General features: G+C 53.3%; 10 protein-coding genes and 1 non-coding gene across 11 annotated transcripts in view; 7 read left to right on the top strand and 4 right to left on the bottom strand.

Annotated features, from left to right (window-relative positions):
• Positions 1–297, bottom strand: part of BZA05DRAFT_422941 (uncharacterized protein) — a gene marked incomplete at both ends in the record, with an annotated part of 2718 nt that extends 2421 nt beyond the window's left edge. Inside the window, one exon of the mRNA XM_051485844.1 lies at positions 191–297. Coding sequence (XP_051334642.1) covers positions 191–297 — 107 coding nt within the window. The remainder of the gene's footprint in view (positions 1–190) is intronic.
• A 35130-nt stretch (positions 298–35427) lies between these two features.
• On the top strand, positions 35428–35514 carry BZA05DRAFT_t307. Its single transcript has one exon. It is a non-coding gene; the product is annotated as a tRNA-Asp (tRNA).
• A 5352-nt stretch (positions 35515–40866) lies between these two features.
• BZA05DRAFT_413528 (Six-hairpin glycosidase-like protein) lies at positions 40867–42925 on the top strand. The gene is made up of 7 exons (XM_051485193.1): positions 40867–41238; positions 41299–41475; positions 41538–41564; positions 41626–41753; positions 41810–41825; positions 41891–42672; positions 42740–42925. The coding sequence occupies exons 1-7, from the start codon at positions 41015–41017 to the stop codon at positions 42805–42807; spliced, it is 1422 nt and encodes a 473-aa protein (XP_051334641.1). The 5' UTR covers positions 40867–41014; the 3' UTR covers positions 42808–42925.
• Positions 42926–46473: 3548 nt separating this feature from the next.
• BZA05DRAFT_230354 (kinase-like domain-containing protein) lies at positions 46474–48918 on the bottom strand. The gene is made up of 4 exons (XM_051479806.1): positions 47800–48918; positions 47365–47745; positions 47242–47311; positions 46474–47180 (listed from the first exon to the last, which is right to left on the bottom strand). Exons 1-4 carry the CDS (start codon positions 48600–48602, stop codon positions 46626–46628), a joined length of 1809 nt encoding a protein of 602 aa, XP_051334640.1. The 5' UTR covers positions 48603–48918; the 3' UTR covers positions 46474–46625.
• On the top strand, positions 48906–50778 carry BZA05DRAFT_422937 (uncharacterized protein; the record flags this gene model as incomplete). The annotated part of the gene is made up of 4 exons (XM_051485843.1): positions 48906–49053; positions 49147–50120; positions 50206–50440; positions 50498–50778. 4 exons carry the CDS (start codon positions 48906–48908, stop codon positions 50776–50778), a joined length of 1638 nt encoding a protein of 545 aa, XP_051334639.1.
• A 1442-nt stretch (positions 50779–52220) lies between these two features.
• Positions 52221–53772, bottom strand: BZA05DRAFT_413506 (O-methyltransferase-domain-containing protein). The gene is made up of 3 exons (XM_051485192.1): positions 53438–53772; positions 52826–53359; positions 52221–52776 (listed from the first exon to the last, which is right to left on the bottom strand). Exons 1-3 carry the CDS (start codon positions 53678–53680, stop codon positions 52279–52281), a joined length of 1275 nt encoding a protein of 424 aa, XP_051334638.1. The 5' UTR covers positions 53681–53772; the 3' UTR covers positions 52221–52278.
• Positions 53773–55534: 1762 nt separating this feature from the next.
• Positions 55535–57138, bottom strand: BZA05DRAFT_449640 (uncharacterized protein; the record flags this gene model as incomplete). Its single annotated transcript, XM_051487385.1, has 3 exons — positions 55535–55997; positions 56046–56674; positions 56764–57138. The coding sequence occupies 3 exons, from the start codon at positions 57136–57138 to the stop codon at positions 55535–55537; spliced, it is 1467 nt and encodes a 488-aa protein (XP_051334637.1).
• A 1063-nt stretch (positions 57139–58201) lies between these two features.
• On the top strand, positions 58202–60177 carry BZA05DRAFT_422935 (uncharacterized protein; the record flags this gene model as incomplete). Its single annotated transcript, XM_051485842.1, has 5 exons — positions 58202–58292; positions 58645–59128; positions 59243–59332; positions 59584–59912; positions 59966–60177. The coding sequence occupies 5 exons, from the start codon at positions 58202–58204 to the stop codon at positions 60175–60177; spliced, it is 1206 nt and encodes a 401-aa protein (XP_051334636.1).
• Positions 60178–63533: 3356 nt separating this feature from the next.
• BZA05DRAFT_422934 (uncharacterized protein) lies at positions 63534–64341 on the top strand (the record flags this gene model as incomplete). The annotated part of the gene is made up of 4 exons (XM_051485841.1): positions 63534–63606; positions 63648–63869; positions 63909–63981; positions 64086–64341. The coding sequence occupies 4 exons, from the start codon at positions 63534–63536 to the stop codon at positions 64339–64341; spliced, it is 624 nt and encodes a 207-aa protein (XP_051334635.1).
• A 783-nt stretch (positions 64342–65124) lies between these two features.
• On the top strand, positions 65125–65721 carry BZA05DRAFT_449638 (uncharacterized protein; the record flags this gene model as incomplete). The annotated part of the gene is made up of 2 exons (XM_051487384.1): positions 65125–65240; positions 65301–65721. 2 exons carry the CDS (start codon positions 65125–65127, stop codon positions 65719–65721), a joined length of 537 nt encoding a protein of 178 aa, XP_051334634.1.
• A 1488-nt stretch (positions 65722–67209) lies between these two features.
• On the top strand, positions 67210–67917 carry BZA05DRAFT_413480 (thioesterase superfamily protein). The gene has a single exon (XM_051485191.1). It carries the CDS (start codon positions 67241–67243, stop codon positions 67787–67789), a length of 549 nt encoding a protein of 182 aa, XP_051334633.1. The 5' UTR covers positions 67210–67240; the 3' UTR covers positions 67790–67917.
• Positions 67918–68845: the final 928 nt, after the last annotated feature.

Here is a 68845-nt window from a genome sequence, read left to right as displayed (position 1 = left end):
CATCACTCGGTGCAGTATCGAGTATTTCGTTAGGGTTCTGAGGAAATGACCTAACTGCAGGCGCTTTTGGCGGCTCCGCAACATCATTTACGTTTACGAGAGAGGGGATGCTATGTAAATCCAGTATTTGTTCATACGGAAAGGTATATTCCTCAGATGAAGAGAGATATTTCCCGAGCTGACTACTTACACAACGTCGAAAGCACGTTTACAAACTGGCGAACTTGGTGCAGAAGGTTTATTCACCCGCGGATTAACGTGGACTCTTCCGAGGAATCTTAGCCAATTCTCCACCATTACTGCCGCTATCCTCCTCACATTAACCTACGGTAGGCGCTTTTTGGCCGGCGGATCCGCCGTGGCGAGTGAATGAAGTTCACGCGCTTCAATGTTCAGTATAGCAGTCCATAAATGTCACACTGCTGTGATGTATCCTGCGTCCCTGTGCTCCGTTAATTATCCTCTTCCGCGTCAATTCTGCCGAGTCTTCTTCTTCCAATCAACTACCGCCTCGCGCATTTCCTCGTTTCCTCGTTTCCTCGTTTCCTCGTTTTCTTCCCGTCTTCGGCGACGACCACAGCATTGGACATCTTCGAATCAAATTTGCCGCATGATGGTGGAGGCAGTACGCTGAGATCCGGTTCTTGCGAACATATAGACTGGCATAAAATCTGATGGGGATTTACTGGCGCATTGACAGTAGCTAAAGCGTGGCCACAGGTTTACACATTCTCACTCAACCAGAAGTGGACTATCCCAGGCACTCGCTGGTTCGTTCATCATGTATTGCTTGTGTCGGCCCGAGGCGGATGGGCAGGGGAAGTGGGGCGCCGCATCGGACTGGTCGGTAACGGGTCTTCACCCCCGACCGGCCAGAGTGGGCAGGAAAGGAGTACGATCGTTCGCCATAGTCTAAATAGGCTGCATGCGAAATAAACCGAAGATCTTTCTCTATCTCTCTCTCTCGTTCATCATGTAAAACATTCGGGTTGAGAAGTGGACCGCCGTTTTCGGAAGTTGTGGTTAATATCCTACTGTACAGGCGGTTTTAACACAGTTGAAGCTACGAGTCCCGGTAGCTGGAACGAGATGGTATTTGAGCCCGTTGTGCGATCGAACCTAACTCTCGTAGGTTGTAGTTGGATTTCGCATTCGCGAAGAAAAGATCAAATAACAGGAGTATCTACCTAACATCGAACGACAGGATCTTAAGGAAGGTATCGTTCACGGACAGACGAGAAAGCACAAGATCTGGGGCCACAGAAACACTCTGTTCCGCGAAGTCGCCGACGAGCGGTGCAGCGAGGCAATGCTAGAGTTTCTAGGAACGACGGATGTGGGGAGGAAAGCTGCACCAGACCTGGAGGAGGTGTTGGAGGAGGAGGAGGCAAGCATTGCATCGGGGGCAGGGCAAGAGTGCCCAGTAGGGTTATTGTCACCCGCCTTGAGCTTTTGAGGCGAAGGGCGGAGCTCGGAGCTCGGATGTTGCAACATATACCTACATACTCTACCTAGGTATGTAGCGGGTAATGATGCTCAAACGACCGGGCATGCCGCCTCAGGCTCGTGCTACCTACTGAGTACTCTACATACAGGCTGCGCTCGCCCGTCCAGGCAGGATGGCAGAATGTCATCGGTGGCTTCCGAAGGTGGGGAAAGAATCTCTTCCAGGGCTGTCAACCGTCCGTCCGGACTACAGTCCCGGGCAGGCTTTCCAGAGGACTGATCCATTCCGTCCGGAGGATGAAATGCCCGGATACCCGCCTGGTACCTATAGGTACCTGATAGCACTAGCTTGCTATGCTGACTACTAGTTTGCGAAGTAGTATATAGCGCGGTGACTACCGACAGAATTTTCAGCCTGGAGCAGAATTTTCAACGTCGTCAAACAATCGACCTCAGGGGATAGACACTGCTGGAAGTAGGAACGGGGATGGTGTGAAAGTTCTATACCGTGAGAGAAACTGCGAAATGGAGCCGCACGGCCACACATCCTTACACCTGCGCCACTGTGTGGCGCCACGCCGCTTGCATTGTCCGAGTCTTCCAGTCAATTCCGGGTCCTGTGGGGTATCCGTCCTCATTTCTCCAGCCCGGAAGACTGTAGTCCACGGTCTCCTCAGCCCGACTAATTCTGTCCCAGGCCGGGTAACCTCAAAGACGGACGGGACGGACAGTTGACGGTCCTGCTCTCTTCGACCGTAGTGCAACAGCTATGACGGAGTATATATGAGGGATACCCGGAGTGCGGACGCTTTGACGTTGCTCGGTTGCGGATTCGAACTGGAGTGGGCATGAAGTACCGTGTGTACTTGGGCATGTCGATGCGCTGGAAGTGAGTGCGCCTCGTGTTCCGTTAGCCTCGGATATCATCATACTACTAGTAGGTACCAGCCAGCGAAGTGGCGAGGGTTTGTTAAAGCTGGGTGGTTACGTGTGTTTACTGGCCTGCGGACGTATCTCGGGCGGTGAATTCTCCGGAATGATAGCATGTGACCCGTGAGCGAAGCCGCGAAGTGCACAACATCAATGTTAGCATGTATCCACTAGTGGACTGCAGTCCGGACTGACGATTGACAGCCCTACTTCAGACGACGCCCGCATTGTCCTGAACGTTGCAACGCCGGAAGAGGCCGATAACCCTATCGGCTGAGTTCCGGTACGAACAGAATTAAGCAGGGGATTGCTAAGTGAGACCCACATCGGGTCTTCGATTCCGTCGAGAGACACATAGGAAGCTACCCAAGTCTCGAGAGAGGGTACAAACCACTTGTATCGCTCGCAACGCCGAAGGGTTCAACGGTTGCGTTTGTTCTACATACCGTGTGTTTCGACTGTCCACTATTGTTGGAGTGCACAACCCTTCTCCGAAGTTGCTGTACACAGCCCACAGTCCAGATTCCGGGCCACAGGTTCGGTGTGGACCTAAGCCTCGTACGTCACCCTCAGCGCCCTCCGCCTGGGGAAACACCGAGAAGTCATTTCGTAGCGCTTACGCCACAGCATGACTCAAATGGCGTTTGCAGCTGAGTTCCCCACGGCAAAGTTTTTCCGATCACGTGCTTGGTGTATGGGGAGATTGTATAGTCACTCAACTATCGTCACAGAAATCTCAACACCAGCTCAACCACAACACCGAACACTACCCTTGATACCCCCCAAGATCATTCCGCTGTGAATTATCGAAATCCCTGACTTTAATGATATACTCAATATGTATCAAGACTCCGACGTTCCAAACCTGCCCAGTCTCACACTGTAATCCTGAGATTTATAAGTTACCGCTTTCACCACAAGAAACGACTATGTCATCCACCAACATCGACATGCTTCGCCTGGGATACACACAGACGCTGGACTCTGCACTCTCCACCACACACACGGCCGGCGCAAGAATTGAAATCGTAAACCCCTTTGACAGGTTCATAACAATACTGCAACAATACCACTTTGTGCTGCAAAACCTCCGCCAGATGTACGCTGCATGCGACCAAATCTCCAACCGTAACGCCAGCCGCATGCGAGAAATAGAACGTAACTACGACCAGCTTTGCGAGGCTATAAAGTATCTTCACACAACCAACAGCGAAAAACAAAGATGCTACCAAAGGGCTCCGCACAGAGCTCGCAAACGCCGCCGACGCCATCCAAGACTTAAACAGCGACGTGTAGGCAGTATTCACGGAGCGCAGAAAGGATAACGAGATCAGGCAACAGAACAATAGCATAGCCCACGCCCGGCTCCAAAGCGCGATTATCTTCCTCTAAACCGTCCAGGCTGAGTAGATGAAGAACCAGGAAGACTACAATGGCAGCATCGACGTATGAGCGGAACAGAAGGTGAGAAGGAGCGACGAGCTCCACAAGCAGCAGGAGGAATTGAAGAGGCTTGTTAGGGAAAATGCGAAAGCCTTGAAGCAGGTGGAAATCCGCGCAGGAAAACAGAAAGAGAAGGTTCCGGAATGGGTCCGCACAGGCACAAGAGAAAAATCACGGTCTGCAGGACTGTGCATATTGGCTGTTTGCCCAGCGATGAATTTCAGTGGTTCAGGAACAGTTCTCCCTCCCTTACCTCCGAGAAATCCGGCCAGTAACCTCGGAGGTGACCACCAAGATCATGCATGCTCTGATGATGAAGACCCTCCTGCAAGAACGTAGTCTGTTCGCCGTGGAGACCATGTCGCTCTTCACGGGAATGCCGACCACGAGGACAACGCACAACGCTTTGTCCGCATCATGGCTGCGGCCCTCACATGGGCGAACGGAGGGTTTCACATACTCCGTCTGGGCAATCCCAACAACTTCCACAGTAAACTAACCACCCCTTGCAGACTGTGGTGGGATGCTGTGAATGAATACCTCGACTTCTACCCCAACATCGACGACGTGCAAGGCACCGCCTGCACGGGAACCCTGTTGAAACACGAAGCACGTGTCTGACATCAAGCACGGTGAGGAGCCTTACGTGGGCTCGACAATTGGCAGGCCTAACAGGAAGCTATCCGAGAGCAGTATCTAGACTCGAGAGAAGGCGCAGATGCTCTCAGCAAGATGTGCGCCTTGAGGTATAATAACGACATCATGTCATATCTCACTACCTTCTGTGTCACAGTTCAGAAATCCTTGCCTTAAGTAGCGACTGGGATGATGGCCGTCAGCCATCAAAATACTTTTTGGCCGAGTGGTATAGTACTTTCCCAGTGTATTTTATGACGGTAGTGTAACGGCACAGTCGGGCTGGGCTCCAGGCAGCGAAGACAGGTGGACAGATGGACGTAATCAGGCTGGGCAACGGCAAGGCGTGAGGGAAAACGAGGCAAGACAGGACTATGTGCAGACGGCAACTGAGAGAGAAGGCCAGAAACTGGAGCTCGGGCGCAGACGGCAGGCGAGGCGAGGACACAGGTAACTGTAACGGCACGGTCGGGCAAGGCTCCAGGTAGCGAAGTCTGGCGGGGGACCGGGCTCTGGGTATGGCACAAGCAACACGGGTTCAGAGGACAAGGTAAGGCAGGGCTCAGTGCAGACGACAACTGAGAACAGAGGCAGGGACAAGGACTACAGCGCAGACGGCAGCCGAGGCAAGGACAGAGGTAACAGTGATTAAATTAACAAGTTGTTACGTGAAGAACTAAATACAGAGCGGCGTCGGCCCGTTTATATAGGAAATCCTCTACTTCTTCCCGCAACCTGACAATGACCGTGGGCATGTGCCAGACCCTGAGAAATCCTCCTGGCCGATACCCCACTCTAGTGACTCACAGCCTGCGCTGCAGCGCTACCCCTGCTACCACTACACAGCCCCAATTCCTCCGGCTCATTACTGCATTGCCGCCCGTGGAGCCCCTTGCACTGCCCCCGCGCTGCCTTCCAGCCCCTGTTCCGACTCTTCCTTGATCGTTCCGTCGCGAGCCGTGACAGTAGCCTCTCCTAAGGCTCGAGTTCCCCCGAGAGCAAGTGGGACTGGTCCAGGCATCATTGGGTACCGTTGGTGGAAGTCTTCCACTGTGTGACACCCCGATAGGTATCGGAGGACACGACGGTCGCAACAGATGTGATTAGATAGTTCGGGTGATTAGAATAGAGTTGCGAGCCGAAAGGATAGTTAGAAGCGATCAAAGACAAGATAGGAAGGAGGGAGCAAACGGATTCCAGAGTCTAGACAGTGATCGGAGATGCGGGAGATCGGGATAACAGTCCAGAGGACTTTGAGATCTCCTATCATAGGGCCCCGCAGTAGGAACTCCGATCCAGGAAAAAACTGTTATGACGAGAGAATCGAACATCGACCGATGGGGGCAGACAACTTCGAGCGAAGAACTCTGCCGGCGCATGAGGGAGATAATTGCTCGGAAACTCCGATCTATCTTGGGCGCGTGGTGTTTACCACCTGCCTAGTCGAGAAGACTATCCGAAGAGAGCTGACGACGACTCAAGGCTAGGCCGCGGAACTCCGATGCAAAGGAAGCAACGGAGCTAGGTTAGGCCGCACTCTAGAGGAATCACGTGCTGAGGATCGGGACGACTATAAGTCGAACCGAGCTGGCAACTGAACAAACTACAATCACCGCACCGAACAAACCATCGAACAAAACACCCTTAAGATTATTCCGTTGTGAATTATCGAAATCCCTGACTTTTATTCTATCCTCGATTTTACTATAGACTCCGACGACACAAACCCGTCCCAGTCTCACACACTGCCTGTACGTCCACAAGGTTGTCCTCAGGTTCCCACATCGGTGCTGCGAAACCCCTCCACTTGACTAGGTACTGGAGTCTTCCCCTCAGCGTTCTGCTGTAGAGCACTTCCTCCACCTCCCATTCTTCTTGGTCGTTCACAATTATTGGTAACGGTGGCGGCAGGATCTGGCCGGGGAGGGTGTCGTCAGCGGATGCGTGGCGGAGGGATACTGGGAAGGTGCGGTGCTTCTGGATGGTGTTCGGAATGTCCAGTTTGTATGCGTGGTTTCCGATGGCTCGGGTAATCCGATAGCGTCCGAGGTGCTTGTTTTCCAGTTTTCGGCTTGGTTGCTCCGTTCGCCAGTTTGGGCCGTCCACCCATACCATATCTCCAGGCTGGAAGGCCGGTGCGCGGGTTCGGTGCTGGTCCGTGTTGTCCTGCTGCCGTGCTTGGACGTAGCGCATCTCACTGCGGGCAACGTCATGGATCTGCTGGAGTCGCTCTGCCGCTGTCTGTGCCTCTCGCTCTTCTTTCTTGTCGGTTCGGATGTCAAGCTCGAAGTCGCAACGGGGGTGGTAGCCTAGGTTAGCAAAGAACGGGGACAGGGTGGTGGTGTCAGATGCCTGGTTGTTGCCAGCAAACTCTACCAAGAATAGGCAGTCGACCCAGTCATTCTGCAGGTAGCTTACGTATACTCGGAGGTGTTTTCCATTACTGCATTCATTCTCTCTGTTTGACTGTCCGTCTGCGGGTGGAACGCCGTGGAGAGCCGTGCGTCGATCTTGAGCCAAGAGCATAGATGTTTTCAAAATCGTGATGCAAACTGTAGGCCCCGGTCCGATACGATAGTGTCGGGTAGTCCGTGGTATCTGAAGATCAGATCGCAGAATAGTTCTGCGAATCCTTCAGAGGTGATGGTCGTGTTGCAAGGGAGCAGGTGTCGTTGCTTGGTGAGGCGGTCCACAAATACGCAAATGGCATCGAATCCGTTTGAGGGAGGGAGTCCGGTTACGAACTCGACGGAGATATGTTGCCAGGGTTTCTCGGGTACTGGGAGTGGGCTGAGCACACCGTAGGGGGCGTGTGTTCTTGCTTTCGTTCGTCTGCAAATGTGGCAGTTTCCACGAATCGGTCAACGTCCTTCCGCATCTGGGGCTAGTAGTATTTCCCGGCCAGGAGTCCCAAGGTTTTAGCTCTTCCGTGATGGCCCATAGCCGGTGGGCCGTGGTGGTCCTGGATCAGGCGAAGTTTGAGTGAGTCGTGTTCAGGAACGTAGAAGCAATCTCGGTAATGTAATTGTCCGTTGACTTCGCTGCAGTCGACGAGCGAGATGTCCTTCGATTGGCGTATTCCGTTTCTGAGCAGTTGGAGGATCTTGTTCGGCGCTGAATCTGCCTGATATGCTTCGGTTATCAGGGTAGAGAGTGGGACGGGGTACTTCCAACGGATTGGTCGCTGACAATCTCAATTCTTCCAGCAGGTTTTGGGGCTTGAGGATTGCTTGTTGGTTCGCCAGCAGTCTTTCATCCCCCTCCTTAGGGAGGTCTCCTGACCTCCTTGTCAATGCATCCAGTTTCCCTCCTGCTTTACCAGGTCTATAGACGATTTTGAAGTCGAAACGGGACAGGAATTCCGACCATCGGGCTTGCCGGCGGTTGAGCAACTTGGCTGACATGAAGTATTCCAAGTTCTTGTGGTCGCTCAGCACTGGGGCCGGGTGCGCGGCTCCTTCAAGGTGTGGTCTCCATTCTTGAAAGGCTCGAACAATTGCCAACAATTCTTTGTTGTAGATTTCGTAATTGCATTCCGCCGGGAAGTGTTTCTTTGAATAGAAGGCAACCAGATGCAAGATTCCGTCGGCGTCGTACTGGGAGAGGATACCGGCCGGTACGTAATCCGAGGCATCAGTTTCCACCACTATTTCTCGGTCGTAGTCGGAATGTCGGAGTATCGGGGCGGTAGTAAAGCCAGTCTTGAGAGTGTCAAAGGCTTGCTGTTGGTCAATACCCCATTTGAAGGGGACGTACTTCCCATTTTCCTTTTTTGTCATTGCCGTCAGGGGAGATACCACCTTGGAGTAGTCCTGGATAAAGCGCTGGTAGAAGTTCGCGAAGCCCAGGGAACACTGCACATTCGTTACTGTGGTCGGTTTTTCCCATTCGAGTACGCAAGAGACTTTGGCAGGATCTATCTTAATACCCTCCGTGGTTATGATCAGGCCCAGGTATTTGACCTCTGTCTGGTGGAAGTGGCATTTCTCCAGTTTCAAGTGCAGTCCGGCCGATGAAAGGGCGCGTAGCACCTTGGTGACCTGTTTTCAGTGTTCTTTCAGTGACGCGCTGTAGATAAAGATGTCATCTAGGAAGGCGGTACAGAAGTCGTCCAGAAACGGTCGTAAAACGTCGTTAATCAGGGCTTGAAAGTCGGCTGGCGCGTTGGTTAGCCCGCAAGCCTTTACCAATGATTCGAAAAGTCCGTAGCGGGTACGGAAAGCCGTTTTCCGTTACTCCCCTTCTGCCATTTGTACCAGGTTGTAAGCACCGCGGATATCCAATGTTGTAAAATACTTTGCACCGGACAGTCGCATCAAGGTTTCCTGGGGCAGGGGAAGTGGGTAGCGGTGCTTGATGGTTCCTTCGTTTAGGTCTCTATAGTCCACACACAGTCACAAGGAGCCGTCCGATTTTTTGACAAACAGGATCGGTGATGCCGCTGGTGATGAGGACGCAAGGATGAATCCCTTACTCAGATTGTCGTCAAGCCATTCCTTGAGTGCGACCAGCTCGGTTTTTGAGAGCGAATAGAGGGGCCCGTAAGGGGGCACAAATCCTTTCTTCAGTGGGATCTTGTGGCCGTATTGCCGATGGGGTGGTAGGTTCTGCGCCAACCTTTCAGAGAAGACGTGGAGAAATCTGTGGTATCCGGGGGAAATGTGGGCGGTTGAGCTGTGTTATTCTTCAGATAGAACTTCATTGATCTGCGTCAGGGTCGTGGCAAAGATGGTGAGGTTCTCCTTTTCTATTGTAGGTGAGTCCCTGAGTGCGGCCCACCAGTTGTCGGTGGAGCTCGATGGAGACTCCTTTGCGTAGTGCATCGAGTTTGGCATGCTCGTCCCAGTTCAGCTTGGACACGAGCCTTTGAATCTGCGCAAAGTAAGATGTAAAGTCCTTGTTCCCTTGCTTGAGACGGTGGAGTTCGGCGCGTGCGGTGGCCGCTGAGTCGGGATCGCTGAAGGCGTTTTCGAGGATGGTGACCATGGCATCGGTGTCGGTCAAGCTGATCACGTTGTTCTGGATGTACGGCAGTATCTGGGCTTGGGCACGGCCTTCGAGACGGTTGAAGGTGTAGGCCATTCTGAGTGCTGGGGACGGGAAACGGGTATGGTTGCAGTACAGTTTGAGTCAAAGCTGGGCAAAGAACCCTTCGAGCTTCTATCGAGTGCCATCGAACATGGCTGGCTCCGGGACGCGCTCGGCGTGGCCCTGGGGTTGGGCTTCTAGTGTGGCCAGACGGTTGGCGATACGACAGGACTTGGAAAGTTATTCTTCGAAGTCGTCTACTCGCCAGGTGGGTGCTGCCGTGGGGGATTGGGTGATTGCACGGGCGATGATTTGGAACTGGTTATACAACCCCCACAGTGTCGCATTGCCGGCGAGTGAGTCGTGGTTGACGATGATCTCGAGTTGTTCGTAGACGGTGGCGGAAGTTTCTCGATAGTAGGGGGGTGCCACCAGTACTTCCTCCTGCTGGGGAGGGTCTGGTGCTGGGGTATTGATGGCCATGGTTGTTCGCTAGGTGGAGAGATGGGCGAGGCAACAAAGTGTAACGGCAGGGTCAGGCAAGGCTCCAGGTAACGAAGTCGGGCGGAGGATCGGGTGCTGGGTTTGGCAGAGGCAAGACGGGTTCAGATGACAAGGTAAGGCAGGGCTCAGTGCAGACGGCAACTGAGAACAGAGGCAGGCACAAGGACTACGGCACACACAGCTGCCGAGGCAAGGACAGAGGTAACAGTGATTGAATTAACAAGTTGTTGCGTGAAGAACTAATTACAGAGGGGCGCCGGCCCGTTTATGTAGGAAATCCTCCACTCCTTCCCGCAATCTGACAATCACCGTGGGCATGTGCCAGACCATGAGGAATCCTCCTCGCCGATACCCTGCTCCAGGGACTCACAGCCTGCGCTGCAGCTCTACCCCTGCTACCAACACACAGCCCCAATTCCTCCGGCTCATTCCTGCATTGCCGCCCGCGCAGCCCTTTGCACTGCTCCCGCGCTGCCTTCCGGCCCCTGTTCCGACTCTTCCTCGAACGTTCTGCTGGAGCTCAGGCGCAGACGGCAGGCGGCGCGAGGACAAAGGTAACTGTAACGGCACGGTCGGGCAAGGCTCCAGGTAGCGAAGTCGGGCGGGGGATCGAATACTGTGTTCGGCAGGAGCAAGACGGGTTCGGAGGACAAGACCATGCAGGGTCCAGTGCAGACGGCAACTGATAACATAGGCAGGGACAAGGACTACCACGGCACAGACGGCAGCCGAGGTAAGGACAGAGGTAACAGTTGTTGGAGTAACAAGTTGTTGCATGAAGAACTAAATATAGAGGGGCAACGGCGCGTTGATAGAGAAAACCCTGCACTTTTCCTGCAACCTGACAATGACTGTGGGCGTGTGCCAGACCCTGAGAAATCCGCTGAGCCAGTACCCCGCTTCCGTGACTCATCCCCTGCGCAGCCGGACTACCCCTGCTTCCAGCATACAACCCCAATCCTCTGCGGCTCAATCCTGCACTATCCCTGTCCTCTGCACAAAGCTGCAATCCGCCGCGGCTCATCCTTGCTGTGAGACTGGAATAGTTTCGGGACGTTGGAGTCTTGAAGGATATTGAGTGTAGAATAAAAGTCAGTGATTTTAAGAATTTACTGTGGAATAATTTTAAGAGGTATCGCCGGTAGTGTTCGGTGTTCTGGTTGTGCTGCTGTTTGGAATTTCCGTGGCGATAGTCAGGTGGCTATATAGTCTTCCAATACACCGGGCAGGTGATCGGAAAACTCTGTCGTGGGGAACACTGTTTTCAAACGCTCCTTTGAGTCATGCTCTCGCGTAAGCGCTACGAAAAGTCGCCCTTTGAGTCTAAGCTGTAGAGTCATCGTAAGCTGTTGCTGGAATAGCTGATTCGACTAGACAAAAAGTGCTTATCACTTCATATCTGAGCGTAGCTCATCGTAAGTGGTACATATCAGCATGTCAGCACTGAGAACTGACCCGGTTCTACAGCCTCCCATTTGTCGATAAATTGGTAATCGCGCTTCATAACAGGTTCCATGATCTGCGTTCCTTTTTACAAGGTTCCATGATGTATTGCCTCCAGCCGTATCGGCTGTATCGGATTTTACTGTGCATCACACGTATCGCCGATTACTCTCTAGACTCTGGAACCCGTTTGCTCACTCCTGCCTAACTCGTCTCTATGCTATGACTATATAGTCCTATATCCCCATCACTTCCGAACCTTCCGCTCTTCCTGTGACTGCCCGAGAGTCTATCGTGGTGTGACACTTGCACAGCCGTTGCACTGCCTGCCTACTCTTCCGATCCTTGTGCCGGCCCTTACTTCGACATTCCATCGCGAGCCGTCACATTCTGAGCCCTTAAACTAGTGGCAAACACAACTGGGAAGCCACTTCAATACATGGTGGACCAAGTGATGCCGGCGAGATTGTCACGGCTTGTAACGCAATGTCCAAGGGAGGACCGGTACCAGCATCGGAAGGGCCAGTACCAGTATCAAAAGCATTGGGACGCAGTCCACCCACAGCGCAAAAATGAGGCGTAGAGAATTGGGGCTGTGTGCAGGAACTAAGGGTAGCACAGCAATGAGTGACAGAGGATTGGAGCTGTGTGCAGGAAGCAGGGGTAGTGCCGCCGCGCAGTGTGACACCCCGATAGGTATCGGAGGCCACCACGGTCGCAAGAGATGTAATTAGATAGTCCAGGTCATTAGAATAGAGTTGCGAGACGAAGGGATAGTTAGAAGCGATCAAGGACAAGTTAGGAAGAAAAAAAGCAAACGGATTCCAGGGTCTAGATAGTGATCGGAGATGCGGGTGATTGGGGTAAACGGCTCAGAGGGCTTTGAGATCACCGATGATAGGGCCCCGCAGTAGGAACTCTGATCAAGGGAAAAACTGTTATGACGAGAGAATCAAACATCGACTTATGGGGGCTGAGAACTTCGAGCGAAGAACTCTGCCGGCGCATAAGGATGATCATTGCTCGGGAACCCTGATCTATCTTGGGCGTGTGGTGTTTACCACTTGCCTAGTCGAGAAGACTGTCTGAAGAGAGCTGACGGCTACTTAAGGCTGGGCCGCGGGAAACTCTGATACAAAGAACGCAACGTAGCCGTATCAGGCCGGTTTCTAGAGGAATCATGTGCCGAGAATCGCGACAACTTTAAATATCGAACCGAGCAGGCAACCGAACCGAACACAATCATCGCACCAAACAACCATCGAAGAAACACTCTTAAGATTATTCTGTTGTGAATTATCGAAATCTCTGAATTTGTTTCTATAGTCAACGATACCATAGACTCCGACGACTCGAACTCGTTCTAGCCTCACATGCAAAGTATGAGCCACGGAAGTGGGGTACTAGCAAGGTGAATTTCTTAGGTTCTGGCACACGTCCACGGTCATTGTCAGGTTGCGGTAAGAAGTGGAGGATGTTCCATATAAACGGGCCGTTGCCCCTCTGTGTTTAGTTCTTCATGCAACAACTTGTTTATTCAATCACTGTTACCACCTGTTACCTCTGTCCTTACCTTGACCGCCGTCTGCGCCGTGGTTCCTGTCTCCACCGTTGTTTCTCACTTGCCGAGCGCACTGAGTCCTGTCTTGCCTCATCTCCCAGTCTCACCTCTCCCTTGCCCAGGCCAGTTGCTGTTCACCTGCCTACCCGTCTTCGCTACCTGGAGCCCAGCCCGACCGTGCCGTTACACTTTGTTGCGTCCTCCATCTCTCCACCTAGTCAACCACCAGGGCCACCAACACTCAACTGTCCGACATCCCCCAGCCGGAGGAAGTACCAGTGGCAACCCCCTTCCACAGAGAAATTCCCGCCGCCATCTACGAACAATTTGAAATAATCCTCAATCACGGTGCATCCGGCAGTGATGCAACCCTGGTGGGGTTATACAACGGATTCAGAATTCCCGCCCGTGTAATCACCCTGTCCTCGATAGCAATATCAACCTGGCGATTTGACGACCTCGAAGAATAACTTGCCGATGCCCGCCGCGTCGCCAACTGCCTCACCACGGTCGAAGACCAACTTCGAAGCCACGCTGGGCGTGTCCCAGAGCCATCCATATTCGTCAGAACACGCGCGAAACTGGAAGCGTTTGTTGCGCAACTTCCACTTATGCTATACAGGCAACCAGCCTGTTTCCCGGCTCCAGCACTCCAAATGGCCTGTGCCTTCAACCGCTTGAAAGGCCGTGGTCAAGCCCAGATCCTGCCATACATCTAGTACAACAACATCACCCACACCGACGCTGATGCCATCATTACACTCCTGAACAACCCGTTAAGTGACCCCAACCCAGCGGCCACCGCTCGAGCCAAGCTGCACCATCTAAAGCTAGGCAATAAGGAGTTCACCTGCTACTTTTCAGAATTCCAGATGCTTGTGTCCAAGCTCAATTGGGACGAGCATGGTAACTGGACGCACTGGGAGAAAGAATATCCATTAGCCTCCACCTGCAACTTGTGGGCCGTACTCAGGGCCTCAACTACGATGAATTTGTAGCCCTTTGTCAACGGCTGGACTCCGAGCTGCGTGCCCTCCAACTTCGTGAGGGACGCTACAACACCATCTCTGCTCGGCTGAGTGGCGCCCCACAGCCCACCGTGCCGCTGAGGCACGCTACCCAAAACACCATGCTCCTGAGGACCACTACCACCGGAACTGACCCCCTAGCCATGGACTTAAGTGCCAAGACCCGCAGGATCTCTAACCAAGAGCGTGCCGTCTGGCTACATGAAGGCCACTGCCTGTACTGTGCAGGAAGTGGTCACATGGCCAGGCAATCCCCCAACAAGAACTGAAATTTGTTCTGAGCAGCCGTTGCCCAGCTGGAGTCAGCCCAGCCCACCAACACCACCCGGGCTCACACCTATCACAACTGCACCCAGGATTGCGGCGAGACATCGCAGGAGTCGGGAAAAGCCAATACCAACAACTGCTTGATGGCACTGTTGTTGGTCGTGCCCAGGATAAGTCTTTGTCTCCTATGTCCCCTATTTTTCGTTTGTCTAGTCTCTCAGTGTTAGGAATGGTTGTGGAGGAATCATCAATGGAAGGAAAAAATCTTGTTGTATTGTGTAACCTTTCGTTTGGTGACAAAACCATTGCCAGGCATGCACTGATTGACCGTGGGGCAACCGCAATTGCATTTGTAGACAAAAACTCAGCCCGCCGTCACCACCTACCCATTGTACCCCTGGAATTCCCGCGCACCCTCATATTTATCGATGACCGTCCCTTTGAGTCAGGCGACATCACACATGTTGCCACCACCACCCTGTCCATACATGAACACCAGGAAGAAATCCCTATGTTTGTCACCAAACTAGACAACTACTTCGTTGTACTCGGAATCCACTGGATGGAACTCTACGATGTGGCCATCCGGTTTATCTCCCGGACCCTCACCTTCGGCGCTGAATACTATATAGTCAACTGCAATGTGGTGCCCACAATTGCACATGGAATCACCACCGACCCGCCTGACGTATCTACCTATGCTCTCGCGTCAAAAGCAGCTCAGCAAGAGCCAGCGGTAAGCGCGGGGGCCGGCGACATCGTGGCCCGCAGCATTACGTCTCCCTCAAGGAAGAATAATCAAGAATACACTAACCTTTCAAGGGAAAGCACAGTCAGAATCTCAGCCTTACAAGTGGAGTGATTCCATGAACTGGTCAGCAAGGAAAGCCTCACGATTTTCAACACCACGCTTGCTGAGGTCAACGGCGCACTGGAAGGAAACAAGGATCGTACGGCTGTAACGGCACGTTCGGGCAAGGCTCCAGGTAACGAAGTCGGGCTGGGGATAGGGTTCTAGGTTCGGCAAAGGCAAGACAGGTTCAGAGGACAAGGTGAGGCAGGGCTCAGTGCAGACGGCAACTGAGAACAGAGACAGGGACAAGGACTACGGCGCAGACGGTAGCCTAGGCAAGGACAGAGGTAACAGTAATTGATTTAACAAGTTGTTGCGTGAAAATCTAAGTATAGAGGGTCAACGGCCTGTTGATATAGGAAATCCTCCACTTCTTCCCACAACCTGACAATGACCGTGGGCGTGTGCCAGAACCTGATAAACCCACCTTGCCAGTTGTAACGGCACGGTCGGGCAAGGCTCCAGGTAGCGAAGTCGGGCTGGGGATCGGGTTCTGGGTTCGGTAGAGGCAAGACGGGTTCAGGGGACAAGGTGAGGCAGGACTCAGTGCAGACGGCAACTGAGAACAGAGGCAGGGACAAGGACTACGGCGCAGACGGCAGCCGAGGCAAGGACAGAGGTAACAGTGATTGAATTAACAAGTTGTTGCGTGAAGAACTAAATACAGAGGGGCAACGGCCCGTTTATATAGAAAATCCTCCACTTCTTCCCGCAACCTGCCAATGACCGTGGGCGTGTGCCAAACCCTGAGAAATCCACCTTGCCAGTACCCCGCTTCCGTGACTCCTGCCCTGCGGAGCCGCACTGCCCCTGCTGTGACACCCCGATAGGTATCGGAGGACACGACGGTCGCAACAGATGTGATTAGATAGTTCGGGTGATTAGAATAGAGTTGCGAGCCGAAAGGATAGTTAGAAGCGATCAAAGACAAGATAGGAAGGAGGGAGCAAACGGATTCCAGAGTCTAGACAGTGATCGGAGATGCGGGAGATCGGGATAACAGTCCAGAGGACTTTGAGATCTCCGATCATAGGGCCCCGCAGTAGGAACTCCGATCCAGGAAAAAACTGTTATGACGAGAGAATCGAACATCGACCGATGGGGGCAGACAACTTCGAGCGAAGAACTCTGCCGGCGCATGAGGGAGATAATTGCTCAGAAACTCCGATCTATCTTGGGCGCGTGGTGTTTACCACCTGCCTAGTCGAGAAGACTATCCGAAGAGAGCTGACGACGACTCAAGGCTAGGCCGCGGAACTCCGATGCAAAGGAAGCAACGGAGCTACGTTAGGCCGCACTCTAGAGGAATCACGTGCTGAGGATCGGGACGACTATAAGTCGAACCGAGCGGGCAACCGAACAAAACACAATCATCGCACCGAACAAACCATCGAACAAACACCCTTAAGATTATTCCATTGTGAATTATCGAAATCCCTGACTTTTATTCTGCACTCGATATTACCATAGACTCCGACGACACAGACTCGTTCCAGTCTCACACTATAATCTTAAGGTTACAGTCACCGATTTCTATCGAAAATGTCCTCCTCAAACCTCGACATGCTCCGCCTCGAACTTCCTCAGACCCTGAGCAATGCGCTCGTTAGCATCCCGCAAGCATCCGAAACCGTCGAAGTACGAAACCCGGCAGCCTGGCTCAGGCTCATGAACCAGCAATATCACACGGCACAAAGAGACCTGCGCCAACTTTACCAAGCATGCGATTAGAAGTTCAACGAAGAGGACTCCCGAATGCAGGAAATTAGAAGGAACTACGAACAACTCTGCGATGGGGTCAAGTATGTGTACAACCTCTACGCTCACAATGCCGAAATGAATACAGAATGGCTTCGAACCGAGCTGTCAACGGTAGCGAACGCAACGCACGCCCTGAGCAGCGACGTATGGGCAGTCATTCGAGAACGTAACCAGAAAGATGAAGACAACCGCGAGTTGCAAAGCGTCGCAAACGCTCGGCTACAAGACGCCATCGTGTTCCTCGAAACGGCGCAAGTCGAACAACGCAGGGAGCAAGCGGTGTACAACCGCAACGTGGAAATTTGGGCAGGTAAACAGGAAGAGAAGGCAGAGTACCTCTACAAGGAGCAACAGCGAATCAAGGAAAAAATCGCTCGAGCGGAAAAAAAATTGAAGGCTGTAGAGGTAAGGACAGGGAAGGCGAAGGAAAAAGCCCCAGAGTGGGTAAACACCACCCCAAGAGGAGGATCGCGGGCAGAAAGGTCAGCAACAAGGGAAACTCCGGCAGGTGCAGGAATGTCCCCTCCTCCTCCACCCCCAAGACGTCCGGTGACTAACCTTGGAGGTGATCCCTCGGATGAGAAACCATCGGATGATGACGATTCCATCCCCTTGCCGCGTCGTTCGCCGCCCCGTGTGAGGCTGGGACGGGTTTGTGTCGTCGGAGTCTATAGTAAAGTCGAGGATAGAATAAAAGTCAGGGATTTCGATAATTCACAACGGAATAATCTTAAGGGTGTTTCTTCGATGGTTTGTTCGGTGCGATGATTGTAGTTTGGTTCGGTTTGCCTGCTCGGTTCGACTTATAGTCGTTCCGATCCTCAGCACGTGATTCCTCTAGAGTGCGGCCTAACGTAGCTCCGTTGCTTCCTTTGCATCGGAGTTCCGCGGCCTAGCCTCGAGTCGTCGTCAGCTCTCTTCGGATAGTCTTCTCGACTAGGCAGGTGGTAAACACCACGCGCCCAAGATAGATCGGGGTTTCCGAGCAATTATCTCCCTCATGCGCCGGCAGAGTTCTTCGCTCGAAGTTGTCTGCCCCCATCGGTCGATGTTCGATTCTCTCGTCATAACAGTTTTTCCCTGGATCGGAGTTCCTACTGCGGGGCCCTATGAACGGAGATCTCAAAGCCCTCTGGACTGTTATCCCGATCTCCCGCATCTCCGATCACTGTCTAGACTCTGGAATCCGTTTGCTCCCTCCTTCCTATCTTGTCCTCGATCGCTTCTAACTATCCTTTCGGCTCGCAACTCTATTCTAATCACCCGAACTATCTAATCACATCTCTTGCGACCGTCGTGTCCTCCGATAGCTATCGGGGTGTCACACCCCGTCACCGACACGCTCCGCTACCAAGAGAAGACGACGAAGACGAAGAGAGTCGCTTCGCTCGAATCATCGCTGCTGCCGTTTCCGCATCGAACCCGAGGGCCATCAAGCTTAAAATGAAAGTGCCCAAGCCGTTCGATGGCAAGCAAAGAACAGCCTTCCGTCCTTGGTGGGACTCAGTTGAAGAACATGTTGAGTTCCACCCAGAAACAAACGAGCAGCAGAAGATAGCGTGTGACACCCTGGTCGCAGTCGGCCCGACTCCAGAGTCCGGCTGCTTACCAACGGGAGTTCAGGAAAGATAGTTAGATAGATCGGGGAACAGGAAGGGATTTTTTAGATTAGTCGTAGCTAGTCAGAGACGAGATAGGAAGGAAGGAAGCAAACGGAACCAGAGTCTAGGTGGGATCGGAGGCGCAGCGATACGCACGAAAAGTCCGATACAGTCATCCTTGACTTGAGGCAGGCGAATCGCGGAACAAGCGCAGAGGAAACTCTGATCGGGGAAAAACCACTATGACGAGTGTTGCCCCTCTTCTCGCGTCTTAAGCAAATAAGAGCCGTGCCGAAAGGCGCAGCCGTTGCCCAGCGGGGAGATAGCTGAAACCGGACTATGCTCGGGTAAGGATTGGTGCGCCATACCTGCCTAGTTTGTATAAACTATCCTGAAAGCTTACGACGACTCTGATGACATGGCGGAGAAAGTCTCCGCACCAAGTGCAGAGATTTCACGCCAGGGGTTCCATCCGGCAACAAACTACGGCAACGGCTGGCACGTGACTCGATCACATCACCCAACTATATAGACTTCCGACGACACGACGAAAGATTCATCATCAGAATCAGCGACGAGAAAACCATCGACACTACCCCTTAAGATTATTCCGCTTGTGAAAGAAAGAATACTATCTATCTTCATTCTTATCCTATTCTATCAATCGACTCCGACGACCGAAATCGTTCCAGTCTCACACTATAATCTTAAGAAAAATCGATCCTTTTCTAAAGAATTACCACCTACGAAATGGCATCCCCCTCCAGACCGATTGCCGCACCCTCCTCCAACGTGGATATGCTCCGACTGGAGCGCCCACGATCCCTCCAAGAGGTCATCAATGATACCTCTATCGATGACTCAACCGTCGAAGTTCGCAGCCCCGCAGACTGGGTCCGGATGATGATCAACCTCCATCGCACGGCGCAAAGGGACCTCCGATCCCTCTACGTCGCCTGTGACAAAACCTTCGACCACGGGAACCGCCGAATGCGAGAAATCGAACAAAACTACGAGGCACTCTATCGCGGTTGCCAGTACCTGTTCGACCTCCAGAACTCAGACGCAACGGTCCAACAAGAATGGTTGCGCACGGAGCTATCCGCAATCGCAAACGCGGCACAGGCCTTCAGTAGCGATGTCTGGGACATGATCACCGAAAAAACGAACGATGCCACACGGCGAATCTTCATCCAGGAAGAAGCGAATGCACGCATGAAAGACGCGATGGTGTTCCTCCAGACGGCAGATCTCGAACGCCAACGGGAGCAGGCCCAGTACCGACAAAACCTGGAAAGATGGGCAGCACAGCAGGAAGCGGAGACGGCTCGGCTCGCGTCAGAACAGAAGAAACTCGCAGACGCATTAGCCAAAACAAAAAGGGCAACCCGAGAAGTCTCCCTCCGCGGCCGGGCACCCCGCGACGCTACACCCCCGTGGGCCCACAGGAGCCCGCGAAGATCTGAGTCAACGGACTCTTACCCACCACCTCAGAGTAGTGGCACCGGAGGAGGAGGAGCACCACCAATCCCCCCGAGACCTCCAGTACTTCCCCCAGGTGGGCCGCCATCGGACGACGACCCGATGGACGAAGACAACAGGCATTCGCCAAGCCCTCCTCCGCGCCGACCGAGGGAGACTCGCGCATCTCCCGAACCTAACGAGACTGACGAACGTCGCTTCGCTAGAGTTCTCTCGGAAGCATTCAGAGCTTCCCAAGAGGGAGTGCAAAAGCTCCGTCTCAGCAATCCAAAGAGCTTTGACGGGAAGCCTACCACCCCCTTCCGCCCTTGGTGGGACGCGGTGGAAGAATACCTTGACTTCTATCCGCGGACCGAGGACCGCCAGCGCATCGTGTGGATAGGCACATTGCTTACCCATGAGGCACTGGAATGGCACCAGGCACGGCGAAGGACCTTGCGACGTCGGGACACCTGGCAAGCGTACGCAGACGCTATTCAGGAAGAATACCTGGACCCCCGTGAGGCCGGAGAGGCATTGGACAAGATGTGGGCCCTTCGTTACAAGGGAGACATCAAATCATACCTCACCTCATTCAGAGCGTTGAATCTCCACGCTCAAGTCACAGGAGAAGCCTTGCAGGACATGATCGATAAAGCCATGCCTGCTGATATCATCGATATGCGCTTTGCCCAGAACGCGGGAATCTTCCGGGAAGACGAGCCGTTCCTACACGCGACCCACGAAGCAGGACGGCACGTGGAGCGCAAGAAGGCGCTGTTGAAATCAAAGGAGAGGGGTGGATCGGGTGGCCAGAGTTCGAGTGGTAGCTCGAAGGAATCTGGCAAGGGGCCGAAAAGCCAGGGAAAGAAAAAGGAGGACCACCGGCCGAAGGGAGATTCGAGCCGAGGTGGTCAGTCCGGTTCCCGGACGGGTAAAGAGGAGTGGATCTGGGATGGGATGAAGGCAGCATTGGATGGGGTCCCTCAGCAGGAGATAGACGCCCACAAGAAATCCGGTGGCTGCATGAGATGTGGAAGAGAAGGACACCGAGCGCTTGCCTGCTATGCAGCGAAGACGGTCGGTAACACCCAACTTCCCCCAGCCCCACGAAAAATCGCAGGCGCAAACAAGCGAAAGCGCGGCGCAAATGACTCATTGGAACCACCAAAATCCAAGGCACCCAAAACCGCTGCAGTGGATATCAGGGACGAGGCCATGAGAGATGTCCCTCCCGTCTGGGCGGAAGGTTCGGACGAGGAGCAGGATTTTTGTTAGGTCAAGGCATGCCGCAGCCTAAGACCACGGTGTATATATGCGGCACGTCCAGAAAACGGCCGGGTCCCGAACCCGAGAAAAACGAACGGGATAAGCGAAGACGGACAACCCCTACGTCCGCGCCCAAGCCAAGAAACGGAAACCGACCGATAGTGGAGATGATGTTACACTGGGGCAACAAACAACAAAGCCGAATCCGAGTGTTACTAGACACCGGCTGTTCTACCCCCCTCCTGGACTCCTCCCTATCTTCGCGGTTAAAGATTCCCCGGCAGAAGCACGAACAAGCCGTCAGCTTGCGTGGCTTTACCGGCGAACCCATCAAAGAAGGCGGCCAATATTATACAATGCCCCTTCTCCTCCAACACCGGAACCACTACTCCCAGGAGGTCTTCGAAATGACCTCCCTCGAACCGGGAGTGGACGCGTTCCTCCCCTACTGGTGGATAGCCAAGCACACCCCACAAGGTGCTTGGGACACCCCCGAACTCCGCTTCAACAGCCCCTCCTGTTTGAAGAACTGCACCAAGCACGCAGCAACGGAGTTTCCCCTAAGCTATGATCCGGAGATTGCAAACAATCCGGACGCTAGGGTAATAGGATACGCCGCGGCCGTTGAGCTGGTGGCGGACCCCTTGGAACAGATACCAGAAGAATTCCGCGACTTTCTTGATATCATGGGAAAAGAAGCCGCAGATGCACTTCCGGAACACCGCTCCTACGACCACGAGATCCGGCTCAAGGAAGATACCACACCTCCTTGGGGTCCGATCTATGCCCTCTCAGAAGCAGAGCTCGAAGCCCTCCGAGAATGGTTGAAGGACATGCTACGGACTGGAAAGATACGTCGGTCCACCTCCAGCGCGGGAGCCCCCATTCTCTTCGTCCCAAAAGCCCATGGACGTGGTCTTCGCCTTTGCGTCGACTATCGAGGACTCAACCGCGTCACTATCGCCAATCGATACCCACTCCCACTCATGTCTGAACTACAAGACAGGATCCGTGGAGCACAGTTCTTCACCAAGATTGACCTGAAGAATGGGTATCACCTGGTACGCATCAAAGAAGGGGACGAGTGGAAGACAGCATTCCGAACACGTTATGGCCTCTACGAATTTCTCGTTATGCCGTTTGGACTGTCCAACGCACCTGCTACCTTCCAGGACATGATTAATCATATCTTCCGGGATATGATTGATCTCGGCCTGGTTGCCTATATTGACGACCTTCTCATCTACACCTCTACCAGGGCGGAGCATGATGAAATAGTCAAAGAAGTCCTGCGACGTCTGACGGCTAACAAACTGGCCGTATCAGCGGAAAAATGCGAGTGGAGAAAGCATGAGGTGGAATTCCTCGGCTACATAGTCGGCCGAGAAGGAATCAAGATGGCAGGGGACAAAGTGGAAAGTGTGCTTGAGTGGGAAGTACCCCGGTCCCTGCGAGACGTTCAATCCTTTCTGGGCTTCGCTAACTTCTATCGCCGCTTTATCAAGGACTACTCGAGGGTCGCGCGCCCGTTGACGGAGTCTACGAAAGGTGATAAGAAGGATTGGCAATGGACGCCCGAGATGCAGAAATCCTTTGACGATCTGAAGAAACGCTTCACTACAGCTCCGATACTGGCCCACTTCCAACCCAATGAACCAGTTATCGTTGAAACAGACGCATCGGATTTCGCCCTCGGTGCCGTCCTATCCCAGAAGGATGAAGAAGGAAGACTGCACCCTGTTGCCTACCATTCGAGGAAATTCTCTCCCGCGGAAATCAACTACGAAATCCACGACAAAGAGCTACTCGCCATTGTCGACGCTTTCAAACACTGGAGACGATACCTCGAAGGTGCACAGCACCAAGTGCAAGTCTTTAGCGACCACCAAAACCTTGAGTACTTCACAACCACAAAAGTACTCAATCGACGCCAGGCACGATGGGCACAGGAGCTTGCCGGCATCGATTTCAAGATCTACTACCGACCCGGAAACCAGAATGGAAAACCTGATGCTCTTTCCCGGCGCCCGGAATACCGCCCTGAAAAAGGAGGGGGTGAGAATCAACCAATCACGACGATCCTGCACGGAAAACACTTTGCAGGAAAGAACAATGTCTCTTCGATCAGCACGGCTGGACACGGTACCTCGTTTCTGATCTCGTCGGTACGGCTAACCTCTACCCCAACACGGAAATGGTCTTTGGAGTTTTTGGAGTTGCTGCGCGAGAAGGGAGGATCTGACGCTGAGTGGGAGAAAGCTCTCAAAAGCGTTGGTGAAGCGGCTTCTGAGGAACAGGAGCCGAATACCGGAAAGGGTAAGGAGGGTAGCGGCACGTGGGAATTCCGTGCCGAATGACCGCAAGGTCAAGGAGGATGCCGTTCGGAGCAGAGACTCTGAACGGATGAGCCGAAAGGCCGGGATACTGAGGGTGGAAGATGGATGTGTGTACCGGAAGGAGAAGTTGTGGATACCAAACAACAAAGGCCTGATCCAGCAGATCCTGGAGTCAGAGCACGATACCAAAGTCGCCGGCCATATGGGCCAGGACAAGACGATCGAGTTGATTCGACGCAACTTTTGGTGGCCAAAAATGGACGAAGCCATCATCGACTTCGTGCGTGGCTGTCCTGAATGTCAAAAAAACAAGACAGCGCGACACCAACCCTATGGACTCCTAAACCCCCTCGAACTACCCTACGCTCCATGGCAATCCATCGCTATGGACTTCATAACCGATCTACCCGAGTCTGAGGAATGCGACCAACTCTGGGTAGTCATCGACCGATTCACCAAGATGGCTCATTTCATTCCCCTACGAAAGGACGGCAAGACAGCCAGCGACCTCGCAAAAATCTTTGCCCGCGAAATCTGGCGCTTCCACGGCCTACCCTCGGATATTGTATCAGACAGAGATTCCCGCTTCACGTCGGATACGTGGAAAGAATTTATGAAGCTTTTAGGCATCAAGGCAAGGATGTCTACGGCGTTTCACCCCCAAACAGACGGGCAAACAGAACGCCTCAACCAGACGATCGAAGCATATCTCCGCTCCTTCGTCAACAAAGACCAAGACGACTGGGTTAGCCTCCTCCCCATGGCTGAGTTTGCCTACAACAACTCGGTCACCACGGCTACTGGATTCTCGCCGTTCTACGCGAACTACGGATTCCACCCAACAGCTAGCGGACCTGCTGCGACGAACCCCCTCAACCCCGCCAGCACGGTCTATGCGCACTGGATGCAGACTGTGCACGAGGAAACCATCAAGTCGCTTGAGCAAGCACAGGAACGCATGCGCCACTACGCCGACCAACGTCGCCAAGAGGCCCCCGCTTATCAGGTAGGAGACCTGGTAATGCTCAGCGGACGGAATATACAAACCCGCCGCCCCTCGAGGAAACTGGACCACAAAAATCATGGCCCGTTCCAAATCGAGAAGATCGTTTCCCCTCTCGCCGTCAAGCTCACGCTACCGCGGAAATGGAAGATACACAATGTCTTCCATGTTTCGCTTGTCGAACCCTACCGAGCAGGCAACCGAGATCCCCCCGACCCGTCGAAAATACTCCGGGAAGCGGATGACGTCGAGAGCAATGAGGAATACGATGTCGAGGAGGTTATGGGTAGCACCAAGAAAGGACGGCGCGTACTCTACCTCGTGAAATGGCTCAACTATCCCAGCAAACGGGATTGGACTCATGAGCCTTTCGACAACTTTTCAGTAGGTGGTCGGGAGAAACTGCGGGAATTCCACCGCAAGAATCCGGACGCGCCGAGGGACTATCGGCTCACAGAAGACTGAGAGTTTTTTCCCACTGGGTTTTTCTCTTGAGTCGAGCGATAGTAGGATGCAGGGGTTGGAGGACTGCATTCACCGTATGTAGACTAGATAGAACTCCGCACGCTTCGGGACGAAAGCGTCGGAGAGGGGAGATGGTGTGACACCCTGGTCGCAGTCGGCCCGACTCCAGAGTCCGGCTGCTTACCAACGGGAGTTCAGGAAAGATAGTTAGATAGATCGGGGAACAGGAAGGGATTTTTTAGATTAGTCGTAGCTAGTCAGAGACGAGATAGGAAGGAAGGAAGCAAACGGAACCAGAGTCTAGGTGGGATCGGAGGCGCAGCGATACGCACGAAAAGTCCGATACAGTCATCCTTGACTTGAGGCAGGCGAATCGCGGAACAAGCGCAGAGGAAACTCTGATCGGGGAAAAACCACTATGACGAGTGTTGCCCCTCTTCTCGCGTCTTAAGCAAATAAGAGCCGTGCCGAAAGGCGCAGCCGTTGCCCAGCGGGGAGATAGCTGAAACCGGACTATGCTCGGGTAAGGATTGGTGCGCCATACCTGCCTAGTTTGTATAAACTATCCTGAAAGCTTACGACGACTCTGATGACATGGCGGAGAAAGTCTCCGCACCAAGTGCAGAGATTTCACGCCAGGGGTTCCATCCGGCAACAAACTACGGCAACGGCTGGCACGTGACTCGATCACATCACCCAACTATATAGACTTCCGACGACACGACGAAAGATTCATCATCAGAATCAGCGACGAGAAAACCATCGACACTACCCCTTAAGATTATTCCGCTTGTGAAAGAAAGAATACTATCTATCTTCATTCTTATCCTATTCTATCAATCGACTCCGACGACCGAAATCGTTCCAGTCTCACATAGCGTGGGTGGGATCCCGACTGGAAGGAACAGCGGCAGAATGGCATCAGGCCGGTCGAAAAAGCCTGAGGCAGCTACACTTGGAAGATACCTGGCAGGCGTACCAAGAGGCACTTAAGGAGGCGTACCGCGACACGCAGGAAGGAGCAAACGCATTAAGAAGGATGTGGGCCCTCGAATACAAAGGAGACATTCAGGCTTACATGACCTCCTTCCGATCACTCAACATGATCGCTCGCGCCATCGGCGAACCACTACAAGACATAGTGAACCAGGCCATGACCACCAACATGCTCGATATGTGCTTTATCCAGCACACCGAACTCTACGAAGACTATGAAGATTGTCTGGAAACGGTGCCCATGGCTGCGAACCATGTGGAACGACGGGACGCGCTGAAAAAGGCAAGGGCAATGAGGAAAGGGGGATTGGGTAGCCAGGGTTCCGGCCGCGACCGGGAGGGACCTGGCAACGGCCGGAAGGGCCAAGGAACGGGCAGAGACCCCGGGGGCCGCAAGGAAAGCGGGGAGTCCCCAGAGGGCCGAAAGGCCAAGGAAGCAACAGGGGTCAGGAAGGGAAGGACAAGGGAAGGGGACATCTATGCAGGAGCAAAGGAGGCTCGGGTAGGGGTTCCCCAGAAGGAGATCGATGCCCACAAAGCATCCAAGTGCGACTGTTGGCGTTGCGGACGAGACGGCCACTGAACCTTCCAATGCTACGCCAGAAAAACAGTCGCGGGTACCGAACTCCCCGAGAGTCCAAAGGTGTCATCCGTGACAAAGAGAAAGCGGGACACCCAGGATGCCGAACCCACTCGACCGAGGTCCAAGCAACACAAGGCTGCGGCGGTTGTGGTGGAGGATGAAGCAATGACGGAGGCCCCTCCATTCTGGGAAAGGAATGAGAGTGAGCCGGAGGATTTTTGAGCGGCCCCAGCACTCCGCAGACTGGACGGCCAAGTGTATATGTTTGCGGAACGAAGAGACCACGGCCTCAGGATATCGACAGCGAATCCAGAGATAAGCGAAGACGAACGGACCAACCTATTTCTACGAGTCCAACCGCGCCGAGCGCCTCAGGGTGTGAGCCCCCAAAACCTGTCAGCGGACCACGACCAATCATAGAAATGATGCTCCTCTGGTCTGAGCACAAGCGACGACGGATCCGAGTACTCCTTGACACAGGATGTGCCATTCCGATCATCAAACGAAGCCTTGCACGAGAACCTGGGTTGCCCCTTATTCAACGACCCAAGCCGGTGGAAATCAAGGACTTCCATGGAACCATAGTGGAAGGAGCCGGGGAATATTATACAATGCCGATGCTCCTTCAACACCGGAGGCACTACACCAACGAAACCTTCGAAGTGGCTCCCTTGGACGACTGCGATGCCTACCTCCCGTATTGGTGGATGGCGAAGCATGAACCGACAGGGTTGTGGGAGAATGAAGCACAGAAAATTCACTTCACCAGCACCCGATGCAAGAAACAATGCACCTTGCAACAAGCAACCAGCTTTCCGATGGAACTTGACACGTCTGTCATTCACAATTCGGAGGCTCGCATTATTGGATACGTCTCAGCTGGCCCGGAATCAGATCCACCCATGAATCTGCTACCGGAGAAGTTCAGACTATATGCCAATATCATGAGCAAAGAAGCAGCCGATAAGCTTCCCGACCACAAGTCCTACGACCACGCAATCGATCTCAAGGAAGGAGAGACTCCTCCATGGGGCCCTATCTATGCGCTGTCAGAGAAAGAACTTGAGGCCCTCAGGGAGTGGCTCAAGGAGATGCTCCAGACAGGCAAGATTCGAAGATCCAAATCACCAGCCGGGGCGCCGATATTATTTGTACCAAAGGCGCACGGCAGGGGTCTCCGATTGTGTGTCGACTATCGCGGTATCAACAAGATTACCGTAGCCAATCGCTACCCACTCTTGATCATGGCAGAGTTGCAAGACCGAGTCAGGGGTGCGAAAGTCTTCACCAAGATTGATTTGAAGAATGGCTATCACCTTATCCGCATCAAGGAAGGTGACGAGTGGAAGACGGCTTTCCGCTGTCGATACGGACTGTTTGAGTTTTTGGTCATGCCGTTTGGGCTGAACAACGCTCCAGCGACGTTTCAGGACATGATTAACCACATATTTCGGGATATGTTGGACCTGGGACTGGTCGCATACATCGATGACCTCCTCATCTATGCTAAGACGCACGAGGAGCATGACAAGATAGTCATCGAGGTACTAAAGAGGTTGGAAGAAAATAAGTTGGCAATCTCACCAGAGAAGTGTGTCTGGTCGACAAGGAGAGTCGAGTTCCTAGGATACGTGATATCCCAAGATGGAATTGAGATGGCTAAGGACAAGGTGGAATCTGTGCTCTCGTGGGAGGCGCCGCGGTCCCTGAAGGAAGTACAAGCCTTTCTTGGGTGCGCCAATTTTTACAGGCGCTTCATCAAGGATTTCTCAAAGATCGCGAGACCCTTGACCGAGAGCACAAAAGAAAAAGGGAAGGATTGGAGATGGACAGGAGAAATGGAACTGGCCTTCGAGGAGCTGAAGTCTAGGTTTACCCCAGCCGAAATCAACTTCGAGATTCACGATAAGGAACTACTCGCGATAGTAGACTCTTTCAAACGCTGGCGGCAATACCTCGAGGGAGCAAAACACCAGATCCAGGTGTACAGCGACCACCAGAACCTTGAGTACTTCACAACCACGAAAGTACTCAATCGACGGCAGGCGAGATGGGCACAAGAACTCGCTGGCATCGACTTCAAAATCTACTACCGGCCCGGCAGCCAGAACGGCAAGCCTGACGCATTATCCAGGCGCCCGGAGTACCGCCCTGAAAAAGGAGGGGGTGAAGATCAGCCGATTACGACGATCCTGCATAAATCACCTTTGCAGGCGACGATTCGAGAGTTTCATCAATCAGCACCGGAGGCGAAAGCACCGTGTTCCTGGTTTCGTCAACTCGGCTACAATCAATCCCCGTGCCAAAGTGGAATGAAGAATTTCTGGGTTGGGTCAGGAAGGCGGGAAAGAAAGATGCTGGATATCGGGAGGCTCTGAGTAGCATCAAGGATACGAACGAGGACGCGGCTCAGAAGGACACCGAGTCGGAGGGCCGAAAGGCCTGGGAACTGGCCGCCGAGAGTAGGGACTCCGGCAGGATGGGTCGAAAGGCCAGGATTTTGAAGATGGAAGAGGGGTGCCTGTATAGGAAAGAAAGGCTATGGGTACCAGAGGACAAGGAACTCGTCAGACACATCCTCGAGCCGGAACACGATACGAAAGTCGCGGGGCATATGGGCCAGGACAAGACTATCGAACTTATCCGACGCAATTTCTGGTGGCCAAAGATAGACGAGCAGATTATAGACTTCGTCCGGAGTTGCGCGCAGTGTCAGAAGGACAAAGTAACAAGGCACCAGCCCTATGGACTACTCAATCCTCTCGAGTTACCATACACCCCATGGCAATCAATAGCCATGGACTTCATTACCGACCTACCGGAATCCAACGGATGCGACCAGCTATGGGTGGTCGTCGACCGCTTCACCAAGATGGCGCATTTCATCCCCCTCCCTAAGGATGGAAAGATAGCCGAGGATCTCGCGAAGATTTTTGCCCGCGAGATATGGCGCTTTCACGGATTACCAGCAGACATAGTGTCGGATCGAGACTCACGGTTTACCTCGGGTACATGGAAGGAATTCATCCGGCTGCTAGGCATTACGCCCCGGATGTCAACAGCGTTCCACCCACAGACGGATGGACAAACGGAACGCCTCAACCAGACGATTGAAGCATACCTCCGCTCCTTCATGAACTACGAGCAGAACGGTTGGGTGAATCTCCTACCGATGGCTGAGTTTGCCTACAACAACTCGGTTACATCGGCAACCGGAATGTCGCCCTCCTATGCGAATTTCGGATACCATCCTTCGGCGACAAACCCTGCTGCAGCAAATTCTCTCATCCCCGCCAGCAAGGTCTACGCTCACTGGATGCATACAGTCCACGAGGAAAACATCAAGACCCTCGAACGAACGCGCGAACGAATGCGCAAGTATGCAGATCAACATCGTCAGGAGGCACCGGCTTATCAAGTAGGAGACTTGGTAATGCTCAATGGGCGGAACATTCAAACCCGCCGACCCTCGCGGAAGTTGGACCACAAGAACCATGGTCCCTTCCAAATCGAGAAGATCGTATCGCCGCTCGCTGTCAAGCTCACTCTGCCAAGGAAGTGGAAGATTCATAATGTCTTTCACGTCTCGCTCGTTGAACAGTTCCGAGCCGGCACCCGAGCACCACCGGATCCCTCTCAAATCTTACGAGAGGCCGATGATGTGGAAGGCAACGAAGAATACGACGTCGATGAGGTTATGGGCAGCTCGAAGAAAGGTCGACGAGTGCTCTACCTCGTCAAATGGCTCAACTACCCCGAACGATGGGATTGGACGAACGAGCCATTCGACAACTTCTCAGTAGGCGGATGGGAAAAGCTACGCGAGTTTCATCGCAAAAATCCCGATGCGCCGAGGGACTACCGGCTCACAGATGAGTAAGAGTTTTTGACCATGTGGTTTTCTCGAACTCGGGCAGGTAGTAGGATGAAGGGGATGGAGGACTTCATCCACAGTTATCAAGTTAGGATAAAGGCGAGGACTTGGGTGCTTCGGGCCGAAGCCTCGTGGGAGGGGAGATGGTGTGACACCCCGATAGGTATCGGAGGACACGACGGTCGCAAGAGATGTGATTAGATAGTTCGGGTGATTAGAATAGAGTTGCGAGCCGAAAGGATAGTTAGAAGCGATCAAAGACAAGATAGGAAGGAGGGAGCAAACGGATTCCAGAGTCTAGACAGTGATCGGAGATGCGGGAGATCGGGATAACAGTCCAGAGGACTTTGAGATCTCCGATCATAGGGCCCCGCAGTAGGAACTCCGATCCAGGAAAAAACTGTTATGACGAGAGAATCGAACATCGACCGATGGGGGCAGACAACTTCGAGCGAAGAACTCTGCCGGCGCATGAGGGAGATAATTGCTCAGAAACTCCGATCTATCTTGGGCGCGTGGTGTTTACCACCTGCCTAGTCGAGAAGACTATCCGAAGAGAGCTGACGACGACTCAAGGCTAGGCCGCGGAACTCCGATGCAAAGGAAGCAACGGAGCTACGTTAGGCCGCACTCTAGAGGAATCACGTGCTGAGGATCGGGACGACTATAAGTCGAACCGAGCGTGCAACCGAACAAAACACAATCATCGCACCGAACAAACCATCGAACAAACACCCTTAAGATTATTCCATTGTGAATTATCGAAATCCCTGACTTTTATTCTGCACTCGATATTACCATAGACTCCGACGACACAGACTCGTTCCAGTCTCACACCTGCTTCCTGCACACAGCCCTAATTCCTCCGGCTCATTCCTGCATTGCCGCCCACGCAGCCCCTAGCACTGCCCCCATGCTGCCTTTCGGCCCCTGTTCCGACTCTTCCTCGAACGTTCCGTCGCGACCGTGACAACTGTAACGGCACGGTCGGGCAGGGCTCCAGGTAGCGAAGTCGGGCTGGGTATCGGGTTCTGGGTTCGGTAGAGGCAAGACAGGTTCAGGGAAGAAGGTGAGGCAGGACTCAGTGCAGACGGCAACTGAGAACAGAGGCAGGGACAAGGACTACGGCGCAGACGGCAGCCGAGGCAAGGACAGAGGTAACAGTGATTGAATTAACAAGTTGTTGCGTGAAGAACTAAATACAGAGGGGCAACGGCCCGTTTATATAGAAAATCCTCCACTTCTTCCCGCAACCTGCCAATGACCGTGGGCGTGTGCCAAACCCTGAGAAATCCACCTTGCCAGTACCCCACTCCCGTGATTCATACCCTGCGCAGCCGCACTACCCCTGCTTCCTGCACACAGCCCCAATCTCCTGCGTTTCATTACTGCGCTATCCCTGCACCCTGCACACAGCCCTCAATCCTCTGCGGCTCATCCTTGCACTGCCGGTGCACTGCCTCTGCACTGCCCCTCAACTCTCCCGCTCCTTGTGTCGACCCTCCCTTCGTTATCCCCTTACGAGCCGTGACAACAACGGCACATATCCCTCAAGAATACCACGAGTTGCTACAGCTGTTCTCTGAGGCCCGTGCCCAGAACCTACCCCCGCACTGACACTACAACCATAAGACTCCACTCAAGGAGGGATTTTCGCCCCCATACGGACCACTGCACTTAGTCTCGAAAACGGACCTCTTCGTATTGAAGGAATGGCTTGACAACAACCTTAGCAAAGGTTTTATCCGTGCCTCTTCCCTTCCAGCAGCATCGTCAATCCTGTTTGCCAACAAATCGGACGGCTCCCTACGCCTGTGTGTGAATTACACTGGCCTGAACGAAGGAATAATTGAGAAAAGGTACCCACTACCATTCCTCCAAGCAACCTGAGTCTTGAAAACGGACCTCTTCGTATTGAAGGAATGGCTTGACAACAACCTTAGCAAAGGTTTTATCCGTGCCTTTTCCCTTCCAGCAGCATCGCCAATCCTGTTTGCCAACAAATCGGACGGCTCCCTACGCCTGTGTGTGAATTACACTGGCCTGAACGAAGGAATAATTGAGAACAGGTACCCACTACCATTCCTCCAAGAAACCTGATGCTGCTATCCGGGGCAAAATACTTCACCACCCTGAATATCCGCGGTGCCTACAACCTTGTACAGATGGCGGAAGGAGAAGAGTGGAAAACCACCTTCCGGACACGCTATGGGCTTTTCAAATCCCTCGCCATGCCCTTCAGCCTCACCAACGCCCCTACCAACTGCCAAGCTCTAATCAAGGATGGAAATTGACGCCTCTGACTAGGCAGTGCTGAAACCGGATAACCTACCGGAAGAGCTCCGGTAGGCAACAACTAACACGGCCCAACAAGATCGTCCCCTCCTCACGTTACTGATAACAGAAGCTTACGGGACAAACCCCGTCCCGGCTCCAATCCTCGCGCTGCTCTGAAAGGGTGCACACCACTGGAAGGAGATCTCCTTGGCGGAATGCCGCGAGGTCCACGGGCAACTGACTTACCGAGACTGCCTCTTTATGCCAGAGTACGGCCGACTCCGACGATGACTGTTCTAGGACGCCCACAGCCCACCGACCATGGGGCACCCGGGGCGCGCGAAAACCCTGGAACTGCTTGCCCAGAGGTACTACTGGCTACAGATGCGAAACGCCGTTGATCAGTTTTGTCACAGTTGGCCTTCAGCCATCAAAATACCTTTCGGTCGAGTGGTATAGTACTTTCCCAGTGTACTTTATTACAGTTTGATGGCTGCCAAGGTAATGAGTTCAAATCTCACTGCGAGCAGTTACTTTCCTCTGCTGCAGCGTTAGGGCTACCTTGTCTCTATTCTTTGCCAACTTAGGATACCACCAACGGTGCGCCTTTAAGCTGAATATCCGTATCGACACCAAGGAGGAACATCAAGTTCAGAGTGCAGCGGAATGGTTGGATCAAATCCACGGCGTCGCCCGCTGTCAAATGCAGTATGCCCAGGTACGGCAACAGCACGGCTGCGACCGTAAACGGACGTCTGCACCAGCCTTCCAACCGTGGGACATGATATGGGTGGATGGTCGGAATTGGCGTACTGCGACACCCAGTCGCAACCTGGAGAACAAACACAATGGTTCCTACTACGTGATCCGGACAATTAGAACCCACGCCTACGAATTGGACAATCCAGACAACGTTCAGAAGCACCGAACACTTACCAGTCATGAGGACTTTGAGATGTCCGTTCATAGGGCCCCGCAGTAGGAACTCCGATCCAGGGAAAAACTGTTATGACGAGAGAATGAAACATTGACCTATGGGGGAAGAGAACTGCGAGCGAAGAACTCTGCCGGCGCATGAGGGAGATAATTGCTCGGAAACTCCGATCTATCTTGGGTGCGTGGTGTTTACCACCTGCCTAGTCGAGAAGACTTTCCGAAGAGAGCTGACAACGACTCGAGGCTAGGCCGCCGAACTCCGATGCAAAGGAAGCAACGGAGCTACGTTAGGCCGCACTCTAGAGAAATCACGTGCTGAGGATCGGGACTACTATAAGACGAACCGAGCGGGCAACCGAACCAAAACACAATCATCGCACCGAACAAACCATCGAAGAAACACCCTTAAAATTATTCCGTTGTGAATTATTGAAATCCCTGACTTTTATTCTACACTCGATAATACCATAGACTCCGACGACACAAACTCGTTCCAGTCTCACAGGTATAGTACTTTCCCAGTGGACTTTATTACAGTTTGATAGCTGCCAAGGTCATGGGTTCAATTTACACTGCGAGCAGTTACTTTCCTCTGCTGCAGCGTTGCTCAGGAATTGCATGGCTTACATTGAGTGATGGTTTATCATTATTATCATAAAATATCACTCATTGGGGGTTAACTACTTGAAGGCTTCCTGGAGTAAGCCCCTAAAGAGGGGATACTGTCACAGTTCAGAAATCCTGGCGTTAAGTAGCTATTGGGATGATGGCCTTCAGCCATCAAAATACCTTTTGGCCAAGTGGTATAGTACTTTCCCAGTGTACTTTATTACTAAGCGGCACCAAAGTGAGAACCAGAGGAGAACCTTACGGAGGTACAAGCTGTGGACGGCTTCCATCACCGATACCCATGGAGCCTTGACTAGTCAAACTTGCTCTCGTCGGAACTCAAGCCTTGGAAGGGACTACTGTGACGGCCCGCGACGGAATGACGAAGGAAGGGTCGGCGCAAGGATTGGAAGAGCTGGAAGGCAGTGCACAGGCAGTGCACCAGCAATGCAAGGATGAGCCGCTGAGGGGTTGTGGCTGTGTGCAGGAAGCAGGAGTAGCCTGGCTGCGCAGGGTATGAGTCACCGAAGCAAGGTACTGGCAAGGTGGATTTCTCTGGGTCTGGCACACGCCCACAGTCATTGTCAGGTTGCGGGAAGGAGTGGAGGATTTCCTATATAAACCGGTCAATGCCCCTCTGTACTTAGTTCTTCACGCAACAAATTGTTGAATCAATTACAGTTACCTCTGTCCTTGCCTCGGCTGCCGTCTACGCCGTAGTCCTCGTCCCTGTTCTCAGTTGCCGTCTGCACTGAGCCCTGCCTCACCATGTCTTCTGAACCCGTCTTGCCTGTGCCGAGCCTAGAACCCGATCCCCAGCCCGACTTCGCTACCTGGAGCCTTGCCCGACCGTGCGGTTACATTAACCAGTTATTCTGGTGCGCCCAACTAGCTGATGCTTGTGACGGTGCTGGAACTGCCTGGGTGACAGCTTTGACTATGATGTATGTATTCTCCTCTTGCATGCAGGATTGCTTCTGGGCCGGAGAGGGGGGTGATGACGACATCAGAACGATACGAGATCTGATTCGTCCCCGCGGCCCTGGTAAAGATGACGCAATGTTGGACTCCGCGTCGTTCATATACAGAAGGTATTGCTTCGTAGTTTTTTCATCAATCTCTGTTAGTATAGTGGTTAGTATTTCCGCCTGTCATTCTAAGTTATAGTTCGCGGGAGACCAGGGTTCAATTCCCTGACAGAGAGATCTTCTTTTTGCTCCCTAATCGTTTTTCATTAGTACACTTACTTACCTAGTAGCATAGGGCTATACTACAACATCTAGATACCACGGGGGCAAATCTTTTCCACATTCGCTTCCTGCGAAGGCTGCCTGCCAACAACCCTGAGGTAGGTATTCCCGCGCCACCGGCTGTGGCGGGCAATTCCCTCCATTGGAATGAAGGTTCACAGGCGGATCGTAATTCAAATTCTAGTGATCAGTCGCAGACTCGCGGGCGGTGTCCGCGGCCATTACTCAGCCCTGAGCCGAGGCGGATACCGGTATCCGGTATCCGCGTTCCCATCAGGCATCGGCGTATTAACTAGCACCCAGCCGAAGCCGAAGCCGAAGCCCATGGCTAGGTTTGAATCAACTACCGCTGGATTGTAGGATCTCAGGAATCCCCACGCTATCATCTTTGTGAAACTACTCAGCAGAAAACGAACGCGCTGCCGCGCTTAGGGCTGAAGAGGAGAGGAGCAGGCCTGGGAAGAGTCCGTCCGGACGGAAGACTACTGGGGCCCGGCGGCGCCGTCCCGTCTGGGGCGAGGATTTGGCCGGACGAGTCGGGCTCCGTCCCAGGTTTAAAAAGCTTCGGGCCCGAGTGGGGCCCCGTGGGGCCCGTAAATATTTAGGGTGGAAGCGGCTGGCTATGAAGTGTACGGTGCCGGCTGTCCGGAAGATTTTGGCCAGTGAAAATTTTGCATCCGATCTGATACGGGATTGAACAGAGAGTAACGGACATGCACAGGGTGTAGGATCTGCCGGCAGAGGTGTCTCCTTAGCCGTCTACTCCTCGCCGTGCTGCCAACTCCTCAGTCGTCTTCTCCTAAGCGTAATTGCGGCCTGCAGCGCCACAGTCCAAGGCTAGTACTAGCGCCAAGATATCCGGGCCCGAATGGGGCCCCAGTCGACCTCTGGCTTGGCCGGAGCCCTGTAGTCCTTGATATTCCGGGCCCGACAAATTCCGTCTGGTCCGGGGCATAGGCTCGGACGGACGCGACGGACGATTCCGAGGCCTGGAGAGGAGGCGAAGAGGAGGCGGCGAAGGGAGCACCAGGAGTGGAGTGGATTCGGGTGTGAGTTCTCGCACGCTTTGTAAAGGCTATACTTCACAGGTAAGTATCATATCGAGCCGTGTACTAAAGTCAAAAGCATTATGGCAGCTAAACATGAGGGCGATTTTGGCACAATACTCTTGACGAAAAAATACCATCCTGAGTGCAGTGAAAATCAGTCCCAACTCGTAAGCCTTCTGCAAAGACTACTGGCCGGCCCGCCTTAGAAGCTCATAAGGGTTCCATATGGGCTCTGCAAGGAATTTTGAAAAATAAGGATTAGTAAGGCTTATACTCTCAAAATGACTTCGTCTGCGACAAGCCTCATCTCTTGCAATACTTATCACTTCTCGATGCTGTTCACTTGACGATGACTATCACTTGTTCCATACCCTTATATACCTAAACTACTCTCCTTCCCCGCTCCCCACTCCCCCGTCAGCATTTCCATACTGTCCCGCACTCACCTTACTGTGTCCCCACTACTGCTCGTCGCTGTGGATAACATGCTGGCCTCGCTGGCCTCGCCGCAGTGGACCCTAGGTACTGTATCGCCTTACTAACCGTTGTTTTCCTATAGCTTGTCAGCATTATCCTTCAAGTAAGTGCCAGGGGTGTGGTGGGGTGAAGAATGAGTTGTCTATGAGAGGACGAGGAGTTGCAGTTGCGGCGGGGGTATGTAGGAACTATGTGAGAGAGGAGCTATCAGCGGGAGTTGTAGTTGCGGTGGGAGTGTGAGTAGCAGTTGCGGCGGGAGTTGTAGTTGCGGTGGGAGTGTGAGTAGCAGTTGCGGCGGGAGTAGCAGTTGCGGCGAGAGGAGGAAGTGGAGGAAGTGATGGGGGAGCAGTGGGCGAGAGGAGGAGCTGTTAGCAAGTGGGGTTTAAACTTTTAACTGCAAAATAACCCTCACCATATCTGTCTTCATAAAACTCTGCGCCTAACAACCCGCTGGGACATTGTCTGGCAGGTTTGATTGAAGCCGATGAGCTCCTGTGGGCAAGAGGGAGAGCTGTCCGAGCTGTCTCTCTTTCTCTCTCTCTCTCTCATCATCATCATCTACAGAATACACGAATAACCCCCTCCCCCCCGCCCCCCCCCCCCCTCTCCACTCTCTCCTCTGCAGTGAATGCTAAAGCTCCTCTCGGCCCCGCAATTGGTGAGGCGTACGCTGGGCACGACACATCCTGCTCAGAGTGCCAGTGCCAGACGGACACAAGGCGGATATAAGAATTTCCGTATCACACGGTCTGATTTTCGCATATGAGCTACTAACTCATAAGAGTGATGGAACCCATAGTTCGAATAAGACTCATTGAACGCTTACATCATACTGGGTTTTCTGTCCCGGGCTGATGCATCCCATAATGCTTCACAAAACCTGCCAGGCTCACAGTCATTATTGTACGGCAGTGCTGTGCATTTCAACAATGACGATATAGGCCTGACGAAAGCTATGAGGCTTACAAAGTGACAAGGCCGATTTAGGTGATGGATAGGTATGATGTAGGAGTTACGACAATTTTAGGGAAATGAGAACATCAGCCTTAGTTTTACACAGCCCTTACTGAGGCCTCACGAGTTCAACACGCTTGTAGCTGTATGATACGAGGACTGTTTTATTTCGTACGCTTATCCAAGCCCTACATAAGGCTAACGACATTAGTACACGGCTCGATATGGTAGGTACGTATGGTCTGTATGTGAGAGCACCGGCTGCTGCAATTCCGGTTTCGGTGTATGACCGGCGATGTGCTGTTTAACTTTGGATGGCACTGTGCGCTTCCCAAGTGGGTATGTGAGTGCGCTGCTACGCCTGCGCCACCGCCAATCGCTTAGCCGCGGCGGGTATTCTGCGGTTGGGATTTGCCTGATTAAGCTTTGGCAGCTGGGGCGGCCGCTGGCGGGGGGGCTGAATTGATACTACTGCGACTACTACTGCGACTACGACTACGACTACGACTACGACTACGACTACGAATCTGCGACTACTTTATGGTGGCACATGTTCACACGCGCCGATCACCCGGACCATGTGACACGTCGTTGCGCCAGCTGTGGTTCTTGCGTTTTGGTGTCGCATGGGTTTGGCTGGGTCTGGTGGTTTCGTACCCCACTGTCTACAAGTTGATGAGAAGTACAGAGGAACTAGTGGGAATACCCACTGCCACTATTTGTTCGCTGCAGGGTGGGTACAGCGTTCGACGACGTAGGTAGGTAGCTATTAGGCGTCACCGATGGAAGTGATGGCCGGGGCGGGGGTTCATGTCCTGGAACGTAGAACCGGCTCACCGCCGACTCTAGGGGTTATCTGCGCGCAAGATATAGGAAGCCAGACTATTGGCGAGACGTGGAGATGCATCATTTCGGCACTTCCCCCCGGCGCGACGTTGGCGTTGACGTTGGCGGCTGGCAACATCGAGCGCGGATAGTAAACTCGGGGTTCGCAGCGAGTCTCCCACGGCCATACAGGCATCGGTATAGTACCGGTAGTGTACGTAGGCCGGCTTTTTGTCCGGTATCGTAAGAGATGTGACGAATCGGCGAAGGGAAGATTTAGTGTAGGTAGTTGCTGTGGAGGATGCAATAATTGGCCATAGTGCGGTGTATACGGATAAACTCGATGTCTTCACATGGCATCATCAGCCCAGGTCGGAGAACCAGGCAATATCTCGATTCTCGCTAGGGTGACGTGGGTCGCAATACAACCTACATAGGTGGGTACTCCACGTTTCGATGGATAAACGGAAGCGAGAAGTGTGGTCAGACTTCCGCATGCAGTCCTGTAGACATGTGCCATCAGCAGCGGTGGGTGCAGGCGGGGCGACGTGCCATGTGGGTGAGGGAATTCGAAGCCTTCTAGAAGCTCAGCCGGAAGAAAGCTGGAGAGCAGGGATCCGCGGGGATGTTGGATTCCGGCAATCATGCTTCCATCACTTCACTACGGTACCGGCACTTGTCCCCGCAGTGCGGATGGTGTTATATTTCCACCCCCGTCGAGATCACGCCGTAAGACCAAACTGCTCGCGTGGATTCGATAGTATTCTGCATGGAAGGTTCTCTACGTATGCATACGAATTACCGCGGCGAATGCCGGGGGGGAGGGGTAACGCCGCTTGAGGTTCGATTGCCTGGACGGGCAGCTGAGGAGATGTCAAAGATCGAGTGAATGCTAGAGATAGGAGACACATGCCGAACACCCACGGCGGAGCGCGCGGACTGAGCAGAGGTTGTACTCTGCATAGATCCTCCAGGCGTTTGACTGAGGGCGCATCCAATGCCCTACCCCGCGACGCATGTAGCACACACTCGACCGAACCCCCTTCGAGGTGCGCCGGATTCCGCTGAAGATGGACCACCACACCGATGGTTGTGACACTGAGAAAGGAGAACGCAGCGCAGCCTCGATTATCCCACGGCGCCACGGCGGATCCCGGCGTGGCGAGAGCGCAGGCGGCCTCGCTGGCCCCATGTCGTGCGGGATGGCCGCGACAGTGATATGCGGACGGCGGGTGCCGAGTCGGAATTGCCACCACCAAGCAAGCAAGTCAGTACTCGGCAGCAGCAGCAGAACCGCTGTGGAAAAAGGATGACGCCACGGCCGGAGAATAAGGTATCTGCCACGGCCGGGGAATAAGGTATCTGCCACGGCCGGAGAATAAAGTATCTGCCACTTAACGGCCGACCAGGATCATACCACGCGATGTCCTGTTCTGTACCTGCAGCCGCTGCGTGCGTTGGGCATCGCACTGGCGCTAGCGCAGTCGCCTACATACAGCCCGATATATCCAGATTGCCATGCGGGGTCGATAAGATGCCATGCTATTTCCCCGCATGTCACCCGCAGCCTGCAAGGAAGAATCCTCATGAAGTGCAAGGTCGCATGCAATCGACCACCAAACAGAAAAATGCAAACAACACAGAAAGAGAAAAAGCAACCAATGCAGTCGCCGGTGCAGATGGTGCTGTCCCCTCTTGGTGCTCCACCCAATCACCCGCGGCATTTGCCATATGCACGTGCGAACGAACCGAGTATCCGTCGGTGCCACCAACCAGCGATTGGCCGACAGAGATGGACAGGGATCCGTCGGATAAACATCGAGCTGATCGGGAGCGGTGGAAGTTGCGTCTGCGCTCGCACCGAACAGGAACAGTCGAACTTGCGCTGCGCTCGCACCGAACAGGAACAGTCGAACTTGCGTCTGCGCTCGCACCGAACAGGAACAGTCGAACTTGCGTCTGCGCTCAGCGCTGGACACGGCCGTCTCCATGCTGCACGATGTCATCGAAAAGGAGAGACCTGCGCAGCCTTCTAGCGGTACGCGCCCTTTAAAAAGGCCCGCCTCTCCTCCGTCCATCCGCTCCTCACCCCATCTCTTACTCCTTCATTCTTTGGTTCGACACCGACCGTGCCATCCACTCCCTGATCATGCGTTTCCTCCGTTCTCTTCTGCTCTGTTCCGGCCTCATCGCCGCCGCCTCCTCGCGTGTTCTCAAGTCTCGCCAGAGCACCACCGTCAGCACCTGGGTTACCGCCGAAGAGCCCCTCGCCAGAGCCGCCCTCTTCAGGAACATCGGCAGCAAGGGCGAGTTCGCCAAGAATGTCGATGCTGGAGCCGTCATTGCGTCTCCTAGCACCTCCAGCCCGGACTAGTATGTGTTCTTCCTCTACCCCGATCTCGCTCCGACGCACACGGTTGACGGTCATCGCAGCTTCTACCAATGGACCCGCGACTCCTCCATGGTCTTCAAGGTTCTCCTGAACTCTTACATCAACGGCAACTCATCGCTCAACACCCTCCTTCGCGAATTCGCCACCGAGTCGGACAAGCTGCAGCGCACATCGAATCCCTCTGGCGGCTACCAGGGCGCGGGTATCGGCGAGCCCAAGTTCGTCTACCCCGCGCGCATTCCACCTACATCTCTGCACATTTCCGCTAACACACCTCCAGGTTCCTCGTCAACGGAACCCCTTTCACGTATGCATCCCTCATCCAGCTCCTCGGAAATCAATCTTCGTTCCCGTACTGACCGACATAGCGGATCATGGGGACGCCCCCAGAACGATGGCCCTGCAATCCGTGCCACCGTCCTGATCAAGTTCGCCAACATGCTGCTGGATGCTGGCGAGACTTCGTACGTTACGAGCTTGCTCTACGACAGCCTATGTATGTTCATCACTCGATCCTCATTCCTGCGTGAAAGTTGACTGACAATTTTGAAGATCCTAGCAACTCGGTGTATGTGCTACTTCCTTATTTATCGTTCTTGAGATTGCTGGGAGTGCGGGCTGATGCTGTGTTAGTATCAAGAACGATCTGGAATACGTCGCCAACTACTGGCAGGCCAACGGCTTCGACCTGTGGGAGGAGGTTGCCGGCCAGCACTTCTTCAACTACATGGTTCAGCAGCGCGCTCTGGTCGAAGGTGCCGAGCTGGCCACGCGTCTCGGCGACACCGGCGCTGCCACCTGGTACACCACGCAGGCCACCGCCATCAAAGCCGCTCTCCCCAACTTCTGGAGCTCCAGCAAGGGCTACCTCCTGTCCACGCTCAACACCGGCCGCGACGGTCTCGACTGCGGCACCCTTCTCGGCGCCCTCCACGGCAACGGAGCACGCGGCTTCGGCATCTACCCCGCCAGCTCGGACGAGGTCCTCGTCACCCTGCAGAAGCTAGTCGACGTCATGAACCCTCTGTACCCGATCAACGCGCAATCCGGCGCACCGGGCATCGCCATCGGGCGCTACAGCAGCGACGTATACGACGGCGTAGGGACCTCCACCGCGCACCCCTGGTTCATCTGCACATTCACGGTTGCCGAAGTGCTATACACAGCGATCAACCAGTTCGCCGCGCGCGGCAGCATCATCGTCTCCTCGCGCTCCCTCAGCTTCTACCAGAAATTCTATTCTTCCGCCACCGCGACTACCTACGCCGCCGGCTCCACCGCGTACGCAAACATCGTCACCGGAATGAAGAACTACGCAGACACCTTCATCGCCACCGGCCAGGCTCACGCCGCCACTAACGGCAGTCTGAGTGAGCAGTTTGGAAGGTCTGATGGCCTGCAGAAGGGTGCCAGGGGTACGTTGCGTCCGGTCCCGTCGAGTTCCTTCGGTTTGATTGGTACGATACTGACGAGGATGTGTAGACCTCACCTGGAGCTATGCCAGTTTCTTGACGACGAAGTGGGCGAGGGATGGGGCCACCGCGTACTAAGTACGCCAGCGCTGGAGGAATCGGCGGTGTGAGTGTCACGCGTACTGCGAGGTTATGGCGTAACCGCGGAAATGGAAAAAGTTGTTTTTTTGGCTGCCCAAATCCATGAACATTGAAGACCACGTGAACTGTGCGCGACATCCATGATCACCTGCAAACATCTACCACATCCCAACAGCCTTCAATACTCTACTCTACCTATGGGGAATGTGATGAAGCCGGGATAACAGAATGCAACTTCAATCGTGAGTACAAGACTGGGAGAGGCAGGCTGTTGGTAACATGCAGGCAGTAACGACGGTATTGATATTGATATTTGTCGCCACTCGCAACTCCCTTTGTCGAGTGATCGTCTATGTTTCTTCGGCCGCCACCACCGTCTAGGACTCTAGGACTCTAGGACTCTAGGACTCTAGGACTCTAGGACTCTAGGACTCTAGGACTCTAGGACTCTAGGACTCTAGGACTCTAGGACTCTAGGACTCTAGGACTCTAGGACTCTAGGTAGAAGGGGAAGGGGAAGAGGGCAAAGATTCTTCCATCCCACAAATAAACCTTCGTCAATATATATCAAGAGGGTGGACTGGGTAAGTAAAAGTAAAGCATTGGGTGCGATACTACAACCTACAGGATCGAAATCTTGCCGTGCGAGGTCGAGACAGAACACAGAATTCACAGGACACACAGGACACACAGGACGAGCGCAGATATGACGATCCAGCTTGTTACTGGGTAAAGGATATGGAAAACAAGATTCTGTGTGGTTAAAAGATAAAGGAACTACTCCTCCCGCTCCCGAATGCTGGGTATCTAGGTACATTAAGTACCTGCTAACGATGCCCGAGCTTGTCATGTCACGTCTGAATACGTGTACCCCCCAGCTCCGCGCATTTCCAAATTCCGGGAGTCGGGACGGGACGGTCGACCGGATCTCGCCGGTCGGGCGGTCACTCGTCCACGAGTCACGAGTCACGAGTCGCGAGTCGCGAAAGGTAGCGGCATCGGAGTACTAGTGGTTTCAACTTTCGAGGCTGCCGCGGACCGGATAGATCCGAGCCATCAGGCTCTGTAGGCTGTACCTATCTAGTTGATCTTGCGTATCCGCCATCGATTCGGCGTTGCGTGTGACATCGTCCCCGTTCGAGCTTCGCATTCCGACGGCCGAAGACAACTCCCACCGTCCACGCGGGCGGACTAGGTTTCCGGCAATGAGCAATCCAGCATCCATCAGCCTTCGAGCGGTATGGATGGTAGGGACGGTATTGACGGTAGAACCGGTAGGGATGGTAGGAACGGTTCGAACGGTTGGGACGGTAGGGGCGGTATCAGAACTCGTTACTCGTTACTCGTGGCGATTGCAAATGGCAAATTTGAATTCCCGCTTGCAATCCCTTAGCCCGCTTGCTAAACTTCAAAGGCTTGACTGGTAGGCACAGAGTTCGCGACAGCGCGGCATCGTGGCATGGAGGGATCGAGGCAGCGGGGCAGTGAGGCGCAGGCTTCCTGACGGTGACTCCTGAGTCCTGACTGCTTGCCCGGAAGTTTTAACTAGGTATTCGAAACGCGGGAGTTGTAACGCGGGAGTTGGAAGTAGACTTCCACGCGTCCGTCCACCAAGCCATGATTCGAAGGTGACCTAGTGCACGTGACGTTCATACGCCCCCGGGCCGTGGTGATAGTTGACCGGTCGCCGGAATGCCGTGATGTGATGGCAGCAGAGCACTGCGGTACGTCGGTACCAGCGTACCACCGTGCCAGTGTGCAGTGTGCAGCCCGTCGACGGACGGGACTCGGGTTGAGGTGGCGATCTGCCGCACATACGCGTAAGTAGTGGGGCTATTGATCGTGAGAACGGACTGGGTAGGTAAGTAGCTACGAGGAATGATAGGGACAGCAGTGCAGTGCAGTGTTCTCCATCGGCTGGTCCGTCTGTCCTGGGCTGAAGACGAGGACGAGGACGAGGGCGGACGGCGTGGCTCCTGTACGTCCGCCCGAGCTTGGGACGAGACGGCATTGTTTTATCATTGGACGGACAAGACAGCCGACGACGGCCGTCCGTCCGCCAGCCCGTGGGTAAAACCCTGATTTTGGCCGTGGACTTTATGTGGCCGAGTGAGACATGGTGCCCGTAGCGCTGTGCGAGGGGCCGGGGGCGGCACTTTAGGCGGCCGAATCGGAATACCTACTCTTATTTTTCGCAGCTTGTGGAGCTGTGAGGGTTGAACTGGCGCGGTGGAGTGTAGGATATCAGTACTATGTAAAAAATCATCAATCAGCCGAATCATGTTGACATATTCACGTGACGTGGATGGTCGTCCTCCACGTACCGTTGGATGGGGACCGACCCGTACGTCCCAGGCTCGGACTTGACGGGCGGATCTTGCAATCGTCCGGCGCAGGCTCGGAAAGTCCGAGATTTCGGCCGTCCGGACTGGACGATGGAGAACATTGCATAACCAGCTTCCGCCTCTTCGCAGGAGATGGGTCTCTCAGCGGCTATGTCGGGAATGGGTTGTACTCTACGTGATGAAAGGTGTACGAAGAAAGGCTGGTAGGTCTGATAGAGGTTTTTAACCGCAGAGAAATGGACGGAAAAGTGGGTGTGATGGTGGAGATGGAACAGCTTCACGGTACCGGATTAGGTTAGTTCTCGTGACATGTAAACCCATTACCTGACCACCAAACTCCTCTCCTCGCTGTTACCTACTTCATATGCTCTCCCAATTTTCGTTTTCTTTTGCGCTCCCTGCTTTTCGGTCACTTTTTCATTATATAGTTTTCACTCTTTTTTTCTCCTTTTCTCTCTTTTTCTCTAACTACCTTTTTGTCTCGGTGGGCGCTCTACTGTGAATCCTTGCGGACCACGTGACAGCGCGACCCGCACGGAAGTGCGCCAGTACGTATCTTAACACGTCAATTCCACCCGCCACTGCAGACACGAAGTGATAGCTTTGTACTCTACCTATGCCAAATATGAAGCAGCTGGAATACAATAATGAGAATCTGCGAGCCGAAGAGGCGAACCATGGGCAACATGAAGCCAGCCACGACAACGATGATAGTAGTCAAAATTCCCGTATGTCGAGTGACAGTCTGCGAAGCTATATTATAACACGGATCAGGCGAATTGAGTACTTCTGTGCAATACGTATTACACAATCAAAATCATTCGATGCAAGGACAACATACAGGACGATCTGAGCTCAATACGACAACCGAGCTAGTTGAAGAACTACGAAAACAAGCTGCCGCGTGGCTGCAAGACACAACAAACGATCCTCGCACTCCCAGGTACATAGCTACCGAAGTCCTTGCTAGTCCCGCCCGAAGGCCGAACCCGCGTGCCACATCGGCGCCTTCGCACGGCGGTCGACCGGATCTCGGGCTGTCACTCGCGCACGAAGGGATACGTCATCCGAGTCGTTTCGAGGGTAGGCGTGGGACAGGGCCTCCAGCGCTGCCGGTGATCTTCCATATGCACCATTGTCGATGTGACGTCGCGTCGCGGAAATAACGGCAGTGACAGACCTCCATTCGATGGATGTTGCTGGCGTCGATGTCGTGAGTGAAAACCCGAGCTGGGACTGTTTGCGCTGGTTCTCGCGGCGATGTGGAAATATGTTTTGCTACCTCCACGTGCGGGGGCCGGGGAGAGGTGGTAGGGGCGGTGGTTGAGGGATGAGACTCCGGTGCAGGCGAGGAACGGATTGTGAGAATAAAAGACGAACGGTCTTTCACCATGCACTGTGTGTTTTCCAGAATGCATCCTCGCGATTAGATCGGAATCAATCGCCTAGGCCAGGCAATACGGAGTCGAATCAGCGGATAGGGATGTCCCATACTATGGTAGGATCTTGAATATGGGCCCGCGTGTCCTTCGCCCAGTTTGCCAACATTTTCGCACCCATAATATGTGCCTCATCACCAAAGACGAAGAGCATGTGTAGAGGGGAACAACCGTCTTCCGTAGTCTGCACGCTGATACTAGTATCGAGGAGCTGGCTCGCCGTTGCGACATCTGCTCGGAACAGCGCGTCAAGCAACTCATTCCCAGGCGCTACTCCAATCATTCCGGCTCGGAGACCACGGATGACGCAGGAATAGTACGTTTCAGTGAGCTTTCCCGAGACTCCGGTACACAGCTGCTCTCCGAAGATAGTCGCTACGGGGTGGCTCAGCTCCTGGGCCTGTCGTATGGCCTCGGCAGCTTTATCGAGTTGCGTTGAGGTACCAAATCCCAGGATGTGGCATAATGCCAACTGAAAAGTCATGCTCCCCTTCCGATCTTCGGCGGTCGCTCGGGTGGACGTCTTCTCGAGTTCTTGAAATATCTGCTCCTGATAGTTCCATAGGAGGTGGTCGTAGTCGAAGAGCTGTGCAAATGGCATCAGAATGCAATCCGTTTAAAATTAAATAAAAGTAGTTCTGGCTCACGTCGCATGTTAAGTCTGAGTTGCCCACGTGTTTCGCAAGCTGTGCCCGGAGATTCGTTTGTCCGGTTACGCTGGAATTGTCAGTTAGTAAGGGACTACCTATGCAGGATAGATTGACACTCACTTCCACGCCGTCATTATGGGAAATGCTTTTAGGTTGCTTCGACGAGCGACTGGATCAATCTGGAGTGTGTTGGAAAGTAGTGCGCGAAGAGCTGCCTTCGCGAAGTCACCACAGAAGGAGTCCTGGTTTGGCATCTGTCTGAGAAAGGTCACGGCGTACCCACGAAGGAGCGAAAAGTCGAAATTCTCAAATGCGATCTCTTCGGGAACACCAACTGACTCGATAATAGAGGTATCGGCCATCCACCGGCTATCAAAGTAACGTCCGCCGTCCTTCAGAATCTCCCAAACAAGTAGTCCGAATGCCCAGATATCGCATTTGTGAAGATTTTCGGGGGATATCTGGGTAGTCTCTTGACGGGGTACCTCGGGAGCATTGTACCTGCGAAGCGTCAGACCAGCCCTGGACGAGGTGCGGGAAGCGGAAGCCACTCACAGAGGCGTTCCGGCATACGGCGTGTATTGCGTCTCGTACTCCGATACTATCAGAGAATGGCCGAAGTCGCATATCTTCGCGATTGCGCCGCCGGGACGATCCCAGGAATGGAATACCAGCACGTTGTCCAGCTTAACATCTCCATGCACTATGTCGCAATCGTGAAGAGCTGTCAAACCCGCCGCCACGTCCCCGATGAAAACAACCTTGTCCATGAAGGCTACCTTATGATCGCTGTCCTTCAAGTAGGTCCTAAAATTCCCCAGCTGAGCGTAGTCGACCACCACGAAGGGAACCAAATCTTCCATGTTCCAGCCGTAACCGATCAGGTCGAGGACGTTCGGATGGCTCCGAAGAGGCGTGTGATGCATGATGCGAAGATCCACGAGTAAGTTGGCCAACCGCTTCCCGAGCTTCTTCGCATCCGTGTTGCCCGACTCTCCCATCTTCAACCGCTTCACCGCTACCGGATTCCCCGCGTAGACACATCTCTCCACCGTAAATGTCTCGCCCTCGTCGATGGCGTTCAGTCGTTCGAGCTCGTCCATGCGGCAGTTTTTTACGTTCAACTTCTGCAGTGTCCGCAACGCCTCCTCCAGACTGCCCAGCACCGAGCGATCATATGCATAACTCGCGGTGAAGCCGAAACCGCCGACAGAAGATATGGCCGTCCGCGATAGTCGAGTCGCCCAACTCTCGGTAGGCAAGCTGTGGAAATCCCTGCTCTCGCTTGGCGTGCACTGTGCTGTCGTCGGCGCGCTCCCTCCCGCGGTGTCCGCCGAACTCACAGTCATGGTCGACATGATTGCCCAGATGGTGAAGTTGTCTCTGCGTTGAACTTAGTTCTCAAAGAACGACGCGAAACGGACGACGCGCAAAGGACGGCAAACGTTCGCACAACATAACCATGCAGCGGTGGACGGATTTAGGAGCTGGATGCGATGGCCAACTCAGCCGCACCGATCGCGCACAAACAGCGCGTAGTGGTGCGCGCAACTTCCCCGCACATACACACAGCCACTGGCGAGGTTCCAGCCCACGTGCGGGGTTGGAGATGTGCGGTTCATCAACTTCACCCGACCCCATCAGCAACCATACCGCACGAAATGTCGGGACTCGAGGTCGCGGCCATTTCACTCACCGTCGTCGAACAGATCTTGAAGCTGGGATTCTTAACGACCGAACTTGTCCGGACGGCGAAGGACTTTGACGAGGCACGACGCGCACTCCCGCGGCCAGCCGGCGCTGCAAACCGTATGTTGGCGATCAGCTAATCCGACCGCTAGGACTCTTCTCGATTGTTTTTACGCACACGCCACGAGCTCACGCGCACACGTCAACTCAAAGAGTTACTGAGCACGCCGATATCTTCGCAGGACGACCAAGACACCCCCTTCAGTCGATTCGATGCCGAGATCCAGTCCGAGATCGTGGACATGTTCGAGCAGCTCGAAGGAATCATGTCAAACGTCTATCGCCTTGTGTGGGGGAGATACGGAGACGCAGTGGATACGGCTCCCTACCAACGCAACTCAGTCGAATGGGGTAGCACACCGGACAACAGCCCGTCGCAGAGCTCGACATTCTTGTCGGCCACTCTCGCAGGCAGACGGTCGTCACTAGTGCGATCTCCATCGAGCAGTACGTTAGCAAAAATGCGGTGGGCGTGGAAAGACAAGAAAAAAGCGGAGCAGTTACTGGCCGACTTCAACGACATGAACGCGGCCATCTATAACCAGATAAAGCTTCTTCTACTTTCGTCAACGCTCGGTCGAGATCTCGAATACTGCCGAACACTCGAGAGAAGCGGGAATGCCAAGGCATTAGGTCTCGATTCGGACGTGCGCTTGCGCATCATGGCCCTCGACGAGCAGTCGGCGGTGGAGCAAGCCAAGCTAGAGATCGAGCCTTGGTCGATCACTTTCGACAACGATCTCGGAAGCTCGGCGTCGACTCGCTCTCGCGACACCGGCGTCTCCATCTGCAAGCTCGGGACGGAGCAAGTCGCGCTCGAATACAAAACCATTCCGGTCGGCAAGGCAATCCAGCAGACGGTGGTCGCTCGCGCGCGACAACTGGCCGCCCTGCTTAGCCAGGACAAGGACCCCAGTTTTCGCGTCCTACAGTGTTGCGGTTATGCTCACCTTGCCAGCGAGAACCGGTTCGCGTTTCTGTTCAGGATCCCGTCCGGCTACGAACCGCAGCCGATTTCCTTGCTTGGGGAGCTAAAGAATCGGAAGTCCAGGCCGTCTCTCGGGGATAAATTTCGACTTGCGGTGGTCCTCGCATCCTCTATGGCTCAGCTGCATATGGTTCAATGGGTATACTGCCTCCAAGAACATTTCCCACTGAGATGTTCGGGTCAGATTGATTGACCAATACGGTTTCGCCCGCCCTGCCTTACAGGTACACAAATCCTTCCGCAGCGCAAAGATCGTCTTCTTTCGCCCCAGCGACTCCCAACGGCGTGCCATCGAATTCGATAAACCGTTCATCTTCGGCTTCGAGTACAGCCGACCGGAAAACGATTTCACCGCCGGCGTTCAATCCGACGACATCGAGAATGATATCTACCGTCACCCCGACCGCCAAGGACAACCATCGCGCCCCTTCTCCAAAATACACGATATCTACGCGCTCGGTGTGTGCCACAGTGTCTTCCCAGGAGAATGCTTGCTAATCTTTCGCCACCACCTAGGCGTTGTGCTCCTAGAGATCGGATTGTGGCAGCCAGCCATCGAACTCGAGCAAAATCAGTTCTCGACCGCGACGGATCCGCACGGAGTGCAGAAGCAGCTGCAGAAACACGCGGCGAGGAGATTGAAGGACAAAGTGGGCGAGAAATATACTGCGATCGTGCAGAGATGTCTGTCGGGAGACTTCTCGGTCGATCATGACACGAAGGATGATCTGAAGTTGCAGAGATTGTTCAGGGAGGAGGTTATTTCGGTGCTGGAGAAGATAACGATGTATATATGACGGGCGCGGAGATGGGTGTAAATATGGGTTGATTGATGGGCTTCGTGGGTGTGCCGTCATCGAGAAAAAGAGGAGCTGGACGACCAGAAATAGTGACACCACAATCAGTTAAACGTTGAACGACCTTATCGGGTCTCCCCTCAGAAACACTTCGCGTCACCTACATCACACTTGGTCTCACCAGCTCCCGACAAGGTCTCACTCCCCCATCAGTTGGTCCCACCCAGGTCTCGACAAGGTCTCCGCTCTCCGGCACTCACAAATGACGTCACGCGACCCTCGGTACTCTACATCGGCACAAGGTCAATTCTGGCAGTCCGGCTCCAAGAGTCCAGGCAATATTCCGCCATAAGGAAGTGTGGCGTTGTACTATAGTTAGCCTCCTCATTTAGTGGCAAATCGACTTTAAAGTTTACCGAGAGGCTCGCATGTGTCACCCGTGCCAGACCAAGCTCCTAGAGCACGCGGCTCTACTTTTGATGTGTCATCAGCCCAGGAAAGGATTAGCGGTGGAGGCAGAACATATCCGAGCCCCGGCTACGCGCGAACAAGACCCCCTGTTGTCTGCCATCCCAACTTCCCAAGTGGCAGGAAGAGATGGAGGATCAGATACGATACTTGCACGAATGTGATAGATGTAATAGACGAGATTAGGGGTAGATTATAGTAGATGGTGAACGATCTACCGGCACCGGCAGGGGAACAGGCGACGGATTACCTCGGAAGGAGGAGATCGCGAATGGAGATGCGATTAGTTCAAGCTAGCTACTATAGAGGTGCCCTTTACTGCGGATGGAACTGTGACCCGTGGTGGTATACCTAGAGGGATCGTGTCGTCTGCCAGCTCCGAGCGAGGAAGCCCACGAAGGTTGGATGGATGATCAGATAAGATAAGGGGAGACTCCGATCGGTGGTTCTAAATGGCGGTGTCAGCTAGACTACTCTAGCCGGATCGAGTGACACCGAACGTTGTAAGCAGCGGAGGAGAGCCATACTTGATGCCTCTTCGAGGTTAAATACAACATCAAGTTCATAACCATCTTTCATTTTCGCCGTTACTCTTCCAAGGTTACGTCAGATAACGTTTTCATCTTACTCAATCGCTCCTCCACCGGCGTACATAACCCCCACGGTTACACACAGAAGCTGAGTGCCCTATGCATGAGCCGCTGGAGAAAACAACATTCCAGCCGCCCAACTACCTTGGAGAAGATTGGGATTGCCAAGAAGTGCCTGAGCAGTGAGCACCCGATTGAGAATCGGGAATATAGTCAAAATTGAATCACAAAATTTGGATCTGCACCGGATATTGACCGTTCTGACATCACAAATCATATCGCTAAGGGGGAGCTAGAGTAGGGGGATTCTTTGAGAACCCATACATTTCCATTGAGGCTAGCAGAGCTATAGGCGATGAAAGCAACGATACGGGGTCACACGAATGAATCAATGGCAGCAGATTTCCTATTTACCCAGCTATCTGTTCCACCAAATATCCCGCTATTCGTTCGCGAATCCCACCTCCACAACCCCGAATGCACTCCCGGCCGTTTCTGTAAACTTCATAATCCTCAACCTTGTGTCTGCATTCTGCAGAAGCCTCTCCCAATCCGTCCTCTCACGCTCCTTGCCAGCCAGCAACGCCATCATGAACATATCGCCGGTTCCCTTCGCCTTCCGGACGACGTTCGGTGCGTCGGCCGAGGGGATGAAATCTACGATTAAGATCTTAGCGGTGGGCTTCATCACGAGTGTTATGTTGCGAAGGATCGTGGCGGCGTGTTTGTCCGAGTGGTCGTGCATGATGTGGCGGAGGAGAAAGACGTCGGCATCGGCGGAGGTCGGGGGCTGGGGAGTAAGGAAGTTGTGGACCTCGAAGGCTATCTGTGAGTGCGGCTCTGCGAGGGCGATGATGGGGGCGAGGTCTTGGACAATGAAGCGCAGGTTGTTGTGCTGGGCGGCGATCAGGGCGCTGACCTCGCCGAGGGAACCGCCGACCTGGAGCGTTTCAGTAAGGAACTGTACGGTGCATTCGGTAAAGACTCACATCAACGACTAGCGCATTTCCGATCCCGGCCCAGTCGAACGCATCGAGAAGATGCTCGGGACTATGGGTCCTCCCGCCGGTATCACCCTGCTGTACCATGAAGCCCATGAACCCGGAAAGCGCCTTCATCCTCTCCTTCTCCTCATCCCGCTGGATGAACTGATAGAAAGACTCATCCGTGCCGAAAGCAACATTGAATGCTGTCTGCGTGGGCTCATCCACAGTTCCGTATTTGGCCACCGCCTCCTGGAAGTTCGATGCCACCCGGAACCCGGTGTTGAGAGCGGTGGTAACGTAGTCCCGCAACAGGGAATTCTCTAGGAGTGCCCGCGAGGCGGCATTGTGTGAGACGTTGCCGTCGGACTCCGAAAAGATCCGCATCGTGGTGGCGTGGCGGATGATGCGTGTGACGATCTCCTCAGAGACCCCGGTGCTGGCAGCGATCTCAGAGAATGTGGCGCTGCCGGTGATGGGAACGGCTTCGGGGATCCTGAAACCATTGACGGCGCGAAGGGCCATGCATTCGAATTGCGGCTAGAAGGGAAGGGAGGAGAGTGATTAGGGTTTAAGCCGAGGAGATGAATGAAAAATGTGAAGGCCGTATGTACGTACAATCAACGCGGCTGTTGCAACCGCATGGGTCGGCCCGGCAGCAAGATCTGAAAGTTCCTTATTGAGCTCCATCAACGCGGTGCGAGACTCTAGAAGTTTGGCAGTCTTGGTGCTCGCGACGATCGGGAAATCAAGCGGCCCGGAAGAGTCGAACGACGGCTCCGGAAGCCCGTTTTCCTCGATGTAGGCATCGAGGGTTTGAGCGTGCTTGAGGATCTCCTTGGCAAGGGCAGTGAGAGACATTGTTGCTACTATTGAGGTGGATAATGCTAGGATTGAGATACATAGGAGCGTATTTGAAGTGAATACTCCTCAAGCTACCCAGAGTCCAGCAGATGTACGGAATCCCGCATCTTGCATCACGGACCCGGAATACCGTCTATTGTATTCCTTTTGCTACAATATCCGCCCGATGCCTCCCCAAATTGCGATCCCGCGATTCCCCCCATCTCGATCACACGGTAGACGGGGGCAGCTGCGCTCTGCAGTTACCTCATACACCTACGTGCAGCGCGCGCTCGACAACGGCGCCAATGGCGTCACGGATTTAAACGAGCCTGCATTTCCAAGAAGTACCCCACGTTTACCCCGCCTTCGTGCGTCCAGTGTATGCAGCCTGACATACAGTGCGCTCCAACTTTCTTCAAGCGGGGTCACCCGGCGGCGCACTGAAATGATACGAATGATTGAGAGGGGCATGGGCTCGGATTATGCACTGTCCAGGCCTCTTGGAATTCTCTTTCCATCGATGGAATCGTCGTTGAGAACCGTAGGTATCGTCCTAATTGTAGGTCACTTTGCAGCATCAGCCTGTTTCTTCCCTGGGCTCGATCATTTCCACTTGTCCAAGTCTTGCGGATATCCGCTAAATAAGTCTCGGTCGCTACCGATACCGCCACGTGAACGATCAGTTGACAGTTCAAGCTAAGCTCGCGCTTTCGATTTTTCGGCCCGCGCCGGCTCGGCTACGTTAGGTGCAGGGTGGCAGCAAACACCAGGCCGGACTCAAAAGAAAATTCCATGTGGAGTCCTGATTAAGCTCCCGTGACGTGGCGCCCAGCTACACTAATCCGAAACAGACTGGTGTGTGGGTCCACCCAGCCTTTCACTCGTCTCTCGTGCCTCTCCAGTCTTCTCTTGTGCCTGTCGTATCTCCGTCAGGTGGTGATGACGTGCCGATTATCCTGCCTGCGGAGGAGGTTTTAGAAAGTATGTCTCCAACAAATCACAACCATCACTCGGTCTCGAAGTTGTGGAATATTTTGTGTCATTTCACAAGGTATAATCAACCACAGGACTATAGTGGGGATCTCAAGGGCTAACGATGAGAAAATAACGACGAATGCGCTAGGAAAGCAAAAACAGGCAGAGGAATCGAGGAATTATGCGAGCAGAAACAATCGCCACATCGGTCTTGCGGAACAATCATGAAGTCAAAACTGAGAAAGAAACGCAAATCAGAAACAAGGAAATGTAACATAGAATTCATCCCCACTTTGTTGCTCGGCAGCTCCCTTCTCCGGCGGTTAGGCAAGATTCCGCCCCCGCGCGCTGCGGTGAATCGTGCGGGATCATAACAGGCGGATAGAGAGTAAACATCGGCACAGTTCAAGCTGAGTTACCAAGGTATATCTACCGCCCTTATTTCAGCATGAAACCTAGAGAATGGGAAGTAACTCGTACACATACTTCTAAGTTCCGTTCAAATACCGACACAACCTGTGCCTGGACTTCATTTTTATAGCGAGGATCGGCCAAGTCCTGTCGAATCAGCTCGGCACGTCTTAAGCCATTGACGCAACGTTCTACTGCGCCGCCGTATGCGGTAGCCTGGGTGGAGTACACATATCCAAGACAATCCAACGCGGTCGTGTAGTCGGGATCGTCACATGATTATGAGATGGGGCCGCCGGTAATCTTTCCAGAGGATCGGAGGTCTTCAATCGGCTTTCCCAATGCCAACTCGATCAAGATGATGCCCAGGGAGAATAAGCTATAATGGTGATCCGCCAAGCTCCCGGCACCCGGGGGTGGTGATGATGTGTCGGGATGCGGGTGAAAGATGCGTTGAACGAATGATTGCTCGAGTATGGGTTCTCAGACGATGGTGCGGGTACCTGAAACAACCTGCTCGCGCTCGACCTCTCGGTGAAGAATGAAAATGTCCTTTTTGCCCCAAGTGTTGCCTAACCACTGTGTAGTATGAAGTTGCATGAGAGCGAGCGCAATCTGGACACCCAATTTTAGCGCCTCGACCGGGTGCAGTCCACCCGTCTTGAGAACAGCATCAAGTGGTATCGCTCGTATCTTTTCGAAGGGGAATGCGATCACGGTGCGTGGCCGTAAGCAATTCCAGGCGACGTTTCTCTCTCCCAGAAGTGCACCCAAAGATATCGCCGACGCAGAACTCCCATTGAAGCTTTGGTGCACCGCTTGCTGGATCACCGAACACAGATTTTCGATTGCCTTTTCCTTTCCACCAGACGGTATCGTTGGTTTGATGGTGGCTGTGATGGACTTCGCTTCGTCGGGGATGTTGTATCGGACACTGTTACGGTGTCTGGGGACAAGTCAGCGAGACTCGTAGAAATCCGTGGAGAGAAATTACTTTCCGCTTCTCGAGGTGGCGGTCAGTGAAGGAGAGAGAGCTATACCGGGCACCTTGGTCTGGCTGGCGCTGGTTCGCGCACATAAAATTGTTGCCATACTACTGATCAGCCTCCGACCTGTCCCCCGGGGCTTCTCGGGTGTTGAATTTTCCGTTGGGTAGAGTCCTACGGCATTGGAGGAGGCTTGGAGCGCCATTGATTCCGAATCTGATGTTTCAAGTGGCTCAAAATCTAATCCTCGCCAGCTAGTGCTGGCATCAGACGATTTGACGTTGAAGAGGAAGAGTACTTCGAATCTGATAGGCATCAGTCCTTTCTCCTTTGCCAGTCCGCGGACCCTTGGAAGCCGAAGAGTTGCATTGTGAGGGGCGTTGCAAGGATACGAGCTGGTATCTTGAAGTTTTTGTTTAAATACTGCGTGGAGGTTGATCGCAAGCTCGCGTGCTTGGATGTCCTCTGTCGTCGCTGTCGAAAGTTTTGAAAATTTTCGAATACTTGCAGGAAGCTGCATCGCAACACGTTCAAGCTGGCCGTTGGTTGATTTGATCCCTGCAAGGCGATCGTCCCGTCGTAGTACAGCTTCTATCTGGCTCCATTTCATCTTTCTAGAGTACTTGTCTTTGTCGACCTATTACTTCGTCAGTGGTCAGTCCGCTCAAAATTACTTCATAGCTGTAGTAGGAGTAGTAGTAATAGTAGTAGTAGGGTTTGGCACACTGGTAAAACGCCGTCAAGGATTCCGAGATCCTGCTCAAACTCCCGGAGAATAACGCCCATTGCTTCCATGCCGTCAATGAAAACCGATGCATTTTTTTCGCCCCAGCAGTCATGAAGATGTGTTTTAAAACTGTCATCCCAGCCCACACCTCGCAGTAGCTCCACCGCCTGTTCAGCCTCGAATGTTCCATTCAGCATGCTTGCGCAAGTGTTCTGAAACAAAACGTTCTCGGCCTTCAGCTCCCTGAGAAGGCTATTCATGCCCCGCCGCCACCGCAGTACATCCTGGAACATGTGAGTCGCATTGGCGTAACCAGAGATCTCCTTTACTAGGAGCGGGAATATGGCTAAAGCCAGACCAGCTACTTCGGCCATGATACTCTCCAGCCGAGAGTGTGAAAGATGTGCTTGGTGCCGGAAGCTAGAGGTTTTGCGCGGGGAGTTGTGGCGGGAGTCGGATTGGGATTAGTGATTGTCTGCGGAAAAGTGGGCGTTTTCTAGGCAAGGAGGTAAGTAAGTAAGTCGTTACTACGCACCTACTGTCGGATTTACAAAAGTATGGTCTGTCGCGGTTGCGACCCCGCACGAGCCCGACAAAACCTTCCCTTGGCGTGCGGGGCAGCTTGCAGAGCTGAGTTCCATGGAACGGTACATGCACCGCTTCGATCAACGAGCACGGACTCGTGCCGAGCTCGCCCAAGATTCATTCTAACGAGCGTTATTGGATATTCTTATTAGCGGGAGCAGGGTTGAGCATCCAAACTCGCTCTCATAGGAGTGGAGGGAGTAGGGGGAGTGGACGGGAAGGGGTGACCGTCCATTCATTTTTATCGTCCCACCATCACCTACTGCTGAATAGTTGGGCGATCGATATCGTCCTCAACTTTTTGCTGACCTCCTCGCCACCACCTCATTTAATATCTGACTCAATGTTCTCGCTACTAACTGAAGGATCATCTACGAATAGTGAGCCTCTCAACCTGAGAGCTCGACGCCTTCGGCCGCATCATTACCGCCCCCCGTCACAGTGGCCGCAATCAAGCGGTTGAACTTCGGCTTTCCTGAACAATCAGATGATACCTTCAATCGTTGGCTATGCGACCAGGGGCTTCAGCCTCCTGACGCGAACCGCGACGAGCCGAATACTAGGGAAATCTTATCGAATGCCCCAGCCTCCGTTAAGCTACCGTCGATAGCGCCCCCGCCGATACCGTGTGCAGAGGTAGCCCAAGCAGAGCGGAAGTCAAGTGCTGAAGCTTTGGAATCTGAACCCGCAGGTAGCGGCCATGCACGTTCCAAATATGTTGTATTCGCGCATCGAGCCTGTGTGCGATCTTTCAAGCTACTGGACGGGAGCAATGTTCCTCGGATCCTGGGCGATATAAGGGGAAGGTTCAGAGTGTGGACAGCTACGTCGGGTGCCCATCGGCAGGATAAGATGTCGCTGGACTATCGACTGCGAGAATCGACCGAACTGAAGGAAATGGTGATCGATCTGCTCGAAGCCTTGAACTCCGCTCTCCAGGAAGGTGAGCTATGCAAGGAGGAGGCACGTGTTCTAGCTAACCCGCCCCTCACAAGCCATTCCTATACTTTAGGGCGGCGCCAGTTTGGACGATACGGAGCTATACCCGGACTCCTCGGACGAGGAAGAACAACCCGCTGGACCGACAAAGGAGCAATCTGTGTTCCCGAAGTTCAAAGATAAGCTGGAGGGGTGCATATGGGAAGCGAACCACATCATGACGAGCCTATACCGATTCTCTGTCGCCATCCAGAACCCAGCGCCACGCGATAAACTTGAAAGGTGCTCGGTCATAGATATGTCCGAATTTCGGCCACTCGACACAGCTCTGGTAAACTATTACTCGGACACGTCAGGTCACATTCCCGACTACTTGATCGGAAGACTCGGTAATGTGAACACTAGCCGTCGCCAGTTGATGGAATACTATGAGAAGCATCATGACAAGATCGCAGCCCCTGAAGTATGGCATGTACCAGCGACGGAAGAGCATGATACCCTTCCACATTTGGGCGCACCGAGAGGCATCCCATCCGATAAGAAACACGCCGGTATCTTCGGGGACGATACTGGCAACGCGGAATTGCCTGGCATTACGGCAGAGACCCAAACGATGGTCACCCAGGCTCACGACATCCAACTAGATGCTGTTGACACTCAATCGGATGCAGGCTGTACGGAAACATCCTTTGCCCTGGCAGAATCGACGATGGCCCATTCACAACAAGTGTTCCGGATTCGGGTACCGAGGATCCCCAACCAGGGAAAGAGTGAAGGTGAACCGTTCCAGTGTCCATGTTGTTTCGCAATCATAGCCGTTTCTAGACGTATATCCTGGACGTAAGTCGAAATCACTCTGGTTTTCCTGCTTTAGCATTGCGCATGCCCTCTCCCCTACTGCCCCATTCTATACAGAAACATAACTCATGTTATAATGGTCTTGACACTATGTAGGAGGCACGTATTCGAGGATCTACGTCCTTATGTGTGCACTTTCCAGAACTGCCACAGGGCAAATCACCTTTTCGCCAGCCGACACGAATGGTACGACCACGAGGGGACATTCCATCGTCGAGAATGGTACTGCAAGCCGTGCAATTTTGTTTCACGTTCTCAGCCGGATTTCTAAAACCACCTACGGGAGAATCACTCGGGTCTGGGAAATGCCTTGTCCAAGTGCGAAAAGCCTATACAGGGTCTGCAGCAATGCGCTTTATGTCTTAAAAGTTCCGGTGGCCCCCGGTTCGACAACATTTGGCGTGTCACATGCAGCGGCTTGCACTATTGGTCCTAAGGTCACGCCAACAGGACAACACCAGTGTATCAGACGGCGAATCCAACCGTGATTTCCGGGGAAGCAGCAATTTGGAGTCCGAAGCGAATAGATCGCATTCGGGCGAAGAGAATGAACAGCTCGAAAGATGCGAAAATATCCTGAGGGAATTCCTCCAGAAGAAGCCTGGATTGACCAAAGCCAAATCCTTTTTCCCGGATTATAATATTGGCACAGATACCATCAAAAAAGCTGCCAATATGATCGCCAAGCTAATCGTACAAGGCTGTCGCCCGGGAATGGCAGAGGAATTTACGCTTTTAGTCCTGTACGATCTGGTCATTCTGGTTGGTGAGTAACGTCGGCACCCTTCGTGCAGGACTGTCTAACATGCCCCGGCTCAGACGACAGTGACTCAATGCAGTCCGAAGAGGGTGGCAAGCGGAGGTGGATCTTGCGCAAAACGTTTGAAGCAGTCTTAAGTGTGTACAGGCTTGCCCGGACGGAGAGAATTGTGTCCATCCGGTTTTTCAATAAAAAGCAGGGACAAAAAAACGTCACCGAGGAGGGTCTTGACCGGATATTCGCGAATCTGCAGTTCGGAGGTCTGAGATAGGTACAGAGTTGCAAAATAAAATACTGGCATCGTTCGTTCAGAAAAAGGAAATGGAAGGGCCTTTACTGGCCATGGTCCTCACCGATGGCAGTGTAAGCTCATCGCTCTCTGTACAAGACTGTACTGACAAGTTCCAAGATCGAGTGTGAGCGCCAAGGCTTTCTGCCGGAAGTTATCAAAAGTAACCTAGCTTACTTACACAAATCCGATTACAGTATCGACGGTAAGCTCGATGGTGCCACAGCCTAAGATCAAATCCTGACCTCATTAGCCACCCCTCTCACATTCGCCAGAATTGGAAACGATCCAGGCGCCAAGAGACTCTTAGATAGTCTACATGAAGACCCCGTACTAGGCGAGTTTGTTTATTGTCTACCAGGTGAGCTGAATCTCTCAGTAGGGTAGGCTCCGCTGACTATTTGACTAAGTGGACTCTCACCTAGAAGATCTCGGCAATGATGGTGGATCGCATTGGGGAGTGGTATATCTCCCCCTTCGCCGTCTCCATGGTGTCGCAGTCTAACTGAGGATTACCACCAGCTGGGAAAGCTTCTACTCGGAGATCTATACGAACATGTAGTAGGTTATTGTTATTGAAAACGTGTAAGCTCATACAACAGCGACTAGGTTACCCGAAAGCGCAAAGATAATAGGGACAAAACATAGTTGAGTCCGATCTGAGTCTATATGATTGCGAATAGGTACTCAGACGACGACAGTTAAAAGGCGATGTCGGGCGTGTTTTGGAATCGTGTATACGAGAACACTTCAGAAGCGCGATTTGATCGCCGGATATCCGTTGCAGGGAATGTTTCACGCATTGTTTTCCGTTTCATTTTCTGTACATACACGTAGTATTCAATCAGGTGTGTTTCATCGTTGCTGACACACCATGCAACGACATGTGTCAATTCAAAGTCGACTTACCCAACAAGCGCAAGAACCAAACCTTGTGGCGTGGCGTGGTCCGTTCGGTGGCCGTTCGCACGTGATTTTCAGTGGTCGGTGTGTAGTGACATGGTGGTGCGGTGAGTTGGAAGCTTGGTAATAAGAACCCACATTGGTGTGTGCGGTCTCGCTGTGAGAGTGAGCAGGAGAGAGATAATATTGATAGTTGTCGCGCACGGTCTCTTTAGACTATAACAACCAGTAGTCTCGCCGAAGATATACTTTTCGAATTTTTGGTCACGACGCCATTCCGGGCAATGGAACATACTTCGCGATCTTCCCCTGAGTTACTACTAGTCAATCCTCCCTCTCAGATCTCCTCACCAGGTCCAGTCAGCAACCCAAATTGCGTCTTCGCTTGCTGTATCATCACGTGATAGCACGTGACATCACTGGCTCAGGCACCGGGGAGCGGGGTGCACTGGTTACACGGCAATCGTGCCTCGGCTCGCCTGGCCACAAAACCGGTTCGTCACCCACAACCGCACTCCACCTATCTCTACCACCACCTCCGGCCGCGATGCAGACCACGACACCCACGGTTCCCGCACGGCACACTCCCGCCATCCACCACGACTTCGCATCGACACCATGAGCGCACGCACTGCTCAGCTCACCCACGACCACTGTGTTCGCCAGCCGTGCGATCTAGCAAACCAAGCCTGGCCGGGGCGCGAAGACTATCTCACAACGGTGACGCTGCAGACGAGACGAATTCGACGACGATAAGTATGAAGCGATAGAGGTCAATCGAGTCTCGGTCCCTGATCGGAGAACTCCATCATCAAGGGTGCTACGTCCGAACCTCAGGAGAAGTCTTACCACCGCTTCCCCGCACAGCATCTTTGCGCAGGACAACGTTGACCACGACGACTGACTTTTTGACTATCCCATCTTCGCTCCAAATATCTTCGCTACTATTCATCGGGCCCCGGCCTTGACAGCTACGCAAACCCCGAGACGACGATTCCTTTCGAGCATCATGCTGTGTGCGCTAGGATGGTTATGTTGAGGGCAGTACCCAGTGGAGGTACCTTTTGGAGAACAGGAGGGCTACGACGAGCCGCTACAGCGCACAACCCGACAAACCGAGTCTCTTCGGAGGCTCACTTTTAACTATTGTGAGGACGAGGGATTTGCTGTTACTTCTGTATGGATTTGGTGGTGGCATTCTTTTTCAAAAATTTTGTATTGTAGGTACCTCTATCAGCCATAACCTTGGGGTTCCATGCTGTATGAATAGATAATCAATCAATCAATCAATGGGAGCGCTTTGTAGGAAAGAGATGGTAGATGAGATCATGACGATTGATTAGATAAGCTACCTAAATTAAGTAGGGGGTTCCTATCAGTTACCTAATGGTGGAGCTCAGACGCTAGGCGCCGCTGGGTTAGGGCCCGTTTGGATGGCCTCAGTTTTCAGTTCCACGTTTAAGTGCGAAATTCAGTTCCCCGCCGGGACACCAAATACTGTCCAGTTTCAGTTTCTGGAGAACTGTGAGGTGAACCGAGTGTTCGGCAGTTCTCAGATTACTCAGCCATAAGTCTGAAATAGTCTTCACCAGAACTTTAATAGTGGACACATTATGGCCTCGCTTTTTTCTCATGGTTGAAGTTAAAATGCGATACTGAGTGGCGGCAAAGAAATGACCTTTCGAGGTCAGTACCAGTTTCGAGGTCAGTACCAGTTTTGTCGCTGGAGCCGCACAGTTTCGGTTTTTTTTTTAAAGTTTTTGTGCCATCCAAACGGTCTCAGTTCCATTTGCTCAGTTTCTCGAAAAATTGATAGTTTTTGCTGAAACTGAGGCCATCCAAACGGGCCCTTTGTCTGCAGTGCTCTATTCTAGTAGAAAAGGACTGTAAGACCGCAATCCGAAGTTGAATAGAACCTCAACTTCACCGTCATCCTTCTTTTCAGCGTTGCCATTCCCGGGCTACGTTATCCCCGCCTCGCCCTATATCCCACTCCGGCTGTATCAGATGATTTTAGAGGACGAATTTTACGATGCACCGTCGTATTTCAAAGGAAGAAACTTGATGCTGAAGGTATAGGTGATCGTCCTCTCGCGGGAGGAAAGCTCCCGGCCCATAAATTGGTGCTACGGGGCGCGATTGGACAGTCAGGTTGGCGGCATCGGTGAGTACCAGAGGCGAGAGGCCTTGTTGCGACCTGGTGGGACCTGGTATAGGACCTAGTTGTTACGAAGAGAAGACCGGATGCGGTTGCTGAACGTTGAAATGTTTTCTGTTGTTGCTCTTGTGTTCGTCTTGTCGGTCCTTTTGTTGCTCAATACAACAGACCGCATCATCGTCGTAGACCTCTTGGTCAAGTGATCAAGTGGATTCGACGAGCACCAGCCACCATCATTCACATCCACCGTGTACACCACCATCGACGTACGACCACCATGGCTGACCCTCTCTCGGTTGCTGCGTCTGTAGTGGGCCTCATCACAGTCTCGGGAAAGATCGCATCGTCATGTATGCTTTTCTAAAGAACGGTATCAACGCACCGGAATCAGCTGAGCGGGTCATCACCGAGATGCACACCATGGAATTGATCTTTAAGAGGATCCAACAATTCATTGATGGAGCTAGCGCCTCCGTTGACCAGGAAAGGTTGTCCATGATATCTCTGCACGATCTTCTGGCCCTGTTGATGGGGTGCATGTTTGTCTACTCGAAACTGGAGAAGAAGATTAATGCGCTTGGGGGTCATCCTGATGCCGATTGGAGTCTGCGCCGTACATGGTCCCAAGTTCAGTAGGGATGGAGCGAATCAGATATCGTCGCCTTGATGGATGAATTGGGGAGACACAAGATCAACCTCACCCTCATGCTCAACACCATCCATTGGTGAGTTGAATTCAGTTTCCCCACTGCTATCCACGTTTCATTGACGATGACCAGCTAGTCTTCTGCCGATGCAGCCCGAGACTCGGCACAGTTACATTTTTTAGTTCTTGGGTTCCTGAAGTCAACCCATCCGACCTCGGTGGAGGTTCGGGGATTTATGCATCGCTTGGACGAGGTGCCAGCGGATGGCGACCCGATCTCGATCACGACTACGGCTGGTCCCCGCACACTAAGGCAACGGTCATTCGAAGCAGACTTGCGAAAATCAAGACCTTATCGGAAGCTCCGAGTCTAGAGTGCCTCCACCGTCTCCCTAAACAGCTCAGCCACCAAAACTACGAGAGGGACGACACTCTCTGAGCTGACCCCAGCCGATGAAATATCAAGCTTATCCATATTTGAGCTTCCGGTCTGTTGCATGGACTTGTGCAACGGGCAAAACCACCTATCTGTTGACGGTCATGGGATGAGTACCAATGGTCTGGTTGAACCAAGAAGGGCGGTCCTCGACCACGACCGCGTGACTATTCAGGGGGTTCTTGACGGCGGTGTTAAGGTTGACACCACCAATGACGACCTACATACGAGCATTCTAGAATTCTTCGCCGGCGCAGTTCTCGTGCTCAAGGGATGAATCCAGAGTCAGACAACACCTTCACAACTGCTGGGGCGAGCAACATGCTACTATCTTTTGCGAAACCGTGGAACGAATGGGCGCACTTATGAAGGAATTACATAAGGAGCTCAGGGTTGACTACAAATCATCGGTATGCCCCCATCCTAGAACGCCACTTTAACCGGATTGACCGTTAAAGAAGCAGTGAATCGACAAAAACATTGGAGAGATCAAAGTAATAAACGACCAGTTAAAACGACTTGCGAGAGTGCTCCCTTCAGCCGCTCGTGTTCGGAAATTCTCCAAAACAACGGCAGACTCGATGACAGTATACCATAAACGGCGAGAACTGGCGATCAATCTTCACAAATCATTGCAGGAGAACCTGCAGGATATCAGATTGTGTCACTGCGACCAACCTCACTATGCAGCCCTTCGGCTTCCTAGCGTACGTGGACGGGCCACGGAGGAAGTACCAATGCCCACAACATTCGAACTATTTTTTTCCTTTGAGGATGAACTTTCAGATGCTAGCACTGGCTGGGGGACAACTGGACTTTGAGCCATTGACCACGCCGAACCGGGAACCAGTATCCCGTAATATCTCCGACGATACCTTAACCGCTATCACGAAACGCATGAAGTAATTTTTCTCCATGGATTTCTACGAGTCTCGCTGACTTGTCCCCAAACACCGTAACAGTGTCCGATACAACATCCCCGACGAAGCGAAGTCCGTCACAGCCACCATCAAACCAACGATACCGTCTGGTGGAAAGGAAAAGGCAATCGAAAATCTGTGTTCGGTGATCCAGCAAGCGGTGCACCAAAGCTTCAATGGGAGTTCTGCGTCGGCGATATCTTTGGGTGCACTTCTGGGAGAGAGAAACGTCGCCTGGAATTGCTTACGGCCACGCACCGTGATCGCATTCCCCTTCGAAAAGATACGAGCGATACCACTTGATGCTGTTCTCAAGACGGGTGGACTGCACCCGGTCGAGGCGCTAAAATTGGGTGTCCAGATTGCGCTCGCTCTCATGCAACTTCATACTACACAGTGGTTAGGCAACACTTGGGGCAAAAAGGACATTTTCATTCTTCACCGAGAGGTCGAGCGCGAGTAGGTTATGTGAGTCTGTATAATTTTTACCTGCTCCCGCATCCCGCAAGCGGCACCACTACCTGGGAATGCCCTGTACCGCACGGATTATTCGTGAAGTAGACGGTCCGTTCTCGGACGGGTGATGGTCACGCGACAAGTTGAGACTACCGCAAAAGATGATTCTGCCGCGGCGCGTGAAGACAAGGCCTCGGGGCAGAGAGGGCTTTTGTGTATGGATTGTGCGATGGTGAACTTCGGTTTACGGACGGACCTGAGTATGCAATCATAACCCAATCCCGGGGCGGGATATACATTTGATGACCGGAGGTTTACGGCGGCGGGTACCTAAGCCACTCAGATCGGCAAAATACAGGGCTGAATTGGATGATCTTGGAGCGGGTTCAGTTGCTGGAACTCGACCGAAAAAAACCATGATAGAAGTTTTCACAGCTTGATTACGGATCACGGGGAAGCAGTCGAGGGCAGTGATGTGATGAATTTTGGGGCGAATCCAAAGTAAACAAGTATATACCGTGAAACTATGGCGGGGGTGTCAAGGGCTGACGATGTAGGAAAATAACGACGGTTGCGCTAATAAAGCAAAGACGAGCAGAGGAGTTGAACGATGCGAGCAGAAACGATCGCCACATCAGTCTTGCAGAACAATGATGGAGTCAAAACCAACAAAGAAATATGAATCAGAAACAAGGAAATACAGAATGAAATACACCATAACCTCGCTAGCCAGTATTTCCTTTCTTGGGCGCTTCGACCCCCCCCCCCCCTCACCCCCCGGCGCGCGCCCCAGTAAATCGAGCGGAATCATGACATGCGGACACATGGGAAACATCAGCGCTTGTCAAGCTGAGTGACCAAGGAATATCTATCGCCCATTCGTCAGCAGGAGAGCTGGAGGTGGGGAAGTACGTCGTACACCTATTTCTAAGTTCCATTCGAGTACCCAGACAACCTGTGCCTGGAATTCATTTTTATAGAGAAGGTCGGTCAAGTCCTGTCGAATCGGTTCGTCAAATTTTAGACCTTTGATGCAACGTTCTACTGCGCCTCCGTATGCGGCCCCCTGGGTGGAGTACACATGTCCGAGACAATCCAACGCGGTCGTGTAGTCCAGAAAGTCACGTGACTGGAAGTTGAAATCACGGGTGGTCTTTTCAGAGGATCGGAGGTCTTCAATAGTCTTTCCCAATGCCAACTCGATCAAGATGATTCCCAGAGAGAACAGGCTGTTATCACGATCCGTCGCGGCGCTGTTGGTATCGGAGGTTTGAGAATTTGTGTCCCCATGCGGCTCCAAGATGCATCGAACAAACGAATGTTCGAGTATGGGTTCCCGCGTGTCCTCGTTTGCTGTGTCGTCACGTGTCGTCACGCACCAGTCATCCCTCACTCAGGCACCAGGGACCGGGGTGCACCGGTTACACGGCAATCGTGCCTCGGCTCGCCAGAGCACAAAACCCATCCGGCCAGGGTCCGGTTCGTCACCCACAACCGCACTCCAACCACCTCCACCTCCGGCCGCGATGCAGACCACGACTCCCACTCCTCCCGCAAGGCATGCCCCCGCCATCCACCCCGACTTCGTATCGATACCGTGGGCGTACGCGCTGCTCACCTCGCCGACGACATCGGTCTTTACCGGCCGCGATATCCAGCAATCTAAGCCCGGACCGGGGCGCGAAGACTCGCTCACAGCCGTGACGCTGCAGACGAGCGAGACAATCCGTGCGCTGGCGAGCGTGCGCGTTGGGTCAAGCGACGTGACGTGCCTGCTCGTCTCGCTCGGCACCGGTATGAACGGCCACGGCGGGATCCTGCACGGCGGCATCGTCAGCACGCTGCTGGATATGGCGACGGGCTCGGCGGTCGTTGCGCTCGCTTTCACGGCGTACCTAAACGTTACGTTCCGTAAGCCTGTGCCTACACCGAGTGTGGTATTGTGTCGCGGATGGTTGGTTAGGAGGGAGGGGAGGAAGTTGTTTATCCGTGGGACTGTCGAGGACGGCGAAGGTGGTGTCTATGCAGAGGCGGATAGTCTGTTCGTTGAGGTGCGGGAAAAGGCGAAGCTGTAGAGCTGGGTGGGGGCCCTGTCTTTCTGGGATGTAGTGCTAGCCCAGCGCATGTGCATAGTATACATAGTAGTCGTCCGCGGGTGTTATAGAGGTTTAATAGAATTCGTTGATCGTTTTGCTACTCGTTTCGAGGAATAGCTGTTTCCCGGAGCCCACTGCGGCGATCGCCGGCGCTGCTGGGTTAGGGTTCCTCGGCTGTCGGTTCAATTATCTACAAGAAATAGCATGTGATACCTAGGCGGAGCCGCTCTCTACTCTCGAGTGATATTCGCAGCTGGCACCATCCACGCGAGGTTTCCGATTTGACGGGCAGGCAATATCCAAACCACCGTTCAGGGTGCTCACGTTGCCATCGATCGGGTCTCGATATGGGCTCTGCCGACTACAGAACCCAGATCAGTGCGCCTCTCTCGTCGCCCCGATGCGGTCGCCGGCGTCAGCAGCAGGATCGTGAAGTGGAAGAAGAAAGGCTTCAAACTGCGCCGACGTACCCCGCAGGAGGAGACCGTCGTGGATAGGGGTATGTTTGTGCAGCTGGATCGTTTCATCGCGCAGCTGGCGGATGAAGGCGGTGTTCGCGTCAAGTTCTGGGGGCAAGAGGGTGTATAATGAACTGCCTGGCGAGGCGGCGGTAGCTGCGCTAGAGATCGTGTTGGAGCGCGACGCTTACGATAGCGAATACGACTCGGATTAGTAGTTACAACTAGAAACTGTCTTCTTTTTCTTGTGGTCATTGTTTCATCATTTGTGTTTTGACATTAGATCATACTTTCTGCTGTTGTCGAGTCACAGCCACAGTCAGATAATGTATGGACTTTCTCCGCCGCCAGTAGTGAGCGGGTTCGACAAAGATAGGTTAAGCCGGTGTTCGAAATAGTCCTGTCCGGACTACGGGGACTGGAGGAAAAAGGCACCGTTTTAGGACTGGAAGAAGAAGTGGGCGTTGCGGGAACTGGACGGAGAAGGCAGCGTTAGTGGATTGGCTGAACCCTCTACCACAACCAAAAGCCAATTGCGGCCGCCAGAGCAGCCAGCACGACCATTGGCGCCACGCCA

This window comes from Tricharina praecox, assembly GCF_024521635.1.
Source record: "Tricharina praecox strain CBS 144465 chromosome Unknown BZA05scaffold_55, whole genome shotgun sequence".
NCBI classification, from domain to species: Eukaryota; Fungi; Ascomycota; class Pezizomycetes; order Pezizales; family Pyronemataceae; genus Tricharina; species Tricharina praecox.
Note: the sequence above shows the minus strand (reverse complement) of the source record. Positions and strands in the feature narration are given on the sequence as shown.

What these genes read in the sequence shown, in the direction of transcription:
- BZA05DRAFT_413528 (XM_051485193.1), top strand. Translation starts at nt 41,015, where the DNA reads ATGCGTTTCCTCCGTTCTCTTCTGCTCTGTTCCGGCCTCATCGCCGCC. An exon ending in AGCACCTCCAGCCCGGACTA is followed by an intron (nt 41,239 to 41,298) that starts GTATGTGTTCTT and finishes CGGTCATCGCAG; the next exon opens with CTTCTACCAATGGACCCGCG. An exon ending in GTCAACGGAACCCCTTTCAC is followed by an intron (nt 41,565 to 41,625) that starts GTATGCATCCCT and finishes TGACCGACATAG; the next exon opens with CGGATCATGGGGACGCCCCC.
- BZA05DRAFT_230354 (XM_051479806.1), bottom strand. Translation starts at nt 48,602, where the DNA reads ATGTCGACCATGACTGTGAGTTCGGCGGACACCGCGGGAGGGAGCGCG. An exon ending in CCGTATGCCGGAACGCCTCT is followed by an intron (nt 47,746 to 47,799) that starts GTGAGTGGCTTC and finishes GACGCTTCGCAG; the next exon opens with GTACAATGCTCCCGAGGTAC. An exon ending in ACTCAGACTTAACATGCGAC is followed by an intron (nt 47,181 to 47,241) that starts GTGAGCCAGAAC and finishes CCATTTGCACAG; the next exon opens with CTCTTCGACTACGACCACCT.
- BZA05DRAFT_413506 (XM_051485192.1), bottom strand. Translation starts at nt 53,680, where the DNA reads ATGTCTCTCACTGCCCTTGCCAAGGAGATCCTCAAGCACGCTCAAACC. An exon ending in TTGCAACAGCCGCGTTGATT is followed by an intron (nt 53,360 to 53,437) that starts GTACGTACATAC and finishes CTTCCCTTCTAG; the next exon opens with CCGCAATTCGAATGCATGGC. An exon ending in GAAATGCGCTAGTCGTTGAT is followed by an intron (nt 52,777 to 52,825) that starts GTGAGTCTTTAC and finishes GAAACGCTCCAG; the next exon opens with GTCGGCGGTTCCCTCGGCGA.
- BZA05DRAFT_413480 (XM_051485191.1), top strand. Translation starts at nt 67,241, where the DNA reads ATGCAGACCACGACTCCCACTCCTCCCGCAAGGCATGCCCCCGCCATC.